The 70,155-nt window shown below is 37.1% G+C and overlaps 9 protein-coding genes across 10 annotated transcripts; 6 read left to right on the top strand and 3 right to left on the bottom strand.

Annotated features, from left to right (window-relative positions):
* Positions 1-13,434: 13,434 nt before the first annotated feature.
* Positions 13,435-20,020, top strand: LOC145117135 (RNA-binding KH domain-containing protein). The gene is made up of 7 exons (XM_079053447.1): positions 13,435-14,315; positions 17,988-18,129; positions 18,218-18,432; positions 18,519-18,775; positions 18,872-19,190; positions 19,486-19,629; positions 19,713-20,020. The coding sequence occupies exons 1-7, from the start codon at positions 13,575-13,577 to the stop codon at positions 19,848-19,850; spliced, it is 1,956 nt and encodes a 651-aa protein (XP_078909573.1). The 5' UTR covers positions 13,435-13,574; the 3' UTR covers positions 19,851-20,020.
* An 8,802-nt stretch (positions 20,021-28,822) lies between these two features.
* Positions 28,823-33,675, top strand: LOC145117133 (mannosyl-oligosaccharide 1,2-alpha-mannosidase MNS1-like). The gene is made up of 14 exons (XM_079053446.1): positions 28,823-29,285; positions 29,824-29,871; positions 29,953-30,147; positions 30,221-30,333; positions 30,422-30,487; positions 30,601-30,772; positions 30,848-30,937; positions 31,017-31,141; positions 31,222-31,287; positions 31,368-31,476; positions 31,569-31,667; positions 31,754-31,834; positions 31,913-32,083; positions 33,066-33,675. Exons 1-14 carry the CDS (start codon positions 29,130-29,132, stop codon positions 33,318-33,320), a joined length of 1,746 nt encoding a protein of 581 aa, XP_078909572.1. The 5' UTR covers positions 28,823-29,129; the 3' UTR covers positions 33,321-33,675.
* A 10,479-nt stretch (positions 33,676-44,154) lies between these two features.
* On the top strand, positions 44,155-47,526 carry LOC145117130 (Cation efflux family protein). Its single transcript, XM_079053442.1, has 13 exons — positions 44,155-44,595; positions 44,694-44,745; positions 44,875-45,007; positions 45,134-45,189; positions 45,298-45,412; positions 45,494-45,551; positions 45,644-45,762; positions 45,877-45,996; positions 46,079-46,180; positions 46,262-46,334; positions 46,429-46,496; positions 46,565-46,625; positions 47,244-47,526. The coding sequence occupies exons 1-13, from the start codon at positions 44,292-44,294 to the stop codon at positions 47,366-47,368; spliced, it is 1,386 nt and encodes a 461-aa protein (XP_078909568.1). The 5' UTR covers positions 44,155-44,291; the 3' UTR covers positions 47,369-47,526.
* Positions 47,527-47,693: 167 nt separating this feature from the next.
* LOC145117131 (protein MANNAN SYNTHESIS-RELATED 1-like) lies at positions 47,694-50,066 on the bottom strand. 2 transcript variants are annotated; one of them, XM_079053444.1, is made up of 7 exons: positions 49,899-50,061; positions 49,753-49,858; positions 49,314-49,452; positions 49,141-49,211; positions 48,978-49,063; positions 48,313-48,895; positions 47,694-48,184 (listed from the first exon to the last, which is right to left on the bottom strand). In XM_079053444.1, exons 2-7 carry the CDS (start codon positions 49,813-49,815, stop codon positions 47,903-47,905), a joined length of 1,224 nt encoding a protein of 407 aa, XP_078909570.1. In that variant the 5' UTR covers positions 49,816-49,858; positions 49,899-50,061; the 3' UTR covers positions 47,694-47,902. The 2 variants fall into 2 exon arrangements, with proteins under 2 accessions (XP_078909570.1, XP_078909569.1); XM_079053443.1 differs by having other exon boundaries at positions 49,753-50,066.
* Positions 50,067-50,756: 690 nt separating this feature from the next.
* On the bottom strand, positions 50,757-53,454 carry LOC145117128 (WD repeat protein). Its single transcript, XM_079053440.1, has 7 exons — positions 52,929-53,454; positions 52,476-52,538; positions 52,142-52,278; positions 51,548-51,585; positions 51,427-51,472; positions 51,176-51,340; positions 50,757-51,092 (listed from the first exon to the last, which is right to left on the bottom strand). Exons 1-7 carry the CDS (start codon positions 53,306-53,308, stop codon positions 50,914-50,916), a joined length of 1,008 nt encoding a protein of 335 aa, XP_078909566.1. The 5' UTR covers positions 53,309-53,454; the 3' UTR covers positions 50,757-50,913.
* A 221-nt stretch (positions 53,455-53,675) lies between these two features.
* LOC145117129 (ATP synthase epsilon chain) lies at positions 53,676-55,083 on the top strand. The gene is made up of 2 exons (XM_079053441.1): positions 53,676-53,980; positions 54,853-55,083. The coding sequence occupies exons 1-2, from the start codon at positions 53,797-53,799 to the stop codon at positions 54,879-54,881; spliced, it is 213 nt and encodes a 70-aa protein (XP_078909567.1). The 5' UTR covers positions 53,676-53,796; the 3' UTR covers positions 54,882-55,083.
* A 280-nt stretch (positions 55,084-55,363) lies between these two features.
* On the top strand, positions 55,364-59,445 carry LOC145117126 (exocyst complex component EXO84B-like). The gene is made up of 6 exons (XM_079053439.1): positions 55,364-55,831; positions 56,628-56,725; positions 56,801-58,355; positions 58,476-58,664; positions 58,761-58,897; positions 58,990-59,445. The coding sequence occupies exons 1-6, from the start codon at positions 55,670-55,672 to the stop codon at positions 59,150-59,152; spliced, it is 2,304 nt and encodes a 767-aa protein (XP_078909565.1). The 5' UTR covers positions 55,364-55,669; the 3' UTR covers positions 59,153-59,445.
* Positions 59,446-65,863: 6,418 nt separating this feature from the next.
* LOC145110950 (uncharacterized) lies at positions 65,864-67,261 on the top strand. The gene is made up of 6 exons (XM_079047261.1): positions 65,864-66,030; positions 66,125-66,151; positions 66,236-66,298; positions 66,750-66,828; positions 66,917-66,962; positions 67,061-67,261. The coding sequence occupies exons 1-6, from the start codon at positions 65,992-65,994 to the stop codon at positions 67,068-67,070; spliced, it is 264 nt and encodes an 87-aa protein (XP_078903387.1). The 5' UTR covers positions 65,864-65,991; the 3' UTR covers positions 67,071-67,261.
* Positions 67,262-67,740: 479 nt separating this feature from the next.
* On the bottom strand, positions 67,741-69,773 carry LOC145115709 ((R)-mandelonitrile lyase-like). The gene is made up of 3 exons (XM_079052061.1): positions 69,537-69,773; positions 67,950-69,459; positions 67,741-67,859 (listed from the first exon to the last, which is right to left on the bottom strand). The coding sequence occupies exons 1-3, from the start codon at positions 69,625-69,627 to the stop codon at positions 67,808-67,810; spliced, it is 1,653 nt and encodes a 550-aa protein (XP_078908187.1). The 5' UTR covers positions 69,628-69,773; the 3' UTR covers positions 67,741-67,807.
* Between the last annotated feature and the right edge of the window lie 382 nt (positions 69,774-70,155).

Below are 70,155 nucleotides of genomic sequence, written 5' to 3'. Positions count from 1 at the left end.
ACGTGAAAGGTGATGTGAATCCCAACCGGACCTTTTCAAAAGGTCTATCCTACATGCCACTTCCAACTTGACAAAATCCTGATGATCCCAAGTATCGAAAAACCAACCTTCCCTCTTCCTGAAGCGAACCTTTTGTGCTGACAGAATATTTGTCTCAAAATATCATACAAAATCAATCCACTAAAACACGAACACTCATGCCTGGTAGGGATGCAAACGGGGACGGATATTGACGGGGACTACATAACCATCCCCGAACCTGAAGTCCGCTACCCATAACCATCCCCGTCCCCGACCCGCATAACCCCCGACGGATTCGGGTAAACAATTCCCCGTCGAGTATGGGTGACCCATCGGATACCCATTCTTATGGATCAAGACTAATTTAAGTGGCTGAAGCTTTTAGCTTTTTTGTTAAGAAAATTTTAAAAAAAGCCAATGTTCAGTTTGCAATTAGCTCGCAAAAATAGAAAACGATTAGATGCTCAATTCTAAAATTTCATTTAGTTTATTCTAAATAAACTAGAAAGCACTCTTATCAAGCACCTTCCAAACTATAGAATCAAGTTAAGCGGCTCTTAATTTGTAAGAAGTTCCCTCTCAGTTATTTATATCACTAAACAATGTGGGACTAAGATACAAATACAACCATAATTACAAGTCATCTTGCCCTTATATATTTGTTTCCCTTCACTTCTTTTTTCCACTCGGTTAATGTGGGATTAGTATTCATATCTTTTCGCCTATAATATATTAATATTTATTAGAACACAAAACATTTATGTCTTCTTGATAAAAAAGAAAATTCAGTCGTACATAAATCAAAGTATCAAACCATTTAGAAATCGTTCATAGCCAAGAACCGAAGTATTTACTGTCAACTATTAAGAGAGTAAATTAGTACTATTATTATCTGGAGTCCATGAATTAAACTATAAAAAAGTATTAAATTAATTATATACATACATATATCTTTTCTTGCTAGTGTCGCTAAAGGTTTTGGCTTTTGTCATTTTAGTGTTATCGGACCCTTTTGCTCCAAGATATCCATTAAGATTTCTATTAATAATGTATAACCTTTAAATATCTCTCAAAACTTGAATCAGTAGTATACAAATACTTAGCAGCTCGATAATGAGATTTAAATTTGTTTAATGTTAGTTTGAAAAAAAAGATAAAAATGACAAAGAAAGATGAGGGAGTAAAGACATCCCACATTGCCTAGACAAGAAAACAATCAGATGAGCTACCCTTATAAAAAGAATTCTCAAGGCATTACGTTTTCTTTTATTTAGTGCGTGTGTATATATTCTCGGGTATTAAACGGGCGGATAGTCACATACCCGTCCCCGCCCCATACCCGCTTCGGGTTTGAAAATTAATCCCCGTCCCCGCTCTGTTACCCGTCAAGCCGGGGAATACCCGCCTCGTTCGGGTCGGATCCCCGCGGGTACCCAAATCCGCGGGTCAAATTTGCATCCCTAATGCCTGGCCCAATCAGCCTCAGGCTGGAATACCAGGCATAACATGTCCAATCAATCATAGGGTCCGGCCATCCTCAGGATGGGATACCCTAGATTAGGATACCTCTATGAGCATAACTCGGGTCTACTCATAACTGGAGATCCAAGGATCTATCCTTGCGTCTCATCCACCATCCTCTGATTCGTCACAACCGAGTGAAACTCCCCCGAATCTTCAACGATACATCCATTCCGAACATACTCCTACAAAGGACATAACCAACACAATCTCTATGAACATCGCCTAAGACTGGAATACCCTTATGTGGTCCTCAACATAGGTCTGGATTGCCTCCCAGCCCACGACATGAGTCCGATATGCCCTCTCCGACCCTCAACTCACGACTGGAATGCTTCCGATGACCGATCGACACTACTGTCGTCACTTCAGTTACCCAACACTCCGGCCCTGCAGATATCCACTTTCCTCCGCCGCTCGAAGGGCCTAATTGACGCTCCTCACATCAACGAACAACATAACGATACAAAAACTACTACTACACATGAATCCCAAGTCATAAGCTCACTTCAACTCTTTCTGCTACCATATGACGTTTCTCAAGCGAAGTCGAAACTTCCTTGGTCCGAACTTGTCTACCCACTACTCGAACATCAGACACCTCACCGATTACTGAACCAAAAGACACACACAAACAACAGTCCCACGCGTCTCTCGAAAAAAAACCGACTGACTGGACTTGCTTCCACGCCCTGCCATCAACTCCTGCCAACATAATGAATGTTACATGACCCACGTCAGCCTCGCATCCTACCTGGTCTTCAGTGAACCATCTTCTCCTCACTTCAGACACGCTATGGCTCTTTCACATATGAAACCAACCCAAGACACCTCACAATAACTCAAACCATCATCAACATACCTACCACTACCTGCCAACCAGTACGACACTCATGTCTAACCCATATCACCCATTCGGGTTGGAATACCAACATGTCTAATCAATTCAACTATCGAGTTGAAATTCTCAGGGTTTGTTGGCATACTGCCTCAACCCTACCGCTCCCCATGAGCCTCCGTGCCTACGACTTTTAGTCGACCCCCCACCGGGTATCTTGGACTACTGCATAAAGCAGGACCGCCTCAACCCTATCCAAATGCCATAGACGATCATGAGAAAGATTTAACCCAGTTCCCAGAACCTGAATGACAGGAGATTCTAATCACAAGTCTTCCTACAGCTGACGAATACCCATTCGGATCTACTCCCAGTCCCCAACTGGAGTATTACCCGATCCAAGAAGATTAATCCTACGAGACCTCCGAGCTGATGAGATCACCAAGATCCTCTGTACTCCATCCGATCTATAATAACAACTTCCAATCAAACCAAAAATACACCAGAGTCTTCAGCCTACTCCAACAACATGTTCAATACCTGGGGACAGACCTACTGATTGCTATAGCATAGCAGTATACTCAATATCCGCACATAGGTATACAAACACATACAGAGTCTTCAGCATGACTGGACCGCCTCACCAGGCCTTCAGTCTATCTGGACCACTCTCAGAACCTTCAGCATGTCTGGACCGTTCTCCGAGCCTTCGACCTGACTGATACGCCCTACCGGCCTTCAGTCTATTCGGACCGCTTTATACTGTTGAGCATCTCCATGGATGTTACACCCCAGCTGACGACGGAAATGCCGAGCTTGTGCGACGTCACCATGGTTCACAGTTATTGATTACATTGAACAGTATAACACAAATGTTATTTTTATATTACAAAATATATTACATATAGTACTAGGTTTTTAGAATACAAGAAACCAAAAATTACAAGTAGTGCTAAATCAGATAAGTACAATATAGATAAAAAGTGCTCCGACGATCCCATGAAGATTTTCCCAAAAGATTGATACGACCGACTCTTATTTTCCTGAGAATACATGTGATTTAAATATGTCAACATAAAGTTGGTGAGTTTACAGGTTTGTATATTTGTATTAACGTACTTTTTACTCAAAAGAATATTTTTTTTATTGTATATAAGTACTTTCAAACTTATATTTATATGTGTAGTTTATTTCCAAAAGTACTTGTTCTATCGTATATAAGTATTTTCAAACTTATATTTATATGTGTACTTTATTTTCAAAAGTACTTATTTTCAAACTTATATTTATATGTGTACTTTATTTTCAAAAGTACTTGTTCTATCGTATATAAGTATTTTCAAACTTATATTTATATGTGTACTTTATTTCCAAAAGTACTTGTTCTATCGTATATAAGTATTTTCAAACTTATATTTGCTTTTAGGCGTGATTATCAATATTACATGAGTTCCCATAATCGAGCTACAGACGAGTTGTTGCCCCTCACGACGCTTCATCGGACGTCGTAGTGTTTAGACAGTTATCACCCGTGACTTGACCGTCGATGGTTGTAGCTAGCAACCGCAGGTGGGGTGTCAGCCCGTATAGATCTATACATAACTCTCCCGCTCACTTAAGATTTAACGATTATAGGTAGGGGACTTTACTAAGTATTACACTTAGGTGATGGATGTGTCTCATGTAAACCCTTGAATGAGAAGCGCTAAAAGTTGTAGTCTTGTAACTTTACGTGTTTATGTTTATCGGTTTATGTTATATAATTATAAAAATATTTTTATAATTATATCACTAAATAGTTTTGTAAAACTTATATATGCAGAGTAACAGCAATGTGTAATAATTTATTCACAGATTAACGGCAATGCATAATAAAATTTTATATTATGCGGGTATAGTAACGACAATGAATAATATAATATTTTATATTATGTGGGCATAATAATGGCAATGCATAATATAGTTTTTTTTTATATTATGTGGGCATAATAACGAGAGTGTTTACTAAATTTTATATATGTAAACGACTGTTTTAACGGTATACTGTTATAACAATTATGTAACTAAATTATAAGCGATATAAACAATTTATGATTTATATAAATAAATAATATAAAAACATGTATCCTCCCCCGAAATATGATAAAAAGTTTAAAATGGGGCCGTGAAACTCACCCTCGTAGCGTGATTTATATAATAATAGATGTTGATAGAAAGATGGCCGAGACTAGAAAAGGTTGAACTTCAAGGTGGGAATGTTTTGTAAGAAAATCAACTGTACTTTGTGTCGTGAAAACGTAAAGGAACTGCTTCTATTTATACTACCATGTAAATATGGATATAGTTAAATGAAATGATACGTGTCACTTGAAGAGTTTCTACTGTACTTTGTTATACACGTGCGATTATGACTCTTGAGTGGGTATCCTCCCTAATAAATAAAGAACTTTTTGTCACATGTCATCTTCTCCTTCATTTGGACACATGACACTTTCTAGAATTTTTGAATTTTCTATTTTCCACTTGTCATTTTATTGTATTTTTCAGTTTATTAAATTAAAATTTCATATTTAATATGTAAGGTAATATATATGTAAGGTATTTATTAGAAAGGGTTTTTATATGTAATGTATTCAATACATTAAAACCTCGTTAATTTTAATAATTCAACATTTTTTCATTTTTCTTATAAATTCAAACTTTTCAAATTGTTAAAATTTCATATTTAATTTTTTTTAAAAATAAATCCATGTAATACATGGGTCTCACACCTAGTTGCTTAATATGCAATCTACCCACCATAATTTCCATAGACTTGTACGTCATATACACACACAAAATATATGTCATATTAATGTGTATATAAAGTGATAACATATTCTTTTTATTTTATTTTATTTTTATAATATTGATCAAATTAAATATTATATACAAATATAATAATTAATTAATCTCATTAGAGATTTGCATATACGTACCATTTTGCTCGGCCACCATGTATCAACTATTATCTTTACTACTGTGCACGCATTATCTTATATTTATTTATTATTAGTCTATGATTATGAAGCTTAACTCCATGAATAAGAATATGGAGGATATTATTATTATTGCTATAATTTATTTATATACGTACACATGTTTTATTTAATCATTCATATATATTTCCTTTACTTTTTTTTATCACTTATGTTATATATATATTTCCACATTAACTTTTTCCATGATAACTTTATAAAGATATGTTAACATATTTAAAATCATTTATAATATTTGAAAAAGAAAATATTACCAAATATAGAATGAATATCATATTTTTATTACTATTTTTTTATTACAAATTAAGCCCATTACATCTAGTGTTCGTCACGTTTACAGGTGACGATCGTTGACTTCATTTGACGGTTGTCACAATGGACCACCCCTCCTGGTGATCTTTCTCATACAGACTGTTCTCACCCACTTGGGGTTCCGAACTCCTGATCCAATCTGTGGACTCTAACCCCGGCCTAACCCTAGGCCTCATGTCGATCGTCCACCCCCTCGGAAATCTGTGGCCTATTCGCTGACCCGCGTGTCTACCACATACACTAAATAACCCGCACAGCCGTGCTGAATGTACTGTCGAGCCCTGGCAGCTAACAAAACCCTCAATCTATCAATCCAAAAACCCTTAGAGTCAAGCACACCCTCGACCGAATACTCGAACTGAACTCAATTTCTGACTAGAACTCCAATCTGGTTCCCCAATTTTTGCTATCAAGCACCAAGAAGACGTGTTTCTTATGCTTGGGCGTTTTACCGAACCCCCAATCAACACAACCCTCAAACCAAGCAGCCACTAGGGCCTCCATTCTCCCTGTCGGGTTGTGAAACTTATCCCCGTTTCAAAACCTCTCCCGCTTCCGCATCCCGGGGTAACTCTCCCCCACTTAGATTTGATTAAGCCTTCATAATACATGAAAATTGGAGGATTCCCAATCCTTCTCACTTCCCAACGATCGATCCGATGACAACCAACTCTATCCCACTAGTGCTCCATCATTAGCCAATCCCAGTTGATCACACACTTCTAAGAACCAAATGAACACTTTATGAATCCCATTAAAACCGATAGTCAATAATGTTTGAATGACCTCACACTCAAGTCCTGAAGACCACAAGACAGATGCTCCAACTAATACCTCGGTGACGAGCTACTTCCCTTGGCACTTTAGTCCGTCAATCACTAACGGTTGCTAAAACCACTAAATCCTGACAATGTTGAATAACCCTTCTGTAGGACCCTATCCGCAGACCTCCCACCTAATATCCCTTTTCCAAAGATGTTCCAAACAAGTTTCCCGCTCTCGGGCTCTAGGAATCATTCTCTTCAGGGTTCACACCCTGACTCGCTTATCAGCTCAAACGTTCACAGCTGAAATGCAGCAGCTAAAACAATCTCTGGCCCAAACCGGGCTACAACTACTCCCACGACATAGTCTACAATCCCAAAAGTACAACAGGTCACACAATCAATCCTTACCGTCCGATACAAGAGATCCAAGGTAAACCGGTCCTCACAATTACTTATGCCACGTCGACCTACCTGCGCTCACCGGCGCTGAAATAATGTTGCCAATTCCTGTAACCAGCTGACCTCGAACTGGAATACAACCTGATCCTGGGCTACAAGCCTGCTCACTCCTTCGAGCTCGAAAACTAAAAGGGCACAATCCTTGCCCTATAAAACGACAATCCAATCCATCAATCAACCATTCCACTTCTAGCTGCAAAACCCCAGCTGAACATAATCATCACTCCCTTCCGGAATCCCCGCGACTCACATTCCGGCCTCGAGCAACACCCTGAAACCTCAAATCCATACACTCATGTGATAGCCACTCCCGCTCAGTCTGCGAAAAATAACGAGTACAGATCATCTCCCTAATCTCAGATAACTGCAGCCCTCTGCTCATCAGAATATGTACCCGAACAAGTCCCGATACTGGAAAGCTCAACCAACTCCTCCCCCTGCCATCGTTACAGTTGTTGTAGCTGCAGCGACAACCGTCTCGGCAATGGCTGCATAGCGCTCACCGAAATACTCAACCATGGCGGTCTTAATAGACCCAACATCTCCGGAAACCATCCTCGGACAATCTCGATCACCTCCTCCCAGATGATCTCACTAACACGATCCCCTGAAAATGCTGGCCTATCCTGGCTGCCCGCTCCCGACCCTACCCTGGATCCAGTCTCAAGTCGTCTCGTAATCACCATTTTGGTAAAACACCAGGAAGATATCTGATAACCCATATAATGACAGGGACCAACTCTTAACCCAACCCTAGGGGTTGTGATTTCCTTGCTACGCGTATGGGTCCTGTGCTTTCAGTAGTACAGGCCCATACTACCTTCCACACCTACCCATATTTGTCTCAAGTATCATCACAACGCCCTAACAATATCCATAATCATAGCGAGTGCTCAATCCTCACTCCTAGAGGAATACTAAATATCTCATAATTGGCCTCCCGGCCTCACACAACCCACCCATCTATGAAACTTCCACCAACCCTGCAGCACTAGTGTATGCTAACCATACATAACGCTGGACCCTATAGACTTTTGAATATCTGATCCTACCCTAAGCCATAATCAATAAGAACAGAACATAAGGTCAAATCAAACATTGTCAGGCTATAAAATCTTAATTATGTACAACCACGATACATACACAAGTAACTACAGTAATGATGTCAATCTCATATAAAGAAAACCCTAGGCTAGCAGACATCATGAAATCAGGCAATTCTATCATTCGATTCCTGAAGATCCCTAGCCTAGTACTAGCATGTTGTTCTAACATATCACAATATCAAATAACTCTATGGTATTTTGGGGTCTACTTACTGGCTCCGGATGATCGTACACTCTGCATCCTCTTTTACTTATTTTGAAAACCATTTAAAATCATTTCGAAAATCTTTTTCCTTAGTTTGAGATTGGATTCACACTAATGTTCCTCCAATTCGCTCAAACCAAGGCTCTGATACCAACTTATAACATCCATAAAATTCGATCCAATTTAAAACTTTTTAAATCATTTAAAACCATTCAGTTATTACAATTCGTTTTCAAAATAGTTTAAACATCAGAGTTCCCAGAAATCAAAATCATCAATCGAGGAAGTGTACGATCACGCCTTCGCCTTCCCACGGCCATCCGCTGAACCTGAAACTGTAAGCCCGAAAGCTTAGTGAGTTACCCCCAAAATACCAACCTCATATAACCATAATCATATCATATCAACAAATACAGAACATGCATGCATAATGAGCCTTCAACATGACTGGACCGCTCTCTGAGCCTTCGACACGTCTGGACCGCCTCGTAGGGCCTTCAGCCTATCCGGACCGCTCGTCGGGCCTTCGGTATGACTGAATCCCTTTGCAGGGCCTTCAGTCTATCTGGGCCGCCCTGGGTATGTTGGCCTTCAGCACAAAGCAGGACCGCCTCAACCCAATCCCAAATCAAACAAACATGTGTACATAAATATCATACTATTGCATATATATAACAATCATACCGATCTAACAGATCATCAATCATAGCAACATCCTATAACCAGGATACCGACCTAACCAGGTCACTAACATAACATCATCCTATATACCAGGATACCAATCTAACATGTCATAATAACATAACAACATCCTATTTACCAGGATACCGATCTAACAAATCATAATAGCATAACAACATCCTATCTACCAGGATACCGATCTAACAAATCATAATAGCATAACAACATCCTATTTACCAGGATACCGATCTAACAAATCATAATAGCATAACAACATCCTATCTACCAGGATACCGATCTTAACAGATCATAACAACATACAAGCATACTATAACCAGAATAACAATCCAAAGGGGCCGACCTTGGTGCCTTAGACCCTGTTGATATAGTGAGGATAACTCACCTCGCAACTGACGCGCTGAAGTGATAAGCTCAACCCTCGAATCACCGTCACAAACTCCACCATCTATATCCACCATAGAACCATATTCGTAAGTTTCCAATTTCCCAAAAATGCTCCCAGAAGTCAAATAGTCAACCCTTGGTCAAAGTCCAAGTCAATGGTCAAGGTCAACAGTCCATGTTGACTGGACTCGTCGAGTGCAGTCACCGACTCGTCGAGTCCTTCCAGAACTCGAGTAGTCGTGAAATCCCCCTACTGACTTGTCGAGTTTCCCTGCAACTCTCCGAGTTCATGCGTGTCCAAAGTCGGGAAAACCCAAGCTGACTTGTCGAGTCACCCTACTGACTCGTCGAGTCCACGACAATCTTCATCGGACTCGCCGAGCTGACCATCCAACTCGTCGAGTCCCTTCAGTCCATATCCAAACAGATGCTTATTAAGCCATCATATGGTTCCATATTGCAGATCCAGCTTCCCAAGGCATGCTTATCACGTAAAGTTGCAAACTTTACGTGCATGCAAGGCTCTAAAGTCTCAAAATGACAAAACCAAGCTTGCAATGGAGTTTTACACTTAAGGAGGGGTTCATACTTGCCACAGCTGATAGCTTTATGGACTTACAAACCAAAGAGAGTTCAGATCTGAAGTTACAACTTCAGATCTGAGCTCATACCCAAGAATAGCTTCAAAACATGCTAGAAAGCCCAAATCTTTAACCAAATGAGATCTATAATGAAATGAGGTCAAGGTAACGACGAGTAGGTCACTTAAGCACGTGGACCAACCCGCTGCTATCCGACGAGTCATGCAACCAACTCGTCGAGTATACCTTGAAATCATGAGAATTTATAACCATAAATTGATACTCGAGAATCAGGGCGTTATATTATATGCTAGCTCTAGTAGTGAAATAAACCTGATGCCGGTTGAAAGAGACCGAAGGGGTTAAAATACACCTAGTACCTGTTGAAATAGACCGAAGGGGTTGAAATACACCAAATATCGGTTGAAAGATACCGAATGGGGTGAAATATACCCAATACCGGTTGAAAGAGCCCGAAGGGGTTGAAATATACCCAATACCGGTTGAAAGAGACCAAAAGGGGTGAAATTGACCCATTTATGTTTTGACTGTTATGTATTTATGGTATGGGGTATTTTGGGGGAGCTCACTAAGCTTTGTGCTTACTGTTTTCAGTTTATGTTTCAGGTACTTCCATATCGAAAAGGAAGGGCCCGACTTGATCGCACAGTATCCGCCCATGTTTTCCGCATTATGTGATTTTGGGATTTTGTACTCTGGTGTTATTTCACTATGATACACTTCCGGTTGTTTTGACATGATTATTGGATGTTTTAAAAATGGAATTTTTGTCTGAAGTTTCCAGGATGTTACAAACAATCCAAGGAATGCATAACCTTATATACTCAGAGGTGAGATAGACACCCGGACATGTGATCCTACTTTAGAGCCATAACCAAACAATAAACATGCAAGAAAGCCTAAATCAAGAGTCATCAGTCTATCCTACATGACTATATACAATCCATATGGCATCCCTCTACTAAAGATAGCCAAAAATAGTGGGCCGACATTGGTGGCTTCGACCCACGGTACAATGAGGCGAAATTCACCTGAATCGAAGAACTCTGAAACACCGATATACGATCCCCTTTCAGCACTGCTTGCACCCGTAAATCCACTAACACCAGAACCAGATAAAATCTTAATCAACAACCAAAAATCCTCAAGTTTGACCCAAAGTCAAACTTGGTCAAAAAGTCAACGGTCAATGGTCAAACGTTGACAGTCAACAGACCCTCACGAAGTGACCATCTATGGCTCACGTCGTGAGCCACTTCAGGAAAAAATAATCGGGACTTATAATCTTCACGACATGACAGACATATCCTCACGTCGTGAGATCAGTCTGAATGTCATTTTGATCCAAAAACTTCTTAATTCATTAAGTCAGTAATCCATCTTTTCCAAGAGGCTTTCTAATACTTCTAGGATCATAAAAATCGATGCTTTAAGGTCTTGTATGCCCAATAAAATACTTGATCTCAAACTAGGTCATTCATGAAGAAAAAGGAGATAAATTCTCATGCATGAACTCAAACATCCTCCAAAACTCAGATTCATAACATACAAACACCAAGGGACCCTAAGGACACATAAAGTTGCAAACTTTATAGAGTCCCAACACTCTAACTCTTAAATTCATGGATAAATATGCATAAAACCTTAGATATAGCAACAATGAAACATAAAGTTTGGATCTTGGTTACTCACAATTATCCAAATGTGTATCTAGAGGTTGCAAATGGAACTTCCAAGCTGAAACTATGCTTTAATGGTGATCTCTTCTTCTTCAAACCACCAAAACTCTACCAAAAGCTCAACAATCACAATGAGAGACTATGGTTAGGGTTTTACTGGGCTTAGGGACGAAGGAGGCTATTTTGGAACCCTAAAATGAAGTTTATGGGGTTTAAATACGAAGGAAGCCCTAAATGATAATGGGCTTGTGTTGCAGCGCATCTCACGTCGTGAGCTCAGTTTAATTAAAAACCTTAGTTGATCATTACTCACGTCGTGACCTCTCTATTGTCACGTCGTGAGCCATGTTTTTACCCAAAAACCATGCCTTTGACTCCACAAAGCCCTAAATCGATCCGATTTGGAAATTGGGTGTTACATAAGTATAGGTGGATGCTATCTTTCCACACAAGTGCTTAATCCATCACAAGAAATGACTTACCTCTAGCACCATTAAAAGAATACCTAAAGAACTGATAAAAACAGAACATGAAATAAAAATGATTTTGTCTTACGTTGTGACCAAAAGGGTGGCATGTCATGAGCCACACCTTCATCGCAATCTCAGTCGAACAAGGTCCCGCCGCCACGACGTGACATATGGGTACTCATGTCGTGGGAACTACAATTACAGATTTCAAGAAATCGATTAATTATCCCCTTCTGCTCGCTTTGAGTCCGATCAAAGTCTCAATTGAGATGATCTTAACCCCTCAAGACCATTTCCATGTGACCAGAATGATTGAGACGATAATGGGACCAACCAACACACCAAAACCTAGAATTTTGCATCATCCAAGGTTTCTCCTTGTGTGGCTTGTAGAACATCAAGATGAATCAAAGGAATATATTTTTACCTTTTGGAAATCCAGAATTGAATCAACAAGATGATATCTTGGAAGGAAGCTTCAAGAATTCGACTGAAAGCCCTCCCAAAACACCCACAACCTCACCATTTTTCTTCAGTACTTTAACTCGCCACCAATGGCAAGAACCCTAAAACACTCTTTCAACATGGTGGAGGCTTAGATTAGGATTTGTTGGCTGCAAATGGCTGCTAATTCCCGGATTTAGGGTTAAGTGAAGTATAAATACTTGGTAATTTTCATGTTAGGCCCTCAAAGTATGTGAAAATGACTATATGACCCATATACATTATCAAGTAACATTTTCTTGCACTTTGCCCCCTTAAAGTTAACTTTGACAATTAAAAAAGTAACTTAACATGAAAGTATAATGGAACTAACCTTAATGGCAAAGTCGAAAAATTCGGGTCGTTACATGAACATTGAAATCTTTATTGATGGATTATGAAGTGCTTGAAACATGAATTTGTTGAAATACGATAAACATTGAAAATTTGATTGTTTGGTATTCTTGAATTAATCATAAACATGACGTAAAAGAGGTTTAGAATTAGTTGGAAACAAGGTGTAGAGAAAACCTTTCAACATGTTTACATGAAATTACATTTTAATGGTTAGAAAGTTAAAATGATCGTTTTGATCATTCAACACAATCATTTAGAGGCCTAACCAAACATGTTTTCATTTACAGATAGATTTATTCGGATCCTCGGAGTTATTGAGATATCAATCATTCAAATGCTGTTAAAAACCTATAAGATAAAAGCTGCTATAAAATTGACCAAAAATAACAAAACTACATGTTAAGGGACTAATTTTGACAATATCAACTAAAATCTGTGAAAATAATTAATTTACACTTGGATAAAAAAAAATTGGAAGCGCCGGAACGGAAAATGAATTTTAACCTGCAGAGCTGACAGTTGAGAGCTACCAGACGACGACGGTGGCGGCGGTTTCTTCGTCTGTGTTCTATCGGCTATGAAATTATTTGTCGATTGTTCTGATAATTAGATTACTTGTGTGTATTTCAAATGGATGGTTCCTTTCCAAATAAGCGTCCCTTCGACCATTCCACCGCTGATAGGTCTGACCATCCTCACCTTACACCGACCTCTTCTACCAAGCGGCGCCATCAACACCACCATCCTCTTCCATCCTCCCCCGCCACTCCTCAATCTAACAACAATAACCCTTTTCGCTCTCTCAAACTCTCCTCCGGAGAAACCCTATTCCGTATTCTATGCCCTGCTGCAAAGACCGGAGGTGTCATCGGCAAGGGCGGTGCCATCATCCGCCAGTTTCGTGAAGAGACCGGTGCTAAAATTAGAATTGACGACTATACCCATGGTACCGAAGAGCGGGTCATCGTCATAGTGGCTGCTGACTCTACTCATAAGAACAAGGATATTGCTAATAACAATAATGACGATTCTAATAGCGAAGAATCAGGGAATTCTAACTGTGAGGAATCGCCTGCTCAGAAGGCACTGATTAGGATCTTTGAGAGGATACTGAAGGTCGATGAAGAACGAAGTAAAATGTTCAAGGAGGAGAGTGAGAATGGTGAAGACAACTCCACAGAAGGCAGTGGTGGGATACAACAAGGACCGGTGGTATGCAGGATGTTGGCTGCCAGTAATCAGATTGGATGTGTGCTTGGTAGAGGAGGAAAGATCATTGAAAAGATCCGGCAGGAGAGTGGAGCTCAAGTGAGGGTTTTGCCCAAAGATCAACTTCCAGAGTGTGCATCCCCTGGGGATGAGTTGATTCAGGTAATCCCATGTACCATCTTTCTTCAATTTACAAGTGGTATACATATTTGGCATCTTTGATGTGCATAAATTGTTCCATATGCACTTAGTTTGTGTTGGATGAATGATACTCCTTCAATAGAGATGTAGACAGCCTTGCCATACACATGAAACTAATAAAAGAAAAAGGAGACTAGGAAATAGAACATGTAAAGGAATAAATAAGAACATAACTGCACCGCTGCACATAAAAATACAGAATAGATAGCCTCTAATGGCCAACTTCGGATCCGCACAGCACAACATAGTTGGCTTAACTGCAACCATGTAGAATTTACCTTTTAGTTTCAATATGATTTTCTTGTATGCGACCTTTCCACTTTAATTATCTTGCCTTTATGTGGTGGCCAACGTCTTCTTTACATTCCCGTTCTTGTGGATTACATAATTACTTGAAACTCTTATTTGGGTGTAGTGCGTGCTTGTACTCTGATGCATACTTGTACTCCCTCGTCATCAATATGTTCCATTCTCCCCTTCTTTTATATCAGATTACTTGTACCTTTCATCATATGCCATGTACTTTGCTTTAGCCATGACTTTCTTTGCCTCTCGTTAGGTCTCCTCGCATCTTTCCTTCTTTGTTCCTCTTTCTACATCCTCATTACACAATAAAATCTCGTTAGGAAGTTGTAAACTCGAACATTGTACATCTCTCTCAGTACCTAGTACAAAATTTGTAACCTCCATGCACTTTCTTATCCCTATGGACCATCAACCCCCTTCCTACATGACTATTGGTACTCCTTCAACATCATGGTTAGTTAATGTGATTGGATTTGGTGTTGCTTTTGGCATAATTGGCATGATCTTTTGTCTCCTAGTATATGTGTGATTATGCATGCCTAAGCACTCACATGCTTTTGCATATGTTGCTTGCTTGTGGTATGGGCGTTCACTTGCTTTGCTTCAATGCCTAACATGGCACCTTTTCTTTGGGAGTTCCATTTGCCTTCAGGAATCATGTTTATTGTACTCTTACACAAGTATTGTCGTTTTTTTCTTCCATGTATGATTAATCTATAAGCACCTTCATAGTGTTCACCTCTCAAATGTGAGGAAATAACCTCAAATAGTTCTTACGATAATAAGAACTAAACTTAATTGAAATGTGTAGGTCCTAAATTTTCTACAACATTTCACTCCTAACGGGTGTTACTACCCCGTATCAAAACAACTACACTAAGTATTGAACTAGATAAACTCTCCAGACTTGCATTACTATCATCAAATAGTACTCTAGTCCTCAACTCACCATCATCACGTCCGATTCATTATCGCGTTTTGCCTCTTACCCTAACATAGTGATTGAAACGAATTATCAAACTTGAAAGCCCGGTGAGAAACATGTTGGTAAATCTACGAAAATCATGCCTAAATCGGTGCATGACAAAATACCTAGAGTATGGCATACACTAGTATAATATCTAAATTAATGTGGATGCCATGCATGAGCAACTCAAGTATGATCCCCTCTATCTCTTGCATTGATAATCCGCATGAGGGGGATACTTATGACATTTCATCTAAGCAGGGAATGAACAAATCATGTTGCCATCATCGTTGTTGCATGTCACTATATCTGGAATGAGTAACCTGAAACTCACGAGTAGTGGTTGCGGATATCGAGGTATGAACATAGTTGAAATTCAAATTAGTGTTTAAAGTTGCTTAATATTTAAAGTTATACATCCTAAAAACATTATATAAATAAATGTTACAGTTGAATCCGCCAAGTCATCATTTGTTGAAACTGATCGATAAAATCGTCATCACAAACTTGTAGAAACACGTCCATCTCAATGAAAGTGACCAAACAATCGTTTAAAATTTGATCACCCTAGCTATTCTGCAACTTATTTTTGACATGTCATTCCGAAAAACTCTCTTTACAGTTGCCATAGCAACTAGAAGAATCAACATTAATTTGATAAGCAAAAACTCAAGTTGATAAGTCACATGCCTATTTGTTTCAACAAACATCATTGGAACCAACACCATAGCATATTTTAAAGTCTGCCATCTTTTTGCGCACCGCTTATGAATATAATCATAAAAGTCATCAAATTTGTGCTTGAAAGGATAATGAGTAGCAAGTTTAAATACTTTTTCTTTGTCAAAGGAAGAGAAGCTATCATTAGGACTTAAGCAAGCCATGCATGTAAGCTCTTGAGATAGTAAGTCAATTACTTCTATAAACACTTCAATTCGAAAATAATGAAGATTTGTCGCTTGTTGAACAAAACTCTTTTACCTTCCTTGAGGAATATAATGAGCTTTCATATTCGGAACAACAATGCATATTTATTACACTAACAATGTCTTAATCTTCTCTTTATTAAACAACACACAAATCATAAATCATTGGTATATCAAAATATAGTAGACATTAGTTGATCCATAAAAGATCAAATCAAATGATTCCAACGGGAGACCTTGGATGGGATACCAACATGAATAAAGTCACATCATTGTGCAATTAATATGACATTGCTGTGCCGAATATAAAATCCCAATATATTACTAAAGGAAGTTAAAACGTTTTATTCAACAAAACACAAATCTTCATCATTTTCGTGTGGGGGTGTTTATAGGAGTAATCGACTTACAACTTAATATCTGTTTGATAAAGTGAATTTGGAGTTGCTAAAGATGACCTTTTCTTTTGACAATGAAAAAGTGCTTAAACTTACTACTTTCTATCCGATCAAATTTTCAAGCTCTGATTTGATGAATCTTGATTGTCAACTTGATACATTCATAAGCGATGTTGAGTTCCAAACTATGCATGACGTTAGTTCCCTTTCAATGAAACTTGTTGAAACAAATAAGCATATGACTTATCCACTAGTGCATTTGCTTATCAAGTTAATATTGATTCTTCCAGTTGACAAGTGTAGAGGGAGTGTTAATGCCTTGTGTCAAAAAAATAAGTTGCATAATAGCATGGGTGATCATGTTTTAAACGATTGTTTTGTCTCATTTCATTCAGAATGATGTGTCTCTACAAGTTACTATAATATCATTGATCGATTTAAACTCGGCGGATTCAATTGTAATTTTTTATTTATATATTTTTGGGATATACGACTTTAAATATTAAGCAACTTTGAGTACTATTTTGAATTTCTACTATGTTTGTACCCTTATATCCATTTTTTAGCTCCACCATTGCATGTGATATACATACATATAGTCCATGCATCATATATATATATATATATATATATATATATATATATATATATGTGTGTGTGTGTGTGTGTATATAACTTGTAAGTACAAGGAATATATTGCATGTAAGACATCATGCAATATATAACCGTACAATGTGACATTCTGACCTCAAATGTTAAATTAATTATCTTTAACAAATGGAAATGCACCGTATTTTTTTTTATTAATTTAATATAATGATTCCGTCAGTATTTAATTAATGCTTTAAATCCTGACTTTGACCTGAAGAAAGTCAACTCTTGGTCAATCCCTTTTGTCATCTTTTACTCCCTTAGGCCCAATAATGTTAATTGTTTAGGCCTAACTCATCTACCCCATCGAACGAGGTTTACTTATTTGCACCCCAATACCCCATTTTTGTTAATTATAGATTTTTGTATGTTTGGTGATATGCAGATGGCTGGAAAGTTTTCAGCTGTAAAGAAGGCTCTATTATCTGTATCAAGTTGTCTTCAAGAAAATCCAAGGGCAGATGCAACCACCAGTGGCAGTAACAGTAACAGGCCCATAGGGATGATCCCTCAGGCTCATGGATATGGTATTAATGATACTTTTTCCTTTCTTTCCTAAACAACTGCCTTTCAAAAACCCATAACATAACAATCATTATTATTTATCTGTTTCAGGTCCTGAAGGCATCGGGAACCCAAACCACCACAGAATACCCATGGAAGAGGAAGTTGTATTCAGATTATTGTGTCAGTTTGACAAAGTTGGCAGCTTGATAGGCAAAGGTGGCTCCATCAGAAGAGCAATACAATCAGAAACCGGTGCATCTATAAAAATCGCTGACTCAGCACCCGAGTCAGATGAGAGGGTGGTTGTAATATCTGCACGAGAGGCATGTGAGAATTAATTAATTATTAAAAGCTACATATTTTGTTTTTTCTAATTATTAATTGATTGGGATTGGGATAATTGACACAGAGTTTGGATCAAAGGCATTCTCCTGCACAAGATGCTGTTCTTCGTGTCCATGGTAGAATTGCAGAGATTGGGTTTGAATCAGGTGCTGCCATCGTTGCTAGGCTTCTGGTACACTCACGCCAGATTGGGTGTCTATGGGGTAAAGGTGGCGTTATTATTTCAGAAATGAGAAGACTTACTGGTGCTAACATACAAATATTTCCTAAAGAACAACTTACAAAGTATGGTATGCCAAATGATGAAGTTGTACAGGTAAGGTAGGTTTTTTTATTAATTAAATTATTTTTTACAGCAAATATGATTGTTGTATCTTTATCTTTATATAATGTTAATTTTGGGGTGATTTAGGTAAGTGGCAGCTTACAATCTGTTCAAGATGGTTTGTTTCAAATCACTGGGAGACTTCGTGAAACTGTATTTGTATTTCCTCCTGTGAAATCATATTATCCAAATCATGTTCAAGAAATGAGGCCTCCTCCTCCATTCAGGCCAAGACATGATCATCCTTTTGAACCTCCACCTCCACCTCCTTATGCCAATGAAGGATATGGATATGGACCTGGGCCTGGGCCTTATTTTGATCGTGGGCCATATCCTTATCCTTATGCCAATGAACGACCTGGATATGCTCATAGGCAGTCTCCTCCACCTCCAGGGAGATGGAATTCTCAGGTTGGTGATTTTATTAAGGAATATGTGCTACAAATGCCAACCTACTTTCATCTTATCTATTTGTGTATTATAGCATCCTACTTTTATTTCTTTTACTTTCAGTCTTTTTTCTTATTAACACGGTGTATTTTAGAAAATGATAAATGCAAAAGTAGCAAAGTTAATAAAAAATTATAAAAAACCTACCTTATCTGTACAACTTCATCATTTGGGTTACCATACTTTGTAAGTTGTTCTTTAGGAAATATTTGTATGTTAGCACCAGTAAGTCGTTGTCTTTGTATTTGTTGTCCAGTCAGGTAGCAGCAACAGGTATACAGGTGAAGTAGGTGAATCTGAAGGAGGAAGTGTAACTGTAAATGTTGAGATTATGGTTCCTCAAAGCTTGTTAGGCTCCATATATGGAGAGAACAAGACCAACTTAGCTCATATAAAGCAGGTGAGTGAGTCCACTTGCTTTTTTTTTTCTTTTAAATGAAAGCTATGTATTGTTTTTAATTGGGAAAAGGGTTTTGAGTGCAGATATCAGGTGCACAGGTGGCGATACATGATTCGGTAGATGGAGGGCGAGTAGTATTGTCTGGAACATCAGATGAAACTCATACTGCACAGTGTCTGCTTCATGCCTTCATCCTTTCTGAGCAGCACCTCATTCTTTGAGTTTGTGACTAGATGGCAACAAGAGTTTTTTTTTTTTTTTCAAGGACTGAATCATATTTCTTCAATTGTGAATTTTCTTGATTAAATTTTATGTTGTACTCGATTTCAAAATTTAGAATTTTTTTGTACAACTCAACCATGGAAAAGTTCAAAAGTATTTGAATTGGGAACTGATCTATACACAACTTTTTTTATTCATACACAACAATGATATGCTTCTTATGTATATTGTACAACCCTTCTAAAGCATAAACTGTTGTGTACAAATCACTTCCCATTTGAATTACATATCTATGTGTTTAATGTGAAGGCTGAAAGTAGAATAGTCTTTCGCTAATGATAGGGGGCAGATTGGTCAAGTTGCATACATGTTTAATCAATCACAAAAACAGTGCCCCTAGTGGTGATCACTTAGTATCAAACACTTTAAAATAGAGTTGATAAGTCATTAAAAAACAAAACAAAAAAAAATGTTATGGATTATGATGCAACAAGTCATTCTTACAACTTACATAGGTCTTTTAAGGTCTCTTAAGGTTCTGGATTTATGACTTGATATCATAGATAGAGGTACCACTCAAGTGATGCCATTTCTTTACACTGGTTAGATGATATCCTTTGAAAGAATTATGATCGAGAGCTTTTGATGGAACACAAATGTTTTAACATCTTTTGTAGTTATATTTCTGTCTCAGAACCATGAACTCATTAGACGAAATGTTATGCGATGTTTATTGAGTTTTCAATGATATGTGTTAAGGAACTTTAGTGAGAAGTACTAATTCATGAATGAACGTCTAAACCAAAGCCATATGATCACTTGGTTATTTATAACATGGCTTGTTAGATTAATCATTTTCATGAAACAGCCACAATAATTATATAATAAACTATCATTTAAAGATATTTTTGTCACTGATTTGTGATTTACATTTTAAAACTACAACTCAATATATATATATATATATATATATATATATATATATATATATATATATATATATATATACACACACACACACACCGGAAGGAATAGGAATATCAGCATTCAAAATGAATGTGGGAGTCCCACCAAATGTGGGGATCTAATAGGGGTTTACCGTCTCGTGGGCTTAAGGAGTGGTGTTTCATAGTAGGGCAAACTGGTTTGAAAGATGTCTCATGTAAAATGGCAAAATACGTGAAAAACGTGCATGGATAATTAACATATGTTTTGCAATCCAACAAATCATGTATATTAATGTTATAACATCAAGATCCATGAACATAATTTTTAAAATAATTAGTTTTGCAATCTAGAAAGGTTTAACAACACAATTTGTTGTCCGTTTGCTTTCCATCTCCATGTAAATGTTATTTCGAGTTTTAAGAAATGAAAAAAAAATGTGAATGATATATTGTAGTTTACACGCTTATTGTAGTTTACAGAAAAATGTGTGATATTATATAAAATCATAATATTTTTTACTCATTTGAAAAACTTTTTACCTTTTTAGAACACCTACAATTGAAAAGCTTCTCGGTGAGTTTTTTTCAAGAAAAAAACTTAAAATGAAAAAACTTTTTATATCTCCACAATAGTATAACTTTTTCAAATTGCTTATTTTTGCATCGTTTACATAAGTTGTCTATTTACATTTTATTTAAAACATATGGGACATATGCAATCATAAAAAAACTTGTAATAAGATCTTGTAAATTTACAAACTCTTTGAAAAGCTTTTGATTCGAAAAATCACCTACAATAGTTTTTTTTTTTTTTAATTTTCAAGAGCTTACTGGTTTAAAAAAGCTCCGATTGTGGATGCTCTTACTTTGTGAAAAAAAAGTTGACGAAATTGTGAGATTATTTTTTCTGAAACAAGAAAAACTTTTTTGTTACAAAGGTCGTGTATTCACTAAAATACTCAAAACATACGGATAGTTGATTTTTTCCCGAACTAAAGGGGCCAAGATAAATATATCTTAATAATGTAAGCAAAATTAGGTGTGATGGACATGATTAAGTGCACAGTTTCTAGTTTCTAGTTTCTAGGGCTGAGACTTCCTTGTTAGGAATGACCGTAGAACCTTAGATAGGTGAACAAAGAGGGTCATGAGTATTACTGGGATGTTCCCGGTAATACTCTATGATGCCTAAGCTAGAGCAAAAGGGTTGTATATCATAGGAAGGAGTGAAGACTGTAGGAGTGTGTATCAGTATTGTTGTTGGACTCTCTTTGTCTTGCTTTGAGTCATCTATGTTGCTTAGTTTATATAGGAAGTGCATGGGAGATGTAAATAATGGTGACAGTGCCTTGGATAATATTGTTTATATCCAAGGTATTAGGTATGTTATGGGTTTAGTATTTAGTAAGTGTGGCATTTATCCTTGCTCCTGATTTTAAGGGATTGTCTTCGTACTTCTTGTATTATCATGAGTGTTTATTATAATAAGGAGAGATATTGATTAGACATTTTGTTTGGATTCGACCATCTAGATTCAACCGTCAGAAGGTGGATCCCCTATAAGCCCAGAAGGTTAGGACTCTTCACTATTTGGATAAAACCGAATTATCCAATTGGACAATTTGGATTGAACTATTTGGTTCGGATATTTGGATTTTTGGATTGGATTTCACCAAAACCGAATTATTATTTTGGATTTCGGATTGGTTTTGGTTTATAAAATAAGAACCGGATAGTCAAAAAAACCGAATAACAATTTATTATATATTTATTTTAATATATCTATAATTATTTATTAATTTTACAAATTATTTTTTTCAAAAAACTTCAAAAGGTTTCACCTAATAAAAAAAATTAATATGCATTTTCTCTCAAAAGTGTTTTATCTATTAAATATTAAATTATAATATACCATCTTAATAGTTGTTTATAAATTATAAATTACAACTAAATAATTTGTTTTTGCTTCTTTTATAAAAATTGGATAATATTATAATTATATATCATTTTTAAATGTTATGCCTTTTGAAAACTAAATTATAAAAACCGAACCAACCGAATTGTAATTGGATTGGATTGGATCGGATCGGATTTGAATTTAGTTTGGACAATTCGGATCCATATTTTCAAAACCGAAATCAATTTGGATTTACTTAATTGGATCGGATCGATCCACCCAAACGAACACCTCTACAGAAGGTGGATCCCCTATAAGCCCCTTAATTCTGGATGATGAAGTAGAGCCAACATGCTTTGTTATCTAGATTTAAACACGTATTTTGGTCTCTTATTCAACCGAGTGACATCTCTACATGCTTTTTAACGTTGCCAAGACACACATACACTTGAGTTTTGGCAAACCATCACTTTATTTGTAATTGTCGTCATAACACATTAATGGCGAGGGACGTGACCTCATTCTCTTGCCTTAATTTATTGTCCGTCTTTCAGGGAACCATTACAGTTCTCTTTACCTTTTTATTTCCCCTTTTATTTATTTGTGAAAACCCCATTTTCAAAAAAAAATCATGCTTGCTTTCTTTATGGAGATTGCTCATTTGGGTTTGTTAACTTCTGAAAACCTCTATTTTATTTTAAATGATTAACTTGTTTTGAAAAATCATTTAAGATTCTTTAAAATCATATTCGTGGAAAATACAGTCTCATAGTCTTAAATTGTAAAAAAGTCACATCTCAAAAGATTATCCTCTAATTCCTTCCTCATTCTCTTCTAATTTGAATATAGTCAAAGTAAATAGATTATGTATTGGGAATTTCTATTGAGGAATACTGGGATTCAACATCTTTATGGTCAAAGGAATTAGCACATTCCTTAAACTAGTAAGAATCCCTAAAATCATTTTTAAGTTAAGTATTATAGAATAATCACTTTCATTCAAAATTCTTGAGTCTTTAGTCTTACAACATCCCCATTGTATATTTTTCCAAATCGCAAGTCTTTAGTTGTTAGTCTTTTCTCTTAATATGTATGACATTTATGTATTAAATCAAAAGTCTTTAGTCTTTAGCAATAGTAAAATCACATGAAGTCTTAGGTCTTTCATCTTTTATCAAAATTTAAAGGCTTGCAAGTATACATCATTAGTCATTTAGTCTTATAACAATAATAGAAGAATGATGGAAAATGTTTGTAACACCCTGTTTCAGATCGTTTCCATTTCGGGGTGGTGATCAAGGATTAGGTATTAGCAGGCTTAGGATCCTTGAAAAATTTAGTTTTGGGCTCATTTGGAGGTGGATGATGTATATTGGATGATCTGGGTATTCGGTTTGTGTTTTGGAGTTAAAAGGTATTTCGATAATTTGTCAGCTCGGACTTCTATGGAAAATGGATGTTCGTTCAGGATATGGTAAGGCGGGTACGAGTTGATTTAAGCATAGAGCTTCTCATTACCTTTTCATGGATATATGGATCGTCGGAATCAGATGTATATCGAAGAAGGTATGGCCTTTGGAATGTGTAGGGTTTGAGGGGAAACCCTAGTACGCGGGGCGTACCTAGGGAGTACGCGGGGCGTACTGCTGCTGCGGAGGGTACGCGAGGCGTAGTATGGATTACACTGAGCGTAGTGCGAGGGATGATCGGGAATGCGAAGCCTCGTACGTTGGGTGTACGAGGAAGTACGCGGGGCGTACGACGGGAGTTAAGAAACCCTAATTTTTGGTATTAGACCTTATAGAAACACATTTAGTCCTTAGGGTTGGCCTCTTTACCAGCCTCCAAGTCCCTCAAACCCTATAAATCGTCTCTAAGCCTCCATGGTTGTGATTTTGAGCTCATGGTGTACATTTTGGTGTTTTTGGGCCATTTCCAAGAAGATGAAGCTTGGTGCAAGGTTGTGGATCAAGGAGGAGCTTGTGGATCTTGAGTATGTGCTTCATTTCCAACTTGTGTGAGGTAAAAAGCTTTGACCTTGTTCATTGTTAGCTTAGATCTATGTTGTATGAGTTTTGGACCCTTTTTGGTCCCATGGATGAGATTTAGTGGTTGATACCATTCCTGGAGCTTAGAGTTGCCACTCGTGGTGTTTCTATGGTCATAGATTCATAAAGTTGGCACATTTAGGGCTTAGAATCCCCCATGCTTGAGTTTGAGCTCATTAAATGGAAGCAGAAGGCTATATTTCGAGATTGGGTTCATTTGGGTCATGCATAGTCACCAAGTTAGTGACTTTATAGTTTTAGACGTTGTTTATGATTTAAATCTATGTTTTGGACTTCTGGACTTAAGCATTAAGAGCTTAATGTCGAAAATGGCTTAAAGGAGGAGTACGCTGGGCGTACAAGTCTGTACACGCAGCGTACAAGCCAGATTGCATGTACGCTTAGCGTACAGCGGAGTACGCCCCGCGTACTCAGTCAGGAGGGTTTTGGCCTTTTGGGCTTCGTGTTGGGCTTCCTTTTTGGGCTTGGGTGTTTGAGTTCTTATGGGCCATCTGAGTATGAGTGTCTTGGACTAGGAATTTTGGTTGGGCTTTAGGGTAAGGCCCATGTAAGGGGTTTGGGCTAAATTTGGAAAATTGGGCCATAATTGGGCATTGGTTGGTTATTTGACTTTTGGGCCTTTCAGGTTATGAGTTTGGGCCTTGGTCTTGGACCAAGCTAGGTTAGGGGTAAAATGCTCTTTTTACCCTAAGTATGAATTTATGGTTATGGTTTGGAACCCAATTCGTAATTGGGTGTTGTTTTGATATTGATAGTTCGGGAATCTGTCAGCCAGCAGCCAGGGATCGTCTGTGTGTTTCGGCAGTGCGAGGTGAGTCTCCTCACTGGGTTTAGCGGGTCGAAGGCACCAATTTCGGCCCATGGTTTTATGTTAGGATGCTAGATGTTTGTTCGACTCTTGTGCGTGTTATATGATGATATGTTTACCGGGCAAGGCCCGATGTCAGGCGAGGCCTGAGGAGGATATCGTATGTTAATTATCAGTATGTGTCTTATGATTACCGGGCGAGGCCCGATGCCGGGTGGGGCTCGATGACTGCATGGAATGCTATAGTCTTTGTGATTATTGCATGTGTTAATAGGTTGTATGTTTATATGATTATATGGTTATATGATTATGTGTGTATCGGGCGGGGCAATGTATACTTTGATGAGAGATATCCTAGTTTTTATAATACTCGTTTGTGCAATGTGGTTCTTATATTTCTAGCTTCCTTCTCATCCTATATGGTACTATTGTGACATATTTGATTTCTACTATCAGGACCATCCATCTTATCTCTACCTTGTACTATGCCCTTTTTCTTTTTATAGAAATTTGTTTAGGCATTTGGTACAATTGGATGGCTGTTACATGTTAGTAACATTTAAGATTTTGCAATGGTTAACCTGAATAGTGTTATTTCGTTGTTTTGTATCCTTCTTTAGTTCTGTAACATCCCAAAATTCAAGGCCAAAATTTCATTTTTAAATCATAACTAAACCATAGTATTAAATCATTTCAAACATACTAAAAGAGTTATATGACAAATCAGAGTATCTTTTCAAAACACTTGTTCATTTCATCAGAGTAAAACATCCCAGACTGTCTAATCAATGGTGTGTGCCATGCGATCACCCCGAGCTCTTCCCTCCGCCACCGGAAGTACCTGAAAACCGTAAACACGAAGCTTAGTGAGTTCCCCAACCTACCACATACCCTGCATAATCACATACTGCAAATACCGAGCCACGCCCACTACTTTGGGCCTCGCCCACTACCTCGGGCCTCGCCCGCTTCAACGGCCTCGCTGCTCCAGGCCTCGCTGCTCCAGGCCCCGCCTGGCTTCGAGCCCTGCTCGGATACATATCTGTTTCTCTTAGGCCCCGCCTGTCTCTGGGCCCCGCCCGCTAACATATACAAACACATAACTAAATATATATATACTACTGAATCCTGTTCTAAGGCCTCGCCTATCTTGGGCCTCGCCCTTGTCCTGCTACTGATGAATCATGGAACCCCGTCCACGCTTCTTCTGATAGTGAGATACGGGCCCAGCCCACACTCACTCCTTTCCTAACTTGGGCCTCGCCCCTGCTCTGCTGCTAATGAGATATGGAACACCGTCCACACTCTGCTATTGGTGAGATACGGGACCTCGCCCACACTCACCTCCCTACTAGGCACATACAAGTATCACACAGACAACAAGTATACTCTATCATGCAAACCATTCCTTGGGCACCCGCCCGACATTGGACCTTGGTCCTGAATATCATGCTAGCAAACAGTGCCTAGGGCTAACCCCCGGGTCTTCCTACTCACAACTACATGGGCCGACATTGTGGCCGTAGACCCATTCACACAAAGGGAAACTCACATCAAACTGCTGAAGCTGCTGATAATCCTCTGGCTGCTGTCTGACAACTCTCTGAACCGCTGCTCCTCTAGCTCCCCGAGCTACTATTATCAATATAACACTTAGTTCCAAACTGAACTCTAGAAGTCAAACTAAGTCAACTCTGGTTAAAGTCAAAGTCCTGGTCAAAGTCAACCTTCCAGTTGACTCGACTCGCCGAGTCAACCCGAAGACTCGCCGAGTCCTTAAACTCAGAAGCTCTCAAAATACTACCCAACTCGCCGAGTCACCCCAGGACTCGTCGAGTTCAACGATCTCTGAGTCCCATCCTGTCCAACTCACTGAGTCACCGCTCAACTCACTGATATGCATCTTAAACAGAAGAGGTTGGGGGTTCTGCGACCCGACTCGTCGAGTCCAAGAACAGACTCGCCAAGTCCTAGGCAATCTTCAACAGACTCGTCGAGTTGTTCTTCCAACTCGTCGAGTTCCTGCCCATCTTCATACAACTCGCCGAGTCCACCCATGTGACTCGCCGAGTCGCTTCAGTTCTTAAACCATATAGTGGCTTTTCGAGTCATGTAGGGGCTCCAAACTGTAGATCCACTCTTCTAAGGCCCATCCTTCACGTAAAGTTGCAAACTTTACGTGAAACCAAGGAGCTATAGGCTTAAAACACTCTAGGGCTAGGGTTTAAGACAAACATGCTTCACCAACACACCAAGGGCTGATACTTTACGGGTTTTCGGACCAGGACAAGCCTAGATCTGAAGTAGCAACCTCAGATCTGGACTTCTAACCCGAAATGGCTCCTTTACATGCCAAAAATGGCCCCAAAACATCATCCAAGAAAAGATCTAGAAGCAACAAAGGCAAAGTGACAGATTGTTACCTTCAAACTGATGCTCACAACCAAAGAGTTGAATCCTCCAGCTCCTTAGTGGTCAAATCCTCCAAATCTTCCTCTTGCAAAAGCCCCAAGTCCACTTTCCTCCTCCTCTTACTCAAATTAGGGTTTGGAATCGCTTAAAGAAGCTTCTGGCCGACAAGGGGGGCTGAGGAGAGGACATAAGGTCCTTTAAATAGGGTGCAAACCCTAAGATTAGGGCTTTTCTCGTCCAGACCAGACTCGCCGAGTCCACTCGCCGACTCGCCGAGTCGGTCACTTATTTTATAACCCGGATCCCGCTCCGACTCGTCGAGTTCTTCCCTGGACTCGACGAGTTGACTCATTGACTTAGAGCTTTTCCTTTCTTTTCTTGGTCTTTCTGATTCTGGGTGTTACAAGTTCATTCTTATTCCCTTGTTTAGTTCGTGTGCGTTACCATTCACTTTTTCTCATCCATAAAATTTCAGAAACTACATTACCATTTTAGAAAGTACATTACCGTTTTAGAAAGTACATTACCATTTTAGAACATACATTACAAACATAGTACACTACCATTTAATATATAACAAACAAATTACATTACCATTATAAAAACTTCATTAACATTTATGAAAATACATTACCATTTCATCCATAACATATAAACCAATATTACATTTACATCTAAAGAAAATTACTAAAAAAACAACATTTGATGCCAACATGGGACTAGCTTGATAAATGTTTTGTCTATTAGATCCAGATTCTAATCCGTACATGGGCGAATTATACTAACTTGCAGGGAGGGGATTTGGTTAAAAACTCATAATAAATTTCTTTCCTTTTTCCAATTAATTTCATTTGGTGATTTCCGTCATAATAATCCATCCAATATCAACGTCATCTCCTTCTTTGTCTTCGTCTTCGTCTTCGTCTTCCTCCCGTTTCTTGGAGGATAACAGATTCCACACCGTGTGCGAAACGGGAGAGATCGCCATCTAGATCCCATTCCATTTCTCCAATTCATCTTCAATTTTTTATCCGCTGTGTAACATGTGGAAACCTGATTTCATATTCTTACACCATTGATCGGTTGTTGTAACATATTTATAATAAGTATATACACACATATAGTTGTTAAATATTGAAAGAAAAATGGCAAGGAGCAGATCCTCATCGTCGATCCGATGGAGGTACGTCAATCCGGCTTATTACTTGAAACGCCCCAAACGCCTTGCTCTACTTTTTATGGCTTTCGTCTTCGTCTCATTCTTCGTATGGGATCGTCAGACTCTTGTTCGGGAACATGAGGTATCGTAGACATACATATCTATTAACTTTTACCCTTTGCAATTCCATTATAGGGTCGTGAGATCCTTGTCTTATTTGTCTCGTAGTTTATCAAGGCCGCTCAAGTAACACGCAATGATGATCCCTGATTGGGAATGATTGTGAAATAACTCTAAATTGCTTGCTTTTGATTGGATTTGGGGAATACCAAACTAGAATCAGCCAAAATAGGTGTTTTGTAATCTCATTTAGGTCTACACAGAAAGAGATCCAGAGAAAATTTCTCTTAACTATCATGCTGCTTCGAGCTTATGATCAGTTTCTCTGATATGTTAATGGAAATTCGTGTTGCAAGAGATCACCAATGTCAGTCCTTTATTCTAGCTTCTGGTAGATTTATAGAGAAATAAGAACAGCTCTTCAGTGTCAACCAGGCTTCAAACTATATGATGAGTAGAATATCATGTTAAAATTTAGGGCTTGAGACCTATATGGAAGAGTTAGAAATGCAATTTACTTGTTTTATTTCCTGTATTTACAAACCACTATTGATTGACAGGAAGAGCTCTCAAAGTTGAAAGAAGAGATGGAACGCTTGCAAAATGAGGTATCACAAATTTGATTTTTATCTCAAGATCCATACAACTTACAAGTGTCCTGTAATCTAAAACTTATTGCCTCCTTGCAGCTAGGAGAACTAACGCAAGAAGGTGGTGTTTCAGTTAAAAAGATAAACACTACAACCAAAAGAACTGATCTAACCAAAATGGACAGTTTTGTCCCCGATCCAATTGAGACTCAACGAAGAGAAAAAGTCAAAGATGCTATGGTTCATGCATGGACCTCATATGAAAAATATGCTTGGGGCCATGATGAACTTCAGGTATATCATTCTTTAAGTCAAACATATCATTTTTATATAAAACACTGATTTCTTTTACTATTTTGTTTTGTAGCCCCAATCAAAGAATGGTGTGGATAGCTTTGGTGGTCTTGGTGCAACTTTAATAGACTCTCTTGATACCTTATATATAATGGGCCTGGATGATGAGTTTCAAAGGGCTAAAGAGTATGATCCATTATCTATTTTCATTAATCTTGGGCTCATTATTTTTGCCCATAGAGATTTTTTTATACATTTGTGCACTTTTATCTAGGTGGGTTGCAAACACTTTGGACTTCAATAAGAATTATGACGCCAGTGTGTTTGAGACGACCATAAGGTTGCTTTGTAAGGTTTAATATATATTGTTGATTATTATTCAGTAACCAATTTAGTAATTATCATACAATGAGACAACCTAATCGTTTGAAATATTTACCATTTTTTCAACAGGGTTGTAGGTGGGCTTCTGAGTGCTTATGATCTATCTGGGGACAATGTCTTTCTTGAAAAGGCAAAAGACATAGCTGATAGGTTACTTCCAGCATGGAATACTCCTTCTGGTATCCCTTACAACATTATTAACCTGGCTCATGGTAATGCACATAACCCTGGTTGGACTGGGGTAAGTTTTAAACTTTGACCATAGAAAATAAAATTTTGACTTGTCTTTTTCTCAAGTATTTATATATTTTCTCAGGGTGATAGTATCCTGGCAGATTCTGGGACAGAGCAACTGGAGTTTATTGCACTAAGTCAAAGAACTGGAGATCCAAAGTATCAACAAAAGGTATGTTCCCCATAGTGTCATTCATGTATGAGGATATTTGACCAAATTTAATATTGTAATTTGTAAATTGATATTTCAGGTAGAAAATGTTATTCTAGAGCTAAACAAGACATTTCCTGCTGATGGATTACTCCCCATTTATATAAACCCCCACAGAGGAACAACATCTCATTCCACCATTACTTTTGGGGCCATGGGGGACAGGTACTAAATTTACTTCCTAAAACTCTTTTTTTTTTAATCAATGGCATGATTTTAAAATTCATATATAAATTTGGATGCAGTTTCTATGAATATTTACTTAAAGTTTGGATACAAGGAAACAAAACAGCAGAGGTGAAGCATTATAGGTGAGAATTCGTTTAGTAATTTTGGGTAATTGAAATTATTTCAGCTTCACATTTTCTCATGACAAACTTTATTAAAATAGGGAAATGTGGGAGACATCAATGAAAGGTCTATTGAGCTTGGTGCGCAGAACTGCACCTTCATCTTTTACATACATTTCTGAAAAGATAGGGAATTCTTTGATCGACAAGGTAACTATAGATATATATTTTTTTTTATTAAAATCCAGTAATCGTATAAAAATTCTTAAAAAATTATACTTTCTTGTTATATATGCATGCAGATGGATGAGTTGGCATGCTTTGCACCAGGAATGATAGCCTTAGGTTCATCTGGTTATGGTCCTGCTGATTCCACAAAATTCTTAAATTTGGCAGAAGAGGTAATTAAATTCATCCCACCATAATTATAAATTTTAAAGATGTAATTTGTTCAAGATAAATATGCAAAATTGGGATTTATATGTAGCTTGCATGGACATGCTATAACTTCTATCAGTCGACACCAACAAAATTGGCAGGAGAAAATTATTTCTTTCATTCAGGGCAGGTTAGTTTTATTACTTGATTGATTGGTCAATATTTATGCGTTTGACTTATATATAATTAAAAAAAAACTGTATTGTAGGACATGAGTGTGGGTACATCATGGAACATATTAAGACCAGAAACAGTTGAATCCCTTTTTTATTTGTGGCGTTTGACTGGTAACAAGACTTATCAAGATTGGGGGTGGAATATCTTTCAAGCTTTTGAAAAGAACTCCCGTGTGGAGGCCGGATATGTTGGACTTAAGGATGTACGTAATCTTTTCTCTTTCTATCCCTAAACTTTATTATATATATATATATATATATATATATATATATATATATATATATATATATATATATACTTTGTCTTTTTTCATTTCTGGGTACAATCCAAAAATGAATCTTTTTTTTCTTTCTTTCTGGAAAATGTCCTTATGGCTAGATTCCGTTCTAAGCTTGATCCCTCTCTTTGATGGTGTTATTTTTTTGCTGTTAGTTTTCTAAAATGACCAGTTTGCCCTTGAACCAAGCCTCATGGGTTCTAGTTTGAATTAATGACTTGTTAATGAATATAATTGTAAAATAATTTAAAAAGTTGTGCTTTTTTTTTTAATAAGAAACCTTGTTTTATTTCCTCTTCATTAAATAAAGAGTAAATTAGTATATTTTTGGTCCTTGAGTATAGCTGATTTTTGCAATATTGGGCTCAAAAAGTTTTCTCTTGCAATAGTGGTCCTTATTTGAGGTTTCTGTAATGTCTTGGAGGTCCCCGATTCCAGTAAAATGACTATTTTTGGCCCATGAGTATAGCTGATTTTTCTAGTTTTGGTCATTCTACTTTGATGAGTGACCAAAAAAAATGTTACAAAAAGTAACCTCAAACAAGGACCAAGTTTGCAAGATAAAACTTATTTGGAGTAAAGTTGAAAAAATCAGTTATACTTTGGGACCAAAAATGTAATTTACTCTTAAATCAAGTATCTATACTTTAAAAAGTAAAATAAGTTGTGATTAAGAAAACAATATAATACTAAAAGTACGAGTAAGCTACAAATTTGCTCACTGTGTTTATTTTTATCTCCTGGTTTGGCCCAAGGGCAAAATAGTCATTTTAGTACAGCCAAAAAGTAAAGTTGGGTTAAGGAGTCTTTTAAGAAAAAGATTGACTTTTGGAGTAGAATAACAATTTATAGGGTCATATGTATGAGGTTAAAGATAATAATTTGGTGATTACGTTATGAATTTCAGGTGAATACAGGTGTGAAAGACAATATGATGCAAAGCTTCTTTCTTGCAGAAACATTGAAATATCTGTATCTTTTATTCTCACCCCCGTCAGTTATATCTTTGGATGAGTGGGTGTTCAACACAGAAGCCCATCCTTTAAAAATTGTACCTCGTCTTGGATTAGGGTTAGGATTAGGTTCCAAACAACATAAACAACCACCTACCACCACTACCAGACTACGTGCTAGGAGAGAAGGTCGTTTTGGTGGGACTTAGGACTTAGGATGTACTACTATTGTTAATTAAACCCTTGTGAGAAAGACCCACTTCTGCCTTTTTTTATGGAAATTTTGGGTGGCAGAGTATTAGAAGCCCAATAACCTAAGGATTCATTAGGCTATTGGGCTTTTGGGCCCTCTCATTGGCCATGTGAAATAAAGGAAACAATACATGGCGGGGAGCGAGGATCAGATAATTGTACCTTGTTTTATAATTCTATTCTTAATATAGACGTAATACTGTGGTAGTTAGTCTGTTTAGACTTTAGAGACCGATCTTTCAATACATGTACCAGTAGTTTTGGTACTCGTGTTACTGGCTTTTTGTTTAATTTTATGCTAAACTATAGATATAGACTAGCAGCACCAAATCATCTCAACGGATTTTTGTTTATCTATGGTCTGAACTAGTACAACCACTACCACTGTCATTGTTTTTGTTTTCTTCTCATTCCTGTTTTTAAATTACTGGGGTCATTTTAGTAAAAACATGTATGGATCTTTATCTAATTTGGATAAAAAAAATAGATGTACCAAGCCATGTTAGGCAACCTTTTGATTCTATCCAGACAAAACTGCAAGATTGGTTCATGTGGTATTCAAAAAACTTTGGATAGGTCCAAAAAGTTTCCAACTTGCGTGGAAAGTTCAAAATCAAAGTTTTTCTGGGTTTTTAAAGTCGATTTTACTTTTTTCATTTCTTTTTTCTATTTTCTTTATTTATTTTGGTATTTAAATAACTAAAAATAAAAAATAAAATCTCTCTCTCTCTCTCTCTCTCTCTCTCGCGCGCGTCAGTTAAAAAGAAAAGTCAAACCCCCAACCCATTTCTTCTTCTTCCTCAATACAGATCTGATGAACCCAATTCTTTTGCGAATGTGAAGACTTCATCTTCATCCATGTTTGCTAGAACCCTAATTTTTCCGATTACTTCGCACCCGATTTCTATTTGACGATTCTTACAATCCATACCACCAACAATAGATCCATGAACTCACCACCACCACTACTTCATTACTCCTACCACAATCAACATCGCGTTCTTTTTGTATGGATTCCGACCAGCTCCACCACATCTTCCAGATGTTCGACAAAAATGAAGATTCTAGAATCATCAAACAGGAACTCAACGAGTCCTTAGAGAACATGGGGATATTCATCTCAGACTCAGATCTAATTTAGATTATCGAAAACATCGATTAAAACCATGACGGATGTGGTAATCAACATCGATGGCTTCAAGCATGTGGGTTTTGGAAAATCGATCGAGATTCACCTGAAAAGGAACCATGAAAAATAGATGTCAGACACTTCCACTCAAACAATCTGAGGCAATTTCATATGGGATTCAGGATATGGTTTCTAAGGGTGGTTGCCCTTTCTCCCTTTCGTTGAAATCGAAGTCTGATTTTGACTTTTCAGTCAAACATTGTTCTTCTAGTTGAGAACTCTTTTCATGTTGTTGTAACAAATTTGATAGGGGGGAATAAGTATCATCATAGTGGGATGGATATGTTGTTGTAACAACTTATTTTTATGAAGAACTTGTTCTGCATTTATTTATTTTTGTTAATTTTGTAAACAAATTATTGAATTGAAGAAGTGAAGATCCAATTTTTGAGATGGTTTTTTTTCTGGTGGAGAGAGAGAGAGAGAGAGAGAGAGAGAGAGAGAGGTATTTTAATTTAGAATTTTCTTTAATTGTTGGAAATAAAAGAAAATGAAAAAAAAAACAAATTTAAAATAGCAAATCCATCAATTGAAACATTTTCAAACAGTTTTGGACTAAACCTACAATAGAATTCTTATTTTTGACTACTGGTGCAACTCCAAAACTTTTTGGACCAAAGTCCTAATTTTTGACATACCACAAGGACGCAATTTGCAGTTTTGTCTTCTATCCAAGGTAAAAATGTTAAGCGACCTTGTTATTCTACTTCTACTTATTATATGTCGTGTATATATTCCTAATTCTTGTCAAAATATCTACTCCTAGAGTATCTTCTATGCAGTTAGGGTGTAAACGAGTCGAGTCGTGCCCGAGCCTGACCAAGCTCGAGTTCGCCTCGTTTAATTTTGAGGAAGCTCGAGCTCGATTCGAGCCTTAAAATGAAGCTCGAGCTCGGGTCGTGAACAATTTAGTGGCTCGCGAGCCTAATTGAACCTAAACGAGCCTCTCTCCCTCTCTCTCCATGAATTGAAGCTCGACTCGAGCTCGTTTAATAAACGAGCCTCATATTTAGGCTCGAGCTCGGCTCAGGCTCGTTTAATTCGATCTCGAGTCGAGCTTTTAACGAATCGATCCTGAGTAGCTCGGCTCACTTACACCCCTATATGCAGTTATTTATTTTCCATTTATAAGGATATCAACACTTGTTTATATGTTTGGAATAAGTATAATCAAGATTGACTTCTTACCTTGTATTTTGCCTCCACGTCTATCTCTTGTTCATCGATGAGCACCAAGCTCAAGTTCCAAATGACACTCATGGTGTCCAACATCAAAAAAAGCTATTCTAATCACCACTGAGATGGAAAAGTTCCAATATATGTCTTCGTTCAAATTATTAAAAAGTTCATTTTTGCGCCTAGCTATGCTCATCGGCCACATTATTGCACCCAAACCATACTCAAAACATGGTCCCGTTTAGATGCTATTGTTCTGAAATCAATATAATGCCTCCAAAATATTTTCCAAGACATCAAAAGTTACATCGTTGTCCACCTGGAAAATCAATTCTCCAATATAACTATCTTGACGGTTTTCTCAATGTTTCCTCCCACTACAAAGAGTTAAAGACATTTGCCGATCAACTCTCCATTGTTTGTGTCTCGAATCTAAATATCATGTGGTGTTACAACTCATAATCGACTTTAACGAAAATTTTGATGGTGTTGTCTCCTTCATTCAACAAACCAATCATCTCCTTCCTTTTCTACAAAGAATACTCGAAATTTGCCTTAAAGTAACTCGAAAGGCTAAGAAAGTAGCCTAAGCTCTTCTCACCACCACCCTCATTTCTTCCTCCAACAATAGCCCACGACAACCGATATCCCCCCCCCCCCCCCCCCAATTCCACCTTGCCAGACGATAACCTCCAATAATAGCATATGTGCTCTCAAGGTAATCGATTGTGTTATTTCAATATGAGTTATTTAAACAAAAATATATGTTGGAAATTGTCATGCAATTCAAATTCACATATGTGGACACACCACTCTTCTGTCACCTTATCCTCTCCTCGTTCAAAACATGTTCTTCATTATCGTCATCTTGTTAAAAACTCAACCTTATCCTCTCCTCATTCAAAACATGTTCTTCATTCTTGTCATCTTGTTAAAAACTCAATCTATGTCCGTCGTTTTCTATCGATAATAATATCCCTTAACTTTGATCCTTTCGAGTTCACTATGAAGGCTCATCCAACAAAGAAAATGATCATTAGATGCAATAGTATCGGGGACCTATATCCTATATTCGCTTCCTAGATTCATTAACTTTGGGATCTATATGCTTTTACTACTATTTCTCAAGATTTATAGCATCATTGTTTAGGTTATCAACTAATATTTTGAATTCACTTCGAAACAGTCATTACATTCATTGTAATCACAATATACATATTTTTTATGTTTATCAATTGTATGTGTTTGGTAAACATATAAAGTTACTTTTTATGATTCTAATTCTATTTTGTATCCTTTTGAAATCATTGACTTGTGGACTTCACCAATTTTAAGTTTCTAGGGACCATGGTTCTAAATGACGCGAGGCATGGGGTGGCGACAAGGCCAAACCTCAAGCTTTACGAGTCACAACGAGCCATGGTGTTTTTTAAGGCGTGATGTAATGCGACGATGTTATATTAATTTATTGTAACATCCATAAAATTCAAGCCAATTTAAAGCTTTTTAAAACATTTAAAACCGTTAAATTATTACAATTTGTTTTCAAAAGAGTTTAAACATCAGAGTATCTCCAGAATCAAATCATGAAAATATATGGTGGTGCACGATCACGCCTTCACCTTCCCGCGATCATCAGAAGTACCTGAAAAATAATCACCAACTGTAAGCCCGAATCTTAGTGAGTTCCCCCAAAATACCAACAACATACAAATATAACCATATCATATAAACAAACACATCATGCATAATGAGCCATTAGTCTGACTGGACCGCCTCACAGGCCATCAGTCTATCTGGACCTCTCTCCGAGCCATCGGCACGTCTGGACCGCCTCTCAAGGCCTTCAGCCTATCCCGATCGCTTGTCGGGCCTTCGGCCTGACTAGTATGCCCTAGCCGGGTCTGTAGTCTATCCAGTCCACCCTGGGTATCTTGGCCTACAGCACAAAGCATGACCTGCCTCAACCCAATCCCCCAAACCAACAAACATGTGCACATAATATCATACGCTAGCTAGCGAGTACAGATAGTCATACAGATCTAATAGATCACTAATCATGCAACCATCCTATAACCAGGATACTGATCTAACCAATCACTAACATAGCAACCATCCTATAACCAGGATATTGATCTAACAGATCACTAACATAGCATAATCCTATAACCAGGATACCGATCTAACATATCACTAATATAGCAACCATCCTATAACCAAGATACAAATCATAAAGGGTCGGCTTTGGTGCCGTAGACCTTGTTGATATAGTGAGAACAACTCACCTCACGATGTCGAACTGTAGTGATAAGATCAATCTCCCGAATCACTGTCACGAACTCAACCACCTATAACCACCATAGGACCAAAGTCCATCAGAATCCCAAATTACCAAAATACCCTCAAAAGTCCAACTGGTCAACCCTTGGTCAAAGTCAAAGTCAACGGTCAAAGTCAACAGTCCATGTTGAACCGACTCGTCGAGTGCAGCTAGCAACTCGTCAAGTTCCAGGAATCATCAAAACCCTAAGTGAATCTCCGAGTTTCCAACCAACTCGTCGATTCCATGCGTGTCCAAATATCGGGAAAACCCTAACTGACTCGTCGAGTCTTCTTACTGACTCGCCGAGTTCATGCAGGACCAATACAGGCAATCTTCTTCCGACTCGCCGAGTTGGCTATGCGACTCGTCGAGTCCCTTAAGTCCATTTCTCATCCAGACGTTTTTAAGCTACCCCAAAGCTCCATATTGCAGATCTAACCTCCTAGTGCATGGTTTCCACGTAAAGTTGCAAACTTTACGTACATGCATGGTCCTAAATGCCAAAACCAAGCTAAGGGAAAGGTTCAACCCAAATAGAAGGGCTAATGATTGCTAAATTTGATAACTTTATGGCTAAAGGGACCAAGAGGAGTCCAAATTTGAAGTTACAACTTCAGATCATGCCCAATACCCTAATTGACTCACAAATATGCTAAGAATGGCCTTAAACCCATGAATAAGGAGCTCTAACACTAGAATGATCAAGGTAACAACTTGTTACCTTCAAATGGAAGCCAAAGTGATGTGGATGCTGGATCTACAAGATCCTTCCCGTTCCAAGCTTCTCAACCTTCAAGCTTCTTCAACAAATACACCAAAACACTCTCTTAGCCTCACAAACACTCAAAAATGGGGTTAGATCGCTTAGGGTTTTCTTTTGGACGTGAAAGGGTGGTAAGGAGGCTGGGAGGAAGGACTTAAGGTCCTTTAAATAGGGTGCAAACCCTAAAATTTAGGGTTTCATATTCCAGCTCCAACTCGTCGAGTTGGGTCCTCCAACTCGTCGAGTAGATCCCTTAAGTCACGCGGCCATCTCCGTTTCTACACGACGAGTTGGGGCATCCAACTCGTCAAGTAGGCCTTTAAATATGAGTATAAAGCTGTAAAATTTATACCTGGGAGTCGGGGTGTTACATTCATAATTATATTACCACATAAATATAAATTTATATCAAATATAACTAGTTTTTAGAAGTGTTATATCAATAACCAATAACAAAAAGTTAACAAAAAACACAATAGTTGTATCCCCGATTAGAAAATACATAACAAAGAGCAAAAAACGTGTCTCAAACGAAAAAACACGCGCCATAACACTCCATAACGCGCCATGACACACCATATCACGCTTTGCCACGGGTCACGCCTAACAACAACGTTATGAGACTTTTAGTAACGACGAAGCCACGCCTCACGCCATGGCACACCTTGGCGGTTGGCGCGCGCCATGGCGCACCTTTTAGAACACTATTGGGGACATCCATACCATGTGTTAGTTCTTAATGATTATTCCAACTTCGGTCGACCTTTCCTTTTAGACATAAATCACAAGTTTTCTCTTTTTTTGTTGTTTACCACATTCATTAAACATAGGGTGCAAGGTTTTCAAACCGTTAGAATTCTAGGTTCGGATGAAGATATGAGTTTTGACATACAAGTTTTTGGTGTTCATCTCCATCATTTTCATTAGAAACACATCTGGGTTTCTTGAACACACACACACAAAAGATTTCTTGAACGATTTAAAATTTGTGTTCTTTTGAAAGCTGATTTCTGAGTATTTTTTTGAACATCAATTTCTAAGTTTTTGAAGCTAGATTTATGGGTTCAAAAACAAGAACATCTTTTGAATTTCTAGAATGAGAAAAAGCTAAGGGTGCGTGTGGTTGTGGAAAATTATCTAGTTTTTCAGGAAATTTTTTCAAGAAAAAACGGAAATTTCGAAAACACGTTTAGTTCGTTCGGTTTTCCAAAGTTTTCTAAGAAACTGAAAATTTTCATTTTTCCAAATTGTATGTAAATTAGAAAAGTGATTTTTACAGTTTTCCAAAGTTTTCTAAATTTCTAAGATAGAAAATGAAAACTTCACAATTTCCAACCCAACGCGTTTTCTAAAATTTTCATTGAAAATTGAAAATAAAAACCCAACTCTAGTTTCCGAAAATATTTTCTTGGAAAATGAAAACAATTTTCCAAAAAGAAATTCCAAGAAAAACAGAAATTTTGAAAACGCGTTTGATTCGTTCGATTTTCCAAAGTTTTCTAAGAAAATGAAAATTGTAACATCCCGTTTATTAAATAATAAACCGGAACCCCAAGCTGATAATTATTATTATTATTTTATATTATTATTGCCCAAGATCAAATAATAATTATCGGGATGTTAGTTTCGGGGGTTAAAGTGTAATTTCGGGACTTATTTTGAAAATGTTTTGTAGAGGAGGGGCTATTTGGTATCATTTAGACTTAATATAAAAGAAATTATGGAAGCAGGGGTTAAAGAATAAATATCAGACTTAATTTGAAGGGTTTTTGGATGGCTGGGGCAAAAAAAGTAAAATATGGACTGAATTTTAAAGAAAAAGGAAAGGAGGGACTATATTTGCCACTATGGAAACTAGCTTAAGGTGACCGGGTATATAAACCCGTCACCCTTCTGGAACCCTAACCCTAAGAGAGGGAGCCGCAACCGCCACTCTCACTTCTTCACCTCCGACGCCGTCAACCTTGTATCCCCATCTCCGGCCGCTGCCGCCTTGTCGAGTTCGAGCACCACCACTACGACCTTGCTGCCGAACGTCGTGAACGACAGAGAGAGAACCGTCGAAGACCGTTTTGGAGCTGTGAACACCGACGCCGGACGCCACGACTGCCATTCCAGTCGACGCCCTTGTTCTGTCGTTGTTGATGTTTCCGGTGGGAGCCGCCCACCCTTCTTCGCCTTCTGTTTCGTCGAGACTGCCGCATGCCGCCATCAAGATTGTTGATGTCTGTCTTCTCGTGTTGCTGCTGCCCGTTTTCCTGTGCTGCTCCCACCGCCCAGCCGATAGTTGGGAGCCGTGGGCTCGTGTCGTGCATGGTTATGTGCGGCTGACTCGTGTCGTGTCGTGCATGGTTATGTGCGGCCGATAGTAAGGTGAAAGTAACTACACACTCACCTAATTTAATGAAAACCGGGCAGCAATTCGTTTCCTAAAACGATCGTTTCTAATAAAACCAAGAGTTTTATTGAGAAACCGGGATCTGCAAAGGGTCGGGCTTCGAAACCGAAAAGATAAATTTTCCGGGTTTCTCGGGCACTTCGTGGCGTATTCCGGGGGTTATAATTGATATCGGGGCTTTGGGGGAAGTTAGAATGAAAGAAATATGAAATTTAGGGTGAAAGGTGGCAAATTTCCAAAGTTACCCGGGAAGGCTCGCAGCCTTCTATTTATAGGGAGGAGTTTCTGATCGGACGGCTGAGAAGCCTCCAGGTGGTGCTGATCCGAGGGCTCGCAGGGAGGGCTCGCACATGGCTCGCACATGGCTGCGCATGCGAAGGTTGTTGGCCTCTTGTGATTGGACCGAGGTCTAGGTCCGAAAGTAGGGGTTCTGTGGCAGCCTTGCGAGGGTTCGGACACGAGGGAAGAGGGTACGTGTCGCCTTCTCAGTGGACCACTTCAGATCAGGTCAGGAGCTCGGATGACTCAGCAGCTTTCGCCACGTAGCTCGCATGACTCACTGATTTCGGACACGTGACACGTTCTAAGCGAGGGTGACGTGGCAAAAACGTGACTATGCGAATTTTCTCGATTTTTGTGCAAAAACTTCTAAAATCCATAACTTTCGCATACGAGCTCAGTTTTTGACGTTCTTTATATGCACGCGTAGGTAAAATTACGCTCTACAACTTCCGTTTAGACATCGTCGGCTAATTTTGACTTTAATTTTTATATTATTATTTTTAACAGACCAGGACAGGAAATCCGTTAAAAATTCATAACTTCTTCATCCGACGTCCGTTTTCGTCAGACTTTTTACCGTTGTGCTACTATTTACGAGACCTTCGATTCTCGTTTAGGTCGTGTCGGCTAAAAATCACTCGATCTAAAATTCGAGTTTTTAGCTGTCTACTGCTAAGCTGAAACTTCGAAAAATCATAACTTTCTCATACGAAGTCAGATTTAGGTGTTCTTTTTATAGCTACTCTCGGTTTAACGAACACTACGAGTTTCGTTTAGATCACTAAGGCTTACGACATTCGGCACCGTGCCGGTTTATCGTGAAACTTCGACAGGTCATAACTTCTTCGTTATAACTCGGATTTCGACATTCTTTATATATCCGTAATCTTTGTCACGCCCACTACAAGTTTCTTAATAGATATCGGCTTTATCTAAAATTTAATTTTTGACGCTCATTTTTATTCTTAATTAATTAAACCCTAATAATTAAGCATAAAACACATAATTCACATAATATTCACATAATTCCTTTTTATTTCTTCTAAATTAGTTACAAAGGTTAATCTAGACCATTATGTCAATATTAATGACTAGCCTAGAAACACGGGCGTTACAGTTTTACAGAGTTATAGCCTCGAGTGGCTAATGTGTTGTATGTGGTATTTTAGGGAACTCACTAAGCTTTATGTTTACCGTGTTACATGTTATGTGTTTCAGGTACTCCAGAGGATCGCGGGAAGGCACCGGCGTGATTGTACACACATGTTCGAGATTATGTTGAGGATTTTGGGATTTGACTTTTGTTGTGGATTTATGTTGACTTGAGACACTTATGATTTTTATGAAATATAATATATGAGTTTTATGTGATTTAAAAATGAAAAATTGGTTTGAAAAATTACGTCGTTACAGTAGGCCCTGCGAGGCGGTCCAGACGTGTCGAATGCTCAGAGAGCGGTGCAGATAGGATGAAGGCCTGCGAGGCGGTCCAGTCAGGCTGATGGCTCATTATGCATGCTGTTTGCTTATATGTTTATATGGTATGGTTATATCTGTATGGCGTTGGTATTTTGGTGGTAACTCACTAAGCCTTCGAGTTTACATTTATCCATTATTGTTTCAGGTACTTCTGATGATCGCGGGAAGGCGAAGGCGTGATCGTGCACCTCCTTATATTTTCATGATTTGATTATGGGGATACTCTGATGTCTAAACTATTTTGAAAACAAATTGTAATAACTTAATGTTTTTAAATGTTTTAAAAAGTTTTAAATTGACTTGAATTTTATGGGTGTTACAAAAATTTTCATTTTTCCAAATTGTATGTAAATTGGAAAAAATGATTTTTACAGTTTTCTAAATTTCTAAGATGAAAAATGAAACTACACCGGTTCCAACCAAACGCGTTTTCTATAATTTTCATTGATAATCGAAAATGAAATCTATCTCTATTTTCTGAAAATATTTTCTTCGAAATGAAATCAATTTTTCACAACCGTACACATCCTAAATTGCTAGAAAATTTATGTTGGGCAATAGACTCGTCGGAGATGCCGAAGTCTCTTTCAACCTATAGGTTGTCGTAATTATGTTTTTGAAAAGTGAAACTAAATTTAATGATAAATAGCTGATTCGTAAATAATGATGGGTGACAATCCCAACCCGAACCCGCCAATTCAACCCGAACCCAACCCAATAAATAACATGTTGGGTTGAGATTTTGAACTCGTTTAACTAAATGGGTCAACCCATCTAACCCGTTTAATTGAACGAGTTGAGCTAGGGTTGAAATTCCTAACCTGTTTAAAAAATTTAAATTTTTTTTAATTTATATTTATTTGGTATTATTGTTTAGTTGATCATTACATTTTGATTGTTTTTATTTGTCAAAAACCCTGAGTCAGTAATCGTTATTGTAATTTGAGTTGATAAAAGTAATAGTCAAGTGATGTAGAATTTAGAAATTTAACATTTATAATTTACAACCTATTTAATTAAACAAATCATCTCCTTTATGACTCAACCCAACCTATTCTCAACCCTAAAATAATAATTAGCAAACAATGCTATGATTATTTTATATATTGTACCATAAATTGTTATGTAAAAAAAAAAAAAAAAATTCCTTTGCAAAACCCATTATAAGTCATGTCGACTGCGGAACCAAATAAACACCCCCAAATAGAAATCTAAGGAAGAAAAAGTGGTGGGGACTGGGGATGATCAGAGATGGAGTGGTAAAACTCTTTCCTGAAAAACTTCAAACCCTAGCAAGCTGATAAACAATAATGGTGTTATGCACGATAAGCTTACGACGATAATACTCATGCCAATCTATCGTCATCGTTGTCTCCTCTCTCGCCTCCAGCGTCGCCACCTCTCCCCTCTACTTACCCGTATTCTAGACCCCCCACCACAACCCAACCACAACAACAACCACAACCACCCTCTCCTATCCCGTTCTTATCACCATTTACGTCCCATTTCAGACCGACGCCTTCTCAATCCCCCCTTTTCATTACAACGCCCTGTTACCCCCGATTCTCCCCCCTCCACCATCATTTCAAATGACGCTAATTATCGCTATTCTATTCACCGGAGTAAGCTCAATTTTGCTTTGTTTACACTCATTCTACACACCATCAGCTTCGTATTTTCTTTTGTAAAATTAAAACAACATATTGTCACGGTTTTGCAGGTTTTATCACTAGACCTAAAAAAATTAAGAAGATAGAGGTCGATGATCATAGGTATCTATCTGTAACCCTTAACCTATTATCGCCTGTAAATTGACTAACAAATTGTAACCTTCGATTTCTTCATAAGAAGCTATTGTTTCCTATCATTCATTTGTTGGTTGGTGAAATTTTTCATGCTAGTCAGCGAGCTGTTACCACAGCCTTGTGGTGCAACTTTCTCGTATTTTCACTCAAGTTGGGGGTCTGGCTATTCACCTCAAGCCATGTCATGCTGGCTGAAACTGTCCATTCTGTTGCAGATTTTGCAAATCAGGTGAAACTGAATTAACCATTAACTAACCTCCCTTTAGGATTCAATTCTTGCTTTGTTTTTATCTGAATCTTTTCTCTTGTCTTTTATCTTAAAGTTGAAAGAAATTAACAAACATTCATATGATAGGCACTTCTTTTATACGGCTTAAACAGTTCAAAACGTGCTCCAGATGCTCTTCACCCGTGAGTATAGTATCTCCTTTGCCATTAATATTTCCTCATCATATTAACAATCTGCAATTTACAGATGCTCTTCATCCATGCGCTAATTAATTCCCCTTCTATTGTTAGGTATGGCTATTCCAAGGAAAGATTTGTCTGGTCTTTGATATCTGCTGTTGGAATCTTCTGTCTTGGTTCTGGTGCCACAATTGTAAATGGAGTTCAAAATTTATGGACTTCACAGGTACTTTATGCAAATTACTTTTAGCTCCTTCAACCTCTGTTTGTCTCTCACCTAACTTGTTAATACACGTACACTACACAGCCACCTGGAAATATATTGTATGCAGCTTTGGTGATTGGTGGCTCATTCATTATTGAAGGTGACACTGAAACTATATATAGATACAAACATTTTCATACTACATGATAAATGAATTTAAAGAAACAAGAAAACCTTTTACTTTGATTATAGGTGCTTCACTTGCTGTGGCTGTGGATGCTGTCAGAAAAGGTGCAGCTGCAGAAGGCATGACAATTAGAGACTATGTTTGGCGTGGACATGATCCCACATCTGTTGCAGTCATGACAGAGGTTAATAAAGCTTGTTGCTTTTATTTTTATAAATCATCATTTTAGCCACTTATAATGATCATGGAACATATTTGAGAAAACAAGATTATTCATCTTTATTAAATGAAAATGCAGGATGGTGCTGCAGTTACAGGACTTGTGATTGCAGCTGCATCATTAGTTGCTGTGAATCTGACAGGCAATCCTATCTATGATCCCATTGGTTCAATCATTGTTGGAAATCTTCTTGGAGTGGTATGTATTTTCATAGCAATATTTCACAACATATGTTCTCATTAAATCATTTGTTATAAAAATTTCCCTATTTTTGTTGCAGGTGGCTATATTTCTTATCCAAAGAAATCGGCATGCACTGATTGGTAGAGCCATTGATGATCATGATATGAAAAGGGTTCTTGAGTTTTTGAAGAATGACCCGGTAAAAATTACAGTTAGATAACTCTTGTAACTTAAGAATTGAATCTTGAATAGATAAAACTTATCTATATTCCTGTTGCAGGTTGTAGATTCTGTATATGATTGCAAAAGTGAGGTGATTGGGCCTGGTTTCTTTAGATTTAAAGCAGAAATAGGTGACAACTTTTTTTCTATCCTATTTTTGGGAAGCTGATTATTGGGACTTTTGAATATTTTGTTGAAGATTTTTAAATGTGTAAAAATGTGCAGATTTCAATGGAGTGATATTGGTACAAAACTATCTTAGTAGGACTGGACCTGAAGGATGGGCTAAGAAGGTAAGAAGAGGGTTCTTGTGTTTGATGAATATGAGTATGAATCTAATGATTTATGATTGTGTGCACAGTTTCGGAGTGCTGCAAATGAGGAGGATGATGCTGAAATGCTTAAGATTATGTCCTTATATGGTAAGTAATTATGTCCCAAGATTCCATTTAATGGATTTATGAGCAAGGGTCTATTTAATTTGGTTGTATGGAATGGAATGAGTCATTCATTACATTCCACAATCATGTTTTGTTGGTCTTTGGGAATGGAATTAATTTTCATGTAAATATTTTATATTATATGTAAATGTAAATAGAAGGTATAGTTTTAACATTAACCATAATTATAGAATTTATCATTTACAAAAGTAGAAAAAAAAAGTTAAATGTAGTAAAAGCTCATTAAAACGGTACTAAAACCCAAATAAGATTATGATAAAAAAATTATTTTTTCTAGAAAATAAAACTAGAATATAATTACAATCATGTAATTCTTTATCAAGATTTGTGTCAATGATTTTTTTAGTGGGCTATTATTACAATTTTTCATTCTTTTCCATGATGGAATGAAAAAAAAGCCTATGGAATGAAAATGAACAAAATGGAAGGAATTAAAATCCCAAGGGAATCCATTTCATTCCATCCGGCAAAACAAACATTTTTTTTTATTTTAAATTTATGATGGAATAAACCGTTCCGATTATGTCATACCAAATATCACCAGAGAAATTTTACGTTGATTATATATTTTATTTATAGGTGAAGAGGTGGTAACAGCTCTAGGGAGTGAAGTTGATAGACTTGAGAAGGAAATCCAGGAAATTGTGCCTGGAATTAGGCATGTTGATATTGAGGCCCACAATCCAATTATCCTACCACCATGACATGCATTTTTCCCACTCATAATTTCAGTTATTATTATTATTATTTGTAGATGTTGATAGATGGATTTTGTTTGATCTCTGGAGGAATAAAAAACATAGAGATTCGAAAGAAACAGTTGAATCGTGGCATAAGAAATTAACAAGAGTTGTTTAGGTAATTTGTCCCTGGTTTCCAACAAATTTTGACTCAAAATTTATTTTGTTATTTTTATTAAAATCTCCTCTTCCAAAAAGTTGCTTCATTTTCGTGGTAAAAGATTATGATATATGAATTCGTACTTGTTTTTTTTTACTAAATCAGTAGAAAACTTGAAGTACATTGGTATGATAAGAAGAATGCAACTCCGTATAATATTTTGCTGGCTCACAAAACTTGAACAGAATGTTTTACAACACACTATCATCGGTTGCTATTATAAATATATGGAAATCCATCTACCAAAATACAAAAAGCAAGCAATCTAAATCAAACTCTGGATCCTACATCTCCCCATTTGTCAAGCATTTATTTCATATCACTAAAAAGAAGACGCTTTAGCAGAAACATGAATACGCCATATGGTTCTTCTTTGATACATAACGCGAAACATAACTCCCCAAAGAAACGGATGCATCAGAAGGAATATTTGCAGGAACCAATATTCGAGTCTTCCCTGACCCAATTCTTTTTCCAGCAACATTTGCATAAAACAACCCTGAAATTGCTGGCACGAATACATCACTCTCTGAACATACATAGAAATCTATCACCTTCTCATACTCTGAAGCATCCGATCCCAAATACTTTTGCTTCTTCTCCATTGGCATTATTCCTTCCTGTAATAAAAACATTTCAACAAAAAAAAACATGAATCATGATATATTCAAATATCACCATGTCTAGCTTATGTGGGACTGGATCAAATATGACATTGTCTAGCTTGATTTGAGACTGTGATAGTTACCTTCGTGTAAGTTTTTGGGAAGAGGTCTTTGATAGCATCAAGACTGGTGTCCCATCGTGATTGTGTCATATATATAGCACTGTTCTTATCAAACCCTAGTTTTCTCAAAAACATTGCGATCTCTTGTGGGCCATAACACTTTTTAGACCCATCGCCATTTCCTTGGCAACCCTTGTTGTCCAACATATCAAGTCTCACATCCACCGCCACAAACTGTCCATCGGACTTCCGACTCAACGTTTTGAGCCGGTCAACCATTGAGTCAACCACCTCCCGGACCTCTGGTTGGAGTTCAAGACTTCCAAACATGGCTAAACATCCCACGGAGTTTCTCTCTTTTTCTTGTTCGATTTTACCCTTTTTCATGTTCACTGAAGGGAAGTACGTCGCTACTCTTACGTTTCCTTTGCTTTTGAAAACTGGTTCGATGTTTTCTGCGATGTACTCGTCTGTAACTCTATTGGGAATCCTTAGAACAGCGAGATTCTTTGATGATAACTCGGAAGGCTGTGATTTTACTACTTTCACTACTCCCTCCAGGCTGCTTACAAACTTCTCAATGTCGTAAATATCTCCGAAGTTCCTGGAATACGTGTAGTTTGATTTTGAATGTATGTTTGCATATGTAATGAAGATGATGAGATTGAAATGACATGGACACTAACCTCCAGTCACCAGGTTGGCTTCCCCTTATGTCGGGAATCACAAGTGTTGCCCTCAGGTATCTTGCCACTACTACTGCATCCGTAATCTGTGGTTGACGATGATTAGATGAAACAAAAAGTTGCGCAATACATGAATGATTTGTAAAGAACAACAATTAATCACCTGAGAGACGTGGCATTCGGGTCCATTGGTTAATGAGAAAGTGACGAACCCTTTAGAATCTTCATCCTCTTCTGCTTGCCGGATATGATCAAAGTTTGAAGGTTAGAGATAAGAAATGGAACGAAAAGCATGCAATTGAGATTCCTGGATTAGTTCTAGTTTGGAGGACTGACCAAAACCTGGCTTAGACCAACAAGGCTTGAGACCAGAACTTTCCTCCTTCCATGGGCCATCGTCATCGACATCAACTGCAAGGTTTTTTTCCGAATCCTTGGTGTCTTCAAAAGCTTGGGTAGATCCGGCATGGTTGACCTGTAGGAAGGAATTTGGTTTTATGAATTAGTAGCTAGTTTCTGTCCATGAATACATGTAGAGTGTAATTCAAATTGGGGGAAATCGGGATATAATTGGAACAGAATCAATCATGTTCCATCCATTCAACGATTATTGTGTGGAAATCATAGCAGGTGGTGGTGGTACCAATGTAATTACGGAAGATGAAAAAGTAAGGACTGAATACAACAAGTAATTAAGGAAGGAATGTGATTAAATTGTGAATTTGGAGAATGAATAGATGAGTTAGAGTAGAAGGAAGGAGAAGAAGAAGCATACATGATGAGAAATAGGAGCATCAAAATGTTGACGCTTTACCATGTTACCAAGCATTAGAAACATGGTGACTGTAAGCACCCCTGCCACTATCTGTCTCGGATCTATTCTCATTTTTCTCAGATCCTCCCGTATCTATCTATATATGTATCAATCAATCTATATATGCAAGTGTAATAAATACTAATACTACAACACTACCACCATAGATAAACGAATCAAGAAGCTTGTTCCAGTTCTATCTAATCACTCTTTTAAAAAGGGAAAGAGAAGGCAGCCACTTTTCTGACGTCACAATCCAGAAAGAAGGGGAGATTGAGAAAAATGCAGTCTGTTTCTTGTTGGCTACATTATATAAGAGAAAGGGAGATAGGCTTGAGGCTTTGATTTGATCTATGTATCATGTATGTATGGTATGGCAGGAGTTCACATGGGTGAATTGCAATTTGCACATGATACCCTCCATGTTTTTACCAAAATGTACTCACCTACCTTAACTTTATCATCACATGTAGCCTCCCAGAATCTATTTATTCATCGTTGAAAATCTCCCCCACGTCGTAACTTTTATTATACAAAATAAATCTATACGTTTCCTATAGATTTTTTTTTGCATTTATTTTGATACCATCGTTTTGAATTGCAGTTAAATCATTCAATTAAATACAAAACGAAAGCTTGAAGATGAGAATCCGACTCAAAAGATAGCCTCAAATGGAAAGGAGTTGAAGTTGGAGGGGTAGTTTGTATTTGTATTTTGTAATAAAAAAGTTAAAGAAATGGTGTTTGCTAGTCCACCGACACACCATGGCCACATCGACTATTTATTTCTCGCATGCAACATATTTTAAGCAACATTATGATTGACTAATAATCAATTTTTAGAATCGTAAATTGTTCTAATTATGTATTTAACTATTTTTATGATGACTTTTATTTATTTATTTATTTAAAAAACTATTTGGAAGCATCTTATTTGACTAGCATCAGTTATGGAACACAAAGTATGGCGCAAATCAAGCAAGTTTGTGTACGACCCCCATCCTCATTTCCAGTTTTCCAATCTCACCTTCCCATTGTTTTTTATTTGTTTATTTATAAATACAATTAATAATGATAATAAAACATGAATAATAATAATGAAAACCAGACAAGTACACTTCTTCACCAACTTTTATCTAATTGTGCATCATAATCTTTGACCATTAAAATCTCACTACATAGTTTCTTAGGCACTTGTTTCAAATCTTGTCCTTCTTGCCATACTTGTCCCACCATAACACCAGGCCCAACGTTTCTTACATATATCACAACCTCATCATTAAACGGCCATGGATGTTTTCCTGCAGTAACATTCAAAACACCTCATGAATAACACATACATAATTTACAAAAATGACACATGTCGCAACAAAGATAAGGTAACCTGGTTTTGGGAATCCTTGAGGGTATTCCTGGAAATCAAAATCTCCACTTCCAAATTCATATGCCACATCACATGGCTGCTCTGTTGCCATCACTTCAGTCACCTCTTTCACTTTGAAGTATAATGGAGCAAATGAACGCGATAATCCATTCAGAACTGTTGCATCTGAGAATCAAATTCATAATTTGTTTATTGGATAATGGATATCATCAATATACTGATTACTATATAATATATATTGCCAAAATTACCAATAACTCTTCCAAAAGTTTGGCCATCCTTGCAGCAAAATAAAGCCTGAAATACCACAAATTTTTAATAAGATATGTACATAAGAAAGGAAACTATTGATTTACAGAACACAGAATTAACCTTCTTGAAGTAATTAATCCAGGCTACAGCCAAGGGCCCTATTTGAAGAAAAAAAAATCATCAATGGTATAAAACGAGGAGCTGTATACACCAGTAGTGCTATAGTTACTCTGTAAAACCCATTATACTAAGTTGTTGAGTGCCAAATGGATACTCTTAAAAGGCTGAAAATTTGCTTTTGTTGGTGTACTCTTTCCAATCTTTACTTTCATGCAAAAATCTGAGTTAGTTTGACTAGGTTGCAAGATAATTTAATTGAGTTACTTGTACCTTTGTGCTTCAATATTTGTACTTCCAAATCCGTTACATTTTCTCTGTCCTATATCTGGTTTGATCATATCATGAACAAAAGGAAAAAAAAAAAAAAAATCCAAATATGATGTCGCCACAATTGGACACCAAACTAGTGAGGAACGTGACAGATTTCGTCATCTTAATTCTTTCTTACTCTCAACAACGTTTTCACGATATTTCAAGACCAGGTGCATAAAATTTCATGTATTATATACATAACAAAACCCTAGAAGAGGGTAACCTAATTATTGCTATGATCAACAACCACAGTATAAGTGTGTTTAAGTCTGGTCAAGTTACCTCCATTCGTTCTGCAGTGCCAAAATTCAAGCAACTTCACACCTGTTTCATCGCCAAACAAGTTAGATGAACTTTTCTTTGCCAAGTTTGAATTATCATATCTTGTGCCTGCTACCTCCCAAGCTCTTGAAATAAGTCTGCACCAAAACAAAACATGACAAATTAATAGATGAAATTTGAACCTCCATTTTAATCTTTTTGACTTCACATTACATGTTCATGTGAAACACACATGAAGTTGTATTACAAGACATAATCATCTAAATAAAGAGGTAAGCAGCGCTGAAAACATATCTCACTAATAAGGAAACATACAAATTTCAAAGACAAATACCTGGGATTAAGCAATGCCAGCAAACGATGTCTCCTTTCCTCTGGGATGTCATCAATCTTTTTCCTGGTGATCACATACACATCAAGGTTTCAGGCTAAGACTGTAATAACTTAAACAACAAGCCAAGACTCCAATCACATAAACTTCCATTAAAACCAAAAAGCATAAGCCTTTCATGTTCATTGGTACAATTTTTCAAGATTTTGTGAAGATTTCCTAATGCTAGGAACTGTAATTTCACGGCATAGATTGGAAGCATATCAAGACTAGTTGAAAATTTAACGGAATGAGGTCCAACCCCTAATCCATATCTTGATTTCGATGCCCTATGTGTTGGCAAATGATCGAACATGTAGAATACAATCTTGTTAAACATAATTTGATGAGGTAAGTAAAAACATAGAAATACAGAAATCTATCAAACAGTGTCTAAAGTGAAGGAGAGAGTAATACCAGAGATAAGTAGCGGGGTTGTAAGAAGATGGATCTAAAGGAATAAGTTGTTTGGGTGGATCGAGAAACGACACCACGTCCCGCTCGTCGTAGTAAGCTATTTCCCCACCAGGTAGCACCTGGTAAGGTTTATCATCCCAGGGAGATACGTGCATTGAAGAAGACGCCGCCGTGCTAGCCATCCTCTTCCTCTCAGTGCCGCCACTCACCGACAAGTGTTTCACTCCCCTCCCTACATCAAATTGACCCCTATAAAGTTTCAAGTACGAAGTTTTTACATGAGGAGGATATGGCCATTTAATCGGGGAGTCGAATAGACTGTTTGGGCGCTGTGAAGATGAAGATAAAGCTGGGCAATAAGACCTGATGGTCAGGCTCATTTTCACAATTTTGACTTTTGCCTCATAAAACGACTGCAACTCGAATTGTATGGCATATGTAACAGCGGCTAAGCCACACACCACCCACCGCCTGGGGGCTGGGGAGTTTTATCAGCGGCGATACCACTGGAAAAGATGTTAGTAAACTTGTTTGATTTGTTCGTAATTGGGCCAGTAGCGTAATATTACAGCCGATTACTAGTCATATTACCTTATTAGGTGAAATAAGTTCAATATCAAAATATGTAGAAAAAAACATGGTTACTAGATCATTAACCCTTGGATAAAAAGTGGAGGGTTTGTTATCGTGTGGAACATTATTAAGGGTTGAAAAGCAGCCTCCCTATAAACTTCAGGGTTTGTCCTAAAACATTCGATGTAATCATCCCCGTTCAATTTATCGGAGATATTGGGAGAGATCGAGCAGACGACCTGTAGGCCAATATACATATACACACACATCTACAGAAAAAGAAAGAAGGATTGTCATGGCTTCAACCGCTGCTGTGCCGTTTTGGAGATCTGCCGGGATGACGTATATATCGTACTCGAACATATGTGCCAGCCTTGTGAGGAACTGTCTCAAGGAACCCTACAAGTCAGAAGCTATCAGTCGGGAGAAGGTCCATTTCTCCAGCACCAAATGGGCCGATGGCAAACCTGAGAAACCTAGTAATTTCCTATCCTCATTTTAAGTTTTTCCCAATTATTTCGATTTCTAAGTCTCCTAGATCTAGGGTTTCTTCCACGGTGCGATTATTGTTGATTATATTCTGCTTGTGTTAACCTTCATTCGATGATCGTGATGGATTTTTGTGTCTAGGCAATTTATTTCTTTCTGTGATGATAACTGTATGATTCGTTACGCCAATTGGAACCTGCCATTATGCTAATGTCAACAGATGATAAACTTATTGGATCATCCCCATTATGTCATGGTCTTCATTATTCTCTCTTTCCTATAAGAATCAGGAGAAAAAGAAATGAGTTTTTCCATGTCGATTGTTAAAAGTTCCATAGCTGTTATGTCAATTTGGAGGCTATTTGGCATTTTCTATGTTTGGGATTGTAATAATATGGTTTCCTGAACTCAATAAGCCATGTTTTGGTACCTATATTTAGTATTTTGGTAATGGGCAGATTTGTATCTTCAAATTTCATATATTCAAACTGAGCATTAGGAATTTTGGTGTTATTCTCCGAGTTGAAACCATCTTAACACACACATGCTAATCCACAATCACATACATGGTTAGAAACAACCTTGTAATAGCAATGCACATTTAAGAGTCCACATACATTATATTTTCCATGGTTGTTCCCTTTCACATAAATATCTTAATATATTTGGCGACTAATTTTCATAACATCTCTTTTAGATTTAGCATTATTCCCTTTGTTTCTGCATGTATCATCTTAATCCCAAATGTTTATCCAATTCTTATGGGATTTTATGCTTTGATTTTTTTGATGTTAATGTAAGATCGTTTGTTTCTATCTTTGAATAGATTTTTCTGACTCTTTGTTTTTTGTCTATTGAACAGCTATTCGGTCGGATTCTCCTGATGAATGAGGCAGGAAGATGTTACATTTTGCAATTTTTACTGAAGTTGATCAAGGCCATGTTTGTTGAACATTGAGGCCTCTTGTTTCTTGAAAAGTGTTGGCAATAATAAATTTTGTAGTAATTTTTGAATGGATTTTGTGTGTTACTTTTTCCTATGTAAAATTACAAGCAAATTGCATTCAGATGAAATGCGAGGTTTTCTTTGGTATGGAATATGTATTATTTAACAACTCACTGACACCAAATATTGGTTGGATTCTGAATACCAATTACCAACTCATTTGACCAAAATCAAAATAAAATAATAATTAAAAAGCTTCAAAAGTTCAAATAAAAACGTAAGTCTAGAAAAATTATCCTTCGAAGCAAAGCAAATACTGGAAAAATAAAAAATAAAAATCGTCCTAACAACCAACAGTCTCTCAATAAACGAAAGAGAAAAGTGAAAAGTCTAAAATAAAATAAAAATAAAATGAAACAAACCCAGCAATAATTTGCAGATACATCGTCTAAAGTCTTAAACCAACTAACCTTTTCTCTCTCTCTCTCTCTCTCTCTCTCTCTCTGAGGTGGATATCCGGCGTAGCCAGCCACCGCTTTGATCCTTGATCCATCATCATTTCATAATTGTCTCTTCGATGCCAATTCATTACCCTCATACAATCATCACAAATTCAGATCTGAGCTTTTGATTCATTCAGCAAACCACTTCCGTCTCTTATAATCGTCTTCTTTACACCTATCTGATTCCAGCCCTAGATTCTCGTTCCTTCGATCTTCTTTTACTCAGCGATATGTCTTCCAAACTGTCATCTCGGTCAAGAGGAGGCGCCCCTGTAAAAGCTAACTCCAAGGAAACCGGCCCCAAGCTCGAGGAAAATCTCAACATATTCAAGTCCGATAAATTCGACGCCGATGGCTTTGTCAACTCCAAGTGTAATTCCTTGAACGAGAAGGTCAGTATGGCCCAAAATGCTTCATGCGCAGTCTTACAATTCTAATTTTAGGACAATTTTGTGAGAAATTGTAGGTATTCTGTCCATTGTTATAACGTCGCCTGAATATTTTTTCTTCAAGTTCAAAATATCTCGATAATTATAGTCTATATAACAATTCATCTATACTTCAAAGTCGCATTTGTGAATCTTTATTTCTAGCTATTGTTGTGCTATTGAGCATTGGCCTTATAACCTTATTTGTTGTGAGGATAGCTGCTTATGATCAACCAGGACTTCATCCATGTAAGAACAGCTAGTAGGTTCGGATCATCATTATAAGATTGTTCATTTCACCTTGAAATGTATCAATGCTAGGTCTATATGATACTTGAAGCCACCCCTTCTAGTTCTAACTAATGTTCATTTCACCATCAGATGTATCAATACTAGGTCCATATGATACTTGGATCCACTCCCTCTAATTCCAACTAGTTTAATCTGTTACAACATGTATATGAATTCGAAATATCTGAATAGGTATTTGTGTGCTTCTTGTGTCCGTGTTTGTTTGACATGGCTCATTATAATACCACATGTCATATTTGTAATTTGTGTTAAAATGATGCATATATGCTATACCAAGAATCGTAATATCTTGTCAAGATCGTAACTATTTCCAAAAAAAAAAGTTCGATTTGTCTGATTCTTTTCGCTGTTTAGCTATTAATAGTAATTATTCAATCCCATACCATATTGCATCTTCCATTCTATTGATATATTGCTTCAATATAACTCACATGTACCTCATTCACAGGAGATAAGACAATTATGCTCATATCTTTTGGATTTAAAGAAAGCTTCTGCAGAGGAAATGCGAAGGAGTGTATACGCTAATTATACTGCATTCATACGGTGGGTCCTCTCTTTCACTTTATAATCTTAATCCAAAATGGTAACTAATATTGGTATAAATTTAAAAAATTTCAGCACATCAAAAGAGATATCAGATTTAGAAGGCGAACTACTGTCCATAAGAAACTTACTATCCACTCAAGCCACCATAATCCACGGTCTAGCTGATGGGGTCCATGTCGATTCTTTATCCATCACTCTTCCGGAAGGTTCCGGTTTATCTCCTGATCAAGACAGAGACCCTTCAGACTTAGAAAATTGGTTAATCGAATTTCCCGATATTCTGGATGTTTTATTAGCTGAAAGAAGAGTAGAAGAAGCTCTATCCACCCTAGATGAAGGTGAACGCATAGCTTCAGAAGCAAAAGGAAACAATTCTCTAAGTCCTGTTGTTTTAGCCTCCCTTCAAACTGCCACAACAGAATGCAGACAAAGATTAGCCAATCAGCTTTCAGAAGCCGCCTCTCAACCCACAACACGTGGCAGTGAGCTTCGTGCAGCCATTAACGCCCTTAAAAAACTAGGAGATGGGCCCCACGCCCATACTCTACTCCTTCAAGCACATTACCAAAGACTTCAATCTAACATGCAGAACCTTCGCCCTTCAAGCACTTCATATGGTGGAGCCTACACAGCTGCCATTTCACAGTTAGTTTTTTCTGTTATTGCACAAACAGCAACGGATTCGAATGCTATTTTTGGTAAAGAACCTGCGTATATCTCTGAGCTTGTGATGTGGGCTACAAAACAAGTTGAGGACTTTGCTGTTCTTGTGAAAAGACACGCGTTAGCTTCATCTGCTGCTGCTGGTGGACTTAGGGCTGCTGCTGAATGTGTACAAATAGCTTTAGGACATTGTACTTTGCTTGAAGCCCGTGGGTTAGCACTTTGTCCTGTTCTTTTAAAACTTTTTAGACCGAGTGTCGAACAAGCACTCGATGCGAATCTAAAACGAATCGAAGAGAGTACAGCTGCTTTAGCTGCAGCCGATGATTGGGATCTTTCCAATTCGCCAGGTGTCACACGTCTTTCCGGAAGGTCCACAACATCCGTAACATCTCTTCACCATAAGCTCTCGAGCAGTGCTCAAAGGTTCAATGTGATGGTTCAGGATTTCTTCGAGGACGTGGGCCCGCTTTTGAGCATGCAGTTAGGAGGGAAAATGTTGGAGGGGTTGTTTCAGGTGTTTAATTCCTATGTGAGCATGTTGATAAGAGCACTCCCGGGGTCCATGGAAGAAGAAGGAAGCTACGAAGGGTCTGGGAGTAAAATTGTCCGGATGGCGGAGACTGAAGCCCAACAAATGGCGTTGCTTGCGAATGCATCTTTGTTAGCTGATGAATTGTTGCCTCGTGCAGCCATGAAACTTACCCCTCAAGGTCAAGGTCAAAATATTTACAAAGACGACCCTCGTAGACGCCCTTCAGGGCAAAATCGGAACACTGAGCAAAGGGAATGGAAGAGACGGCTTGCAGGGATAGTAGATAGATTGAAGGATAGTTTCTGCAGGCAGCATGCGTTAGATCTTATTTTTACTGAAGAGGGTGATAGTCATCTTACTGCTGATATGTACATACACATGGATGGAAATGTTGAGGAAATTGAATGGTTCCCTTCTCCAGTTTTTCAGGTACTTATTGTAATATATATATATATATATATATATATATATATATATATATATATATATATATTTGGTGGTCTGAATCTGAATTGCTAAGTGTTGGTTTTATTGGTTGGTGTTGTTCAGGAACTTTATGCGAAGCTTTACAGGATGTCTGGAATAGCAGCAGAAATGTTTGTTGGAAGGGAACGTTTTTCGACAATGTTGTTAATGAGGCTTACGGAGACTGTGATCTTGTGGCTTTCAGAAGACCAAACTTTTTGGGACGATATCGAGGAAGGACCAAGGCCTTTAGGTCCTCTTGGTCTTCAACAGGTACATTACATGTGATATGATATGGACAAAAGACTAAACAACGGGTATTTGTGAGAAATAGAATATTTGTTTATTTTATGCGATGGAAATTTGCAGTTTTATCTGGATATGAAGTTTGTGCTGTCGTTTGCTGCGCAAGGGCGTTACTTATCACGGAATCTAAACCGAGTGGTGAACGAAATCATATCTAAAGCACTTGCAGCCTTTGCTGCAACAGGAGTGGATCCATATGCGTGAGTGGAACTGAAAATATCTACAATTACAAATTATCAAAATATTTATGATTACATGAGTAATAATGGTAGGATTTTTTTTTTGTTGGCAGTGTACTTCCTGAGGATGAGTGGTTTGGAGAGATAAGTCAAGAAGCAATAGATAGGTTGAGCGGGAAGCCAAGAATAGCAAATGGGGAACGAGATCTAAGCAGTCCAACTGCTTCTGTTTCAGCACAATCCATATCCTCCATCAGATCTCATGGGAGTTCTTGATTGTTTTGTTTGTATATCTCTTTCTCACCAACATTTCTTTTGTAATCATATAGAATCTTAGAATATTTTCATTTTTCGTGCTTTTCGTTCCGTTTCATATAATATCGTTGTGTTAGATATGGGCATTACAAGTTTAGGAATTCTTTCTTTATGTTTCTCCGGTAGAGGGAGCATTAGCATTTGAGCATGTAAATTTGTCTCCTTTCTTTATTTTTTATAACTTTTGAGTGCAAATTTTTTTGGTATTCTTTCACAAGTGTGGGTGGATAAATGCAATTATATTTTTTTCAAGATTTTTACCGAGTAGATGTGGATTGTTTTAATTCTGTTTAGTATGGGAAAAGGTATGACAATGACAAATACTATAATAAAGATGCACCTAACAATATTTGGTATCGATGAACTAAATAGATCCTTCCTTTTTTTTTTTTTTTGCAGGGTAGGTTATAGAGATTTATATAAAATAACATTATTTTGCAGACAATTATTTTAGTGTCTTTACGTTGAGGGGCTCGTTTTGTTTTACGTATGGGATCTTTGGTAACATTCTCCAGTGGTTGTTAAGAGTAAACAAATTTGGTCCTTGTGTTTAACAAAAACTGGAGGTTCAGTCAAGAGACTGGATTTTTTTTGCAAAAAATGTACTTATGGTTATGGTCATGTTTTCATTGGAATGTATTTTTCTCTTTTATTTTGTGCATTGAAAATGATAAATATAATGAAATAAACAGGTCTCTCTAGTAATGGAAATGACAAACACTATTGGAATGGTATTTGTCTATGGAATCCGTCAAGGTAAAGTTAAACCCTTAGGATTTCATGGAGTCCATCAAGGTAAGCTTAAACCGACAAGCACCATCATGGCTTGATTTGTTCTTCCATTCATGGTCTGCTATGGAATAAAAGAAAAGTAATTATGATATGAATGTTTATAAGTGTTCATGTATTGTACTTCATTGCATTACATAACTATGAAAGATTCTAGCATGTATCTTGGCAAACATTTACCAAAGGGCTTGTAGCCCAGCGGTATCAGGTGGTGCCCTCCCTCTTTGAGGTCGAGGGTTCAAGTCTCGTCATGGACATAGTGGAATAGGTGTTGTTAGCTTAGAAGTAGATTAGATTGCCGGTTCAAAAAAAAAAAAAAATCTTGGCAAACATTTAAAAAGTAAGATTTTTGTCAAAACTTATGTATTGAGACATTTTGTTTTGGGAAATTGGACGAGGATGATAACTAACTGTTGATTTTCTTCACATTTGTTTTTTTTTAATTATTATTTTTTTTTTGTACACAATATACCATCTAACTTGTTATTTATGTTCACCATAACCCTTTTAACCGACTAACAAATGTGATAGTCGGTCAAAAGGATTATGATGAACACAAACAAGTTAAATGGTATATTGCATACAAAAAAAAAAGAAATTGATAAAATATCAACAAAATCAACAGTTGGTTACCCGTCTGGGTCATTTTCCCAGCATAAATTATCTTTCTGTTTCTAGTTAATGTAAAAAAATGTTTATGTTAGGTGACAAAAATAACACCTTGCTGACAATTTTTTTTGTATTTTAATTTTTTTAGTAGAAATAGTGTTTTAATTTGCAAAGAAGAAAAAAAAATGTTTAAAATCTATAAAAAGAAGTATATAAATTTTTTATAAACAAACATATAAAAGAATATGTCAAATAAGTTGGTTAATTTAGATTTGAAAAAAATTAAAAGAAGTTGTAATTTTTGTTTTAAAAAGACTTACTTTTATAAATTTTTTTAAAAGAAGTTAAGGAAAGATTGTAAGCATATTTATATCACATCTATAAAATCCATTAAAATGGACCAAAGTTATAACTAAAAAAATGGGGTAGTTATTAAAAAGTTATTTTTTTTACCAAATTTGTAAAAAAAAATTAAAATTTAGGTGTAAATTATAAAAATGAAAGTTTGAGAGGGGGCGTCGGCATAACAGTAATTGTTAAAAGAAAAATAAAAAAGTAGAGGCATACGAATTCGAACCTAGTCTAGAAGGAAAGAGATTGTTAATATTAAGAAAAATGATTCAGGAGTGTAACCAACTGTTGATTTTGTTCATATTTGTTTTTTTTTTTCCCTTTTTTTGTACGCAATATACCATCTAACTTGTTCTTTGTGTTCACCATAACTCTTTTGACCGATTGTCACATGTGATAGCCGGTCAAAAAGGTTATGATAAACACAAACAACAAGTTAGATGATATACCATGTAAAAAAAATGACAAAATATGTACAAAACCAACAGTTGGTTACCCTTTCAAGGTCATTTTCCCTTTTGTTTTTTGTATTATTTTATTATTGTGACATGTATCCTAGGATTCGGTGTGAAGATACAAAGGGCATAACCTCTTTGATACGTTTTTTTAGGACATCTACAAGAATATAAATTTCGAATTAGAATGAAGGAGAACCATTATCTAGCTATGACTTTTGCAATGTAAACTTGGGTGTAGATTTATATTGTTTTCCTATAGCTTTTGGCGATCTCTCTCTCTCTTTATATATATATATATATATATATATATATATATATATATATATATATATATATGAGATTAAAAAAAATTAAAGATCTTGAGATTCAACCTCAGCCATATATTTTTTATTTGCCGCTCTAACGCTCCAGCGTACCGGCACCAGTGGGGTATGCCTACTCATAAATGATTATACATATATCTCTATTCATAGATTGAGTAATCATATATGATTATGACAGTTGGTAGCAGAAGAGGTGGTGATGACAGAGGTGGAGGTGGTATAAGTGACGAAGATGACAGTAGTGGGGTCGGATGGTGTCAGAGGTGGTGGTAGTGGTGGTGGCGGTGGCGGTGAAGGTTGTGGTGGTAGGGATGGTGGAAAGGAACGGGCAGCGCTATATAATCATTTATGATTATAACATGCCTACCGTGCCGGTACGCCGGAGGGTTAGTGCGGCAAATGTGAAATATGTGGCTGAGGTTGAATCTCAATATCTCTATTTTATTTTTAATCTCAACGGAACCTACCTCTCTCTCTCACTCTCTCTCTCTCTCTCTCTCTCTCTATATATATATATATATATATATATATATATATATATATATATATATATATAGGCTTAGGTTATTCTATTCAAAGTAATTATTGTGTTATTGTATGCATAAATATGGGCCAATCAATTTTACTTATTTTAAGAAAGTGATTAATATATATTTTTGAATTAAATATAATTGAAAAATATCATCTAATTTAATTACAAGGGTATTTTAGTCAATTAATATAGATTTAATAAAGGAAAATCGCATATTTTAAGGGATCATAGATTCTATTAATTTTAAAAATCTGATTTTACGAATTATAATTCTTTTAATTCGGACATTCTGACAGAATATGTTTATGAGTATATTTCAAAATAAAAATATTCTTGAACCATAAATAATAAAAATATTCTTGAACCTATTTCTTGATCATGACTTTAACAACTTCTTGTAGAATAACAAATTCTTGAACAATCAATTGAAGAATAAAAACAAAAAATACATAATTTCTTATAGAATACGGGTAACAATTGTTAAGAATTACATTAGAATGTTACACTTATTAATAACAAAAAAACACAATATATAAATCATTCTACCAGAATATACTATTATATATAGTTTTTTCAATACATTGTATATTATTATGGTAGAATAATCCATTCTTTTTGGAAGATTGGTGGTCATTGTTCATCTTCATCCCATATAATGTTCATCTTCAATATTCTATTCTGACAGAATCAAAATTCAAGCTTTCATTCCAGTAGAATTGGAATTCGTGATTCTATACCGATAAAACTACAATCGTAGAAAATACACAAATCACAAAGGAAATATTGAGATTTAATTCCAACAGAATCGGAATTCGCCACCATCTGTAGCAGTGCAAAGAAGGGATAAAAATGGTAAAAATCGGAGAAATTTGAAAAGAATTTCGGATATTGGGTAAAATCCGTGAAGATCTGAAAGTCGTGGGGGCTCAAAATGAAAATATAACCCATATTCTTCAATTTGACGCTGAAAGTGTGAAAGGAGGGTTAAATCTGTGAAGTCTGTAAACATTTGAGGACTGGAATAGTTAAAACGCTGAAGTTGCAGGGACCAAGACTGTAACATCAATCATCTTCTTCATACGAACAAAAAAGAACACGCTTTTGACTCCTAAAAGTCAAAATCAAATTTCCGTTTACAATCCTCCGATCTAGTTTCTGAAAATGGCGAAATTGATGACCGACAATTCCAGTTTCCATATCGACTGTGTTGTGCAAATCCAAATTCAATTTAATTCCAATAAAAATTCCGATTTCAATTTTGATACTCGAAATTTTGATGTCTATAACGATGAACAGAAACCGATTTTGAGTTCCAGATGCAAATTCCCGTTTCGTTGTAATTGTGACTTTTGATTTCTAAAATCAACAAGATTTTCGTTTCAATTTTGAGTCCAGAACTGTAATCTTGTGTAGTTAAATCGAACAGCAAGAGACTTAAAATTCTTGAGTAATCAATCCAGATTCCAAGACCTGTTCATATCAAAATGTAACAACGAGTTCCGATTTTGGAGACAAAATCACAACCTTCGTTTCCGGTTGATGTCGATACGATTTCAATTCCGACTCCAAATTGATGAACCGAAAGCGAACCTAATTCAATTGATTACCGGCGGCCATAACAGCGAATTGCGACTGGAGATCGGCGGCAACAACAAACAATGGTGGTGGCGGCAACAGCAGATGATGGTGGTGGCGATCTTCTGTGGGCGGGTTGGTCGATAGAGTGACTTCTAGGTTTTATAAACCTTGAGAAATTAGGTTAAAAGTCAATATCATGATTATAGGAATTATTTTTGGAAGTTACTAAACAAATTACTAAATTACCCTTATTTATTTATTTAATTATTTAATTTGTTATTTAATTTTAATTGGTCCACATTTATGCATACAATAACACAATAAATACTTTAAACACCTGAACCTATCTCTCTCTCTCTCTCTCTCTCTATATATATATATATATATATATATATATATATATATATATATATATATATAACTTTCTCTCTCTTTCTCTCTCTCCCTCTCTCCAATGAAGCCCGATGACACATCTGACTCCTTCCTCCATTCTATCAACGAGACACCGACAACCCTACAACGCCACAACCTTCCTACCGCCACCACTACAATCTTGACGAGGATCACCAACAAACCCATCCCCACCCACCTCTTATCTAACTTAACATGGACATCCCTATCTCACCTATCCCTTCTTACCCCCATAACCCTCCACCCCCCGATGCGAATCTTTGGTCACAGGAACACCCATCCTCTCACCCATTTTCCCGTTCAATCCTCTCCGGTATGCTTTCTTCTCGTCTATCATCGTTACTACAAGAAAATTTGGTTTTAAATATAGAGTTGGGTTTTCGTGTGGGGAATCATGGAAATCGCAAGTTCACTTCTACAACCACTTTTTGTTGCTTCAAATTTATTACATATTCATTGCATGTTTTAAATCCTAATTTGTTACATAGTCATTATTGTTTGAAATCATAAATTATATTATGAAGCAAGATAACCGTCATGGATCTTTGTTTTGGGTTACATAATCTTGTTTTGTTATTAATTTTCATTAATTATTGATTGTTTGAAACCCCAGTTTGTTACTTCTAATTTACTATGATATTTTTTTTGAACGGAAAATAAATATATATATCTCCTCTGCCTGAGATTGAACCCAAGACCTCCTAGTTAGTAGTTAGATTAGAACCCCCAAGTTAGCCAAGTGGGCTAGCCCCAACTTGTAACTATGCTATTTCCACTTTAGAAATCGATCAATCCATATAAAATACAATATCATTGTAGCTATCGTACAAATCATTAAAACATACATTTTATGTGGATGAATAAAATTATTAAGTGGAAATATCACTTCCCTTACTATAAAGCTCGAGACTAAGGTGGCGAGATCAGGACAATTATATATTTTGGTCAAGTCGTTGTCGGAGACTGTAAGGTACATGTGGAGTCCAAGATTGTTTTACCAAAAGAGCTCTTATGGAAAGAGAGGACACTAACATATTTAGCCATTTATAAGATTATGTCGCACTAATGTGTGGTACATTGACACTCCTCTTTAGATACAGAGATGTGTTAAACCACCACAAGATGTTAGATGTTGACAATGATACCATGTAAGATATATATGAGGTTCGATATCGTCCCTCCAAAATAGATATTATGAAGAAAGAAGATTCCAACATATATAGTCACTTATAGGACAACGTCACACCAATATGGGATACATTAATATATGCAAGCATAGTGACATATTTCATATTTTCGAATGAGTTGTATGAAATGTGTGTTGAATAAAGGGAGACAATGAGGGTTATGTGAATGGTGGGTGGTGCGACCACATGATTTAAATAATGTATAACAATTAAATTAATTAAATAAATATTTAAAAAATCAGATAAGGGTATAATAGTCTTTTCAAGTTTGTCGGGGACGAAAATCGAAGCAAAGCCATATAAGGACCGTCCAATTGAAAAAAAGACGATTAAGAAGGACCAAACAAGCAATATAGACCAAAACACAAGGACTATTCGTGTAACTTATTCAAGAATAATTGAAAGACGAATTAAAAGAAGAATAAAAGGGGCGGGGGAAACTGTAAATGTTGACCAGAAACAAGGGCTCACTTCAGTCTCCTCTCCCGTAAGAGCTCTCCTAGGGTTTTCTCTGCGACTGCGTTATCAATCAAAGTAGAGGACATCCACAACAACAGCAGCCATGGCCACCAAAGTCCAGAGGATCATGACCCAACCGATCGTATGTATTTCTCATCCCTCAACAACTTACCCTAATTCTTTCATCGGTTAATTACTAATGCAATTTCAATTTTTTCTTTACTCCTTGGCTTCAGAATCTGATCTTTAGGTTCCTCCAGAGTGTAAGTTCCTGCAAGCTTTTTCCTTTCGATTTTCTTACACCTTGCTGGATGATTTCCTTACTTTATGTTTTGTTTGCGAAACAGAAAGCTCGTATTCAGATATGGCTATTTGAGCAGAAGGACTTGAGGATTGAAGGCCGCATAATCGTATGTTTTTCCATGAACTTTCTTTCTAGTCCTTGAGACCTGAATCCTGTAAAATTTGAGCGACCCGAGTAGCCAATGATATCTGTGGTTCGGGTTTTAGGGCTTGACTGGTATTAAACGATACCCTCTTGACCTTACAGACTTTGATTATGATGTCAAAGGTTTGCTTTCTTCAAAATCTATATATAGACATATGAAACCTTCTAGGGGATTTGTTAACTACATTTAGCTTTGTAAGTAGAATAAAATGGATGTTCAATTTACAACAGATTGATAAGTGCTACCCATAACATCAAGAATCAAAATATGCCTTTGTTTTTCTTTTCTCTTTTGATAATGGATATGCATAAATGGTAAATCAAGAATCAAAAGTGTGCCTTTTTCTCTTTCGACAGAACAACATGATGCATACTATCCCTTGAAAAGTTATGTGTTTATTTGTTTGATGTAGGGGTTTGATGAGTACATGAATTTGGTTCTTGATGAGGCTGAGGAAGTCAGCATTAAGAAGAAGACCAGAAAGCCACTAGGTTTGTCAATCTTATATTTTCATCTTTTTCTAGGTTAACTTCCCATCATTATTTCTATTATAAATTGTAACTTTTTGGATATGTGTAGGAAGGATTCTACTAAAAGGGGACAACATTACCCTGATGATGAATTCGTATGTCACTTGTTCTCTCTGTTTGTGTGAATTTTTATCCATTTTTAGTTTCCAATATTACAATGTGATTAAAATCCATTTTTTTTTATTGTGTTCAGGGGTAAGTGATGAGGAGCATTTGCATCGGTGTAGGCTTAAAACAAGATTTGCAAGTTATGTTAGGCATTGTTTTGATGAAGGGAATTGTGTGTGAATTGATCCGGGATCTTGTTAGATTTTTATTTTCATGTAACTGAGCTTTATGAACTGTAATGTTGCATTTTATATGGTATCTAAGCTGATCTATCATTTTGCATAAATTTCTTTACTTTACTTGACAAACCACAAAAAATCTGCACAAATTGTGGGAAATAGCATTTTACTTTGCCTTTAATACTGGCATAGGCAGTTTACTGTAAAGTTTGACTCATAATAGTATCCTACATGTAGACTAAATCAGCTGCAAATTATATACATTTTCATTAGGAGTAATTTAAAATATAGTTTATTCATTAAATATGTTGTTATTTCCTCCAAGTTTGTCCTATATATTTTCCACTAATTTCTGTTTAAAACTTGTAGTAATTTGTAACCACCTATTATTTCATATCCACAAAATAAAAGGACATTACAAGCATCAACTTACTCAGAACAAGAATTCACAAATAACAATTAGCATCAGACCTTAGTGGCTTTCTTAACTCACAAGTCACAATTCTAATTACATGATATAAAATTTTGTGTTATTAATGTCATTTTCAACATGAAATTTTGAATATCTATCATCAGTAACAGAAGCCATGAATGAATGAATACAACAAACAAGGGTGTAAATGTGTAATATTAACATAACAAGGAAATCAAAATCAAGTGTTTGCCTTTTGCATTCTTTCTATCAAAATCTTCAAACCCATATGCCTGCAACAATTACAAACCAACAATGGTGGTGTCAGTCAAACTCAAACTCAAACTCCAATTCAAGACACAACACAAGCTAAAAAAACTTACCTCCCAAGCATTAAAACAGTAGCCTGTGGATTGGTGCCAGGTGAAATTGAGAAAACGGAACCATCAATTACTCGAAGAGAATCAACACCGATGACCTTCAAATTTGGATCCACCACCCTCCCCACCACGCATCCGCCATGGTAGTGCCATATTGTGCTCACTGTCCGCCGGCAAAAATCACTCATCTCCTCATCGCTTGTTTGGTTTGCCGGCAATGGCAGACCCATGAATCTAAACTCTGCACCGGACCATCCCAGGAACCTGTAACTAGACATCGCCTGGCTTCTAAGCAACTCACCAACCTTACGCGTTCCGTTTACACATCTCTGCAAATCCACCGGGTTGCTGAAGTAGTTAAAACGTACGTTTGGGTTAACTCTGATTTCTGTGGACGCCAAACGAAGTGATCCGGCAGATAGAGGGCCGATGGTCTTCTCCATGATGCTGGCGACACTAAAATACAACGGAGAAGATGAAGATCGCATGAAGATAGAGTGTACAGGAGAAGGAAAAGGGAGAACGTTGGATGATGCTTCGAGATAAGCACCGGAATCAGTAATGCCCACCACCTGTATGAGAGAATGCTCCAGTAGCTTAGGTGACACAAACGATATTCCGTTTCGTGGATTATCATACAGAAACTCCCCAACAAACGGAGAATGATTTACCACCGGAATCCCCCAAGAAGAAAGGTACGAGCGTGGTCCGACGCCACTCAAGAGAAGCAGGTGGGGGCTACCAATGGCGCCGGCGGAGAGAATGACCTCTCCTTTCTCCCTTAGCAGTGCATGGTGAAAATAGCCAGCACTATCACGAATCACAACGCCGATGGCGCTCTCCTTGGACTCAGGAGAATCTGAAGCAGCGAATAAGATCCTCTCAACGCTTGCATAGACGGCGATCTTGATATTTGTTTCTCTAGCGAGATTCAGAAGATCAGCGGCGCTGTGTCTATGGCCGGAGCTGTTGAAGGTAGAACCACCGATCTTGGTTCCAAGAGAGTGTTTTAACGTAAATCCGTTATAAGGTTGAACACCGATTTCCAATAATCCATCACGAAGGGCAGTTTGCCACGACTGTAGCTGGGGTTCAAACACGATGGATTTCTCAACCCATTGATAAGAACGCTCGAGCAAAAGCGGATCCCAATTGATCCCCGATCGATCATAAAATTCATCGTCTGCTCGACTATAAAATCCGGCGTTAATGGCGCTGCTGCCGCCAAGAATCCGGCCACGAGCATTGGGAACGCCTTCCTCGGAAGTGAATGCTTGGGCGGCGGAGTGGAATGGGTCGACTTGCCGGAGAGTGGGGATGAAACCCTCTTGTCTCATGATGGTAGGGTTGATGTGCGGAACACCGCCTCTTTCAAGAAGCAAGACACGGTGATTGACTGATAACGTCGCTGCCAATGGGCAACCTGCTGTGCCACCGCCGACTACTATGTAGTCAAAGGAGTCCTCCGGCGGAAGAGCTGTTGCGTTAACGACGAACGCCATGTATGTAGGACCTGGTAATAATCACAAAACAAATGATATGAGTAATTGAAGAAGCATCTAAACAAAGAATAAAATGGCGGTGATTTACTCTGAGATAGCGTTGATGAAATTAGAGAAAAGAGCATCATGTTGATGATGACGATGATGAATGAGAAGCATTTGGGGATGATTGACGCCATTCTTGGTGGAGACGAAATGCACAGAATGGAGAATAACAGAGCAGTGCAGGTTCTACAAATTTCAGGAATTGTGTTTGTGGAAAAAAGAAATTGAAAATATTTCTTGTAAGTTTCTGGTGGGAAATTCTGTTAGAGTCTGGGATACGTATGCATCGCTCATTTTGTAATTACAATACAAATGTATCATCTTAATTAGGTTATAACCCGTGGTACCACTAATGAATAATTTAAAACAATTTTAATTAAATTATAACTTAATTATTGAGAATTGATAATAAAAACTTTAATAAATAATAAATATATATTTTTTGTCAGTAATATCACAATGACATAATTATTGGCTAAAATCTATATAAATAATAAATATATACAAAGGTCTTATAATAAAACTTGTTTATACACAATATTGAATGTTTTATTGATAGTCTATCATCCTTATCGAAACACATATCAACAAACACAAGTCGAAGCTTTGTTGCTTATCCGGTTATCCCTTTAGAGTGTTGATGGCAATTTTGACAATTTTAC

Source organism: Lactuca virosa, chromosome 5, assembly GCF_052849685.1.
Source record: "Lactuca virosa cultivar CGN04683 chromosome 5, Lactuca_virosa_CGN04683_v6, whole genome shotgun sequence".
Classification (NCBI taxonomy): domain Eukaryota; kingdom Viridiplantae; phylum Streptophyta; class Magnoliopsida; order Asterales; family Asteraceae; genus Lactuca; species Lactuca virosa.
Note: the sequence above shows the minus strand (reverse complement) of the source record. Positions and strands in the feature narration are given on the sequence as shown.

Coding starts and splice junctions, on each gene's coding strand:
- LOC145117128 (XM_079053440.1), bottom strand. CDS start 53,308: ATGAGCCTGACCATCAGGTCTTATTGCCCAGCTTTATCTTCATCTTCA. Junction 52,279..52,475: donor CTGGCATTGCTTAATCCCAG/GTATTTGTCTTT, acceptor GTTTTGGTGCAG/ACTTATTTCAAGAGCTTGGG. Junction 51,586..52,141: donor GCACTGCAGAACGAATGGAG/GTAACTTGACCA, acceptor TTCTTCAAATAG/GGCCCTTGGCTGTAGCCTGG.
- LOC145117131 (XM_079053443.1), bottom strand. CDS start 49,863: ATGAGAATAGATCCGAGACAGATAGTGGCAGGGGTGCTTACAGTCACC. Junction 48,896..48,977: donor AGCCAACCTGGTGACTGGAG/GTTAGTGTCCAT, acceptor CACGTATTCCAG/GAACTTCGGAGATATTTACG. Junction 48,185..48,312: donor TCCCAAAAACTTACACGAAG/GTAACTATCACA, acceptor TTTTTATTACAG/GAAGGAATAATGCCAATGGA.
- LOC145110950 (XM_079047261.1), top strand. CDS start 65,992: ATGGCCACCAAAGTCCAGAGGATCATGACCCAACCGATC. Junction 66,152..66,235: donor TCTTTAGGTTCCTCCAGAGT/GTAAGTTCCTGC, acceptor TTTGCGAAACAG/AAAGCTCGTATTCAGATATG. Junction 66,829..66,916: donor GAAGACCAGAAAGCCACTAG/GTTTGTCAATCT, acceptor GGATATGTGTAG/GAAGGATTCTACTAAAAGGG.
- LOC145117135 (XM_079053447.1), top strand. CDS start 13,575: ATGGATGGTTCCTTTCCAAATAAGCGTCCCTTCGACCATTCCACCGCT. Junction 18,130..18,217: donor CCCTCAGGCTCATGGATATG/GTATTAATGATA, acceptor TATCTGTTTCAG/GTCCTGAAGGCATCGGGAAC. Junction 19,630..19,712: donor ACTTAGCTCATATAAAGCAG/GTGAGTGAGTCC, acceptor TTTTGAGTGCAG/ATATCAGGTGCACAGGTGGC.
- LOC145117129 (XM_079053441.1), top strand. CDS start 53,797: ATGGCTTCAACCGCTGCTGTGCCGTTTTGGAGATCTGCCGGGATGACG. Junction 53,981..54,852: donor TGGCAAACCTGAGAAACCTA/GTAATTTCCTAT, acceptor TCTATTGAACAG/CTATTCGGTCGGATTCTCCT.
- LOC145117126 (XM_079053439.1), top strand. CDS start 55,670: ATGTCTTCCAAACTGTCATCTCGGTCAAGAGGAGGCGCCCCTGTAAAA. Junction 55,832..56,627: donor GTAATTCCTTGAACGAGAAG/GTCAGTATGGCC, acceptor CCTCATTCACAG/GAGATAAGACAATTATGCTC. Junction 58,356..58,475: donor TCCCTTCTCCAGTTTTTCAG/GTACTTATTGTA, acceptor GGTGTTGTTCAG/GAACTTTATGCGAAGCTTTA.
- LOC145117130 (XM_079053442.1), top strand. CDS start 44,292: ATGCACGATAAGCTTACGACGATAATACTCATGCCAATCTATCGTCAT. Junction 44,596..44,693: donor TCGCTATTCTATTCACCGGA/GTAAGCTCAATT, acceptor ACGGTTTTGCAG/GTTTTATCACTAGACCTAAA. Junction 46,626..47,243: donor TAAGATTATGTCCTTATATG/GTAAGTAATTAT, acceptor TTTTATTTATAG/GTGAAGAGGTGGTAACAGCT.
- LOC145117133 (XM_079053446.1), top strand. CDS start 29,130: ATGGCAAGGAGCAGATCCTCATCGTCGATCCGATGGAGGTACGTCAAT. Junction 30,148..30,220: donor GGGGCCATGATGAACTTCAG/GTATATCATTCT, acceptor TTTGTTTTGTAG/CCCCAATCAAAGAATGGTGT. Junction 30,938..31,016: donor ATCCAAAGTATCAACAAAAG/GTATGTTCCCCA, acceptor TTGATATTTCAG/GTAGAAAATGTTATTCTAGA.
- LOC145115709 (XM_079052061.1), bottom strand. CDS start 69,627: ATGGCGTCAATCATCCCCAAATGCTTCTCATTCATCATCGTCATCATC. Junction 69,460..69,536: donor TTCATCAACGCTATCTCAGA/GTAAATCACCGC, acceptor GATTATTACCAG/GTCCTACATACATGGCGTTC. Junction 67,860..67,949: donor ACTGTTTTAATGCTTGGGAG/GTAAGTTTTTTT, acceptor TAATTGTTGCAG/GCATATGGGTTTGAAGATTT.